Source organism: Juglans regia, chromosome 13 (genome assembly GCF_001411555.2).
Source record: "Juglans regia cultivar Chandler chromosome 13, Walnut 2.0, whole genome shotgun sequence".
Taxonomy (NCBI): domain Eukaryota; kingdom Viridiplantae; phylum Streptophyta; class Magnoliopsida; order Fagales; family Juglandaceae; genus Juglans; species Juglans regia.
This window is the reverse complement of record NC_049913.1, coordinates 12,777,279-12,848,473: the sequence shown is the minus strand read 5'-3', so window position 1 is coordinate 12,848,473 and position 71,195 is coordinate 12,777,279. Positions and strand designations below refer to the sequence as shown.

The 71,195-nt window shown below is 37.6% G+C and overlaps 5 protein-coding genes across 7 annotated transcripts in view; 3 read left to right on the top strand and 2 right to left on the bottom strand.

Annotated features, from left to right (window-relative positions):
- Positions 1-13,290: 13,290 nt before the first annotated feature.
- LOC108984868 (alpha-amylase 3, chloroplastic-like) lies at positions 13,291-38,344 on the top strand. 2 transcript variants are annotated; one of them, XM_018956952.2, is made up of 13 exons: positions 13,291-13,724; positions 14,220-14,350; positions 14,480-14,534; positions 14,614-14,733; positions 14,850-14,928; positions 15,748-16,103; positions 17,432-18,090; positions 18,311-18,500; positions 19,933-20,039; positions 35,842-36,091; positions 36,536-36,658; positions 37,156-37,323; positions 37,764-38,344. In XM_018956952.2, exons 1-13 carry the CDS (start codon positions 13,428-13,430, stop codon positions 37,917-37,919), a joined length of 2,691 nt encoding a protein of 896 aa, XP_018812497.1. In that variant the 5' UTR covers positions 13,291-13,427; the 3' UTR covers positions 37,920-38,344. The 2 variants fall into 2 exon arrangements, with proteins under 2 accessions (XP_018812497.1, XP_035540772.1); XM_035684879.1 differs by having other exon boundaries at positions 14,850-14,970.
- A 1,671-nt stretch (positions 38,345-40,015) lies between these two features.
- On the bottom strand, positions 40,016-42,670 carry LOC108984867. The gene is made up of 3 exons (XM_035684312.1): positions 42,578-42,670; positions 40,793-40,909; positions 40,016-40,627 (listed from the first exon to the last, which is right to left on the bottom strand). Exons 1-3 carry the CDS (start codon positions 42,668-42,670, stop codon positions 40,016-40,018), a joined length of 822 nt encoding a protein of 273 aa, XP_035540205.1.
- Positions 42,671-47,915: 5,245 nt separating this feature from the next.
- LOC108985018 (pectate lyase-like) lies at positions 47,916-50,458 on the top strand. The gene is made up of 4 exons (XM_018957142.2): positions 47,916-48,364; positions 48,691-49,342; positions 49,581-49,823; positions 49,930-50,458. The coding sequence occupies exons 1-4, from the start codon at positions 48,165-48,167 to the stop codon at positions 50,152-50,154; spliced, it is 1,320 nt and encodes a 439-aa protein (XP_018812687.1). The 5' UTR covers positions 47,916-48,164; the 3' UTR covers positions 50,155-50,458.
- Positions 50,459-54,274: 3,816 nt separating this feature from the next.
- On the top strand, positions 54,275-56,150 carry LOC108985020 (AP2-like ethylene-responsive transcription factor At1g16060). Its single transcript, XM_018957144.1, has 8 exons — positions 54,275-54,549; positions 54,639-54,721; positions 54,845-54,853; positions 54,949-55,037; positions 55,159-55,232; positions 55,318-55,368; positions 55,467-55,543; positions 55,687-56,150. The coding sequence occupies exons 1-8, from the start codon at positions 54,275-54,277 to the stop codon at positions 56,148-56,150; spliced, it is 1,122 nt and encodes a 373-aa protein (XP_018812689.1).
- Positions 56,151-65,479: 9,329 nt separating this feature from the next.
- Positions 65,480-71,195, bottom strand: part of LOC108985017 — a 6,989-nt gene continuing 1,273 nt past the window's right edge. Inside the window, exons 5-13 of one of the 2 annotated variants that reach the window (XM_035684871.1) lie at positions 71,173-71,195; positions 70,908-71,009; positions 70,084-70,173; positions 69,487-69,561; positions 69,116-69,148; positions 68,304-68,381; positions 67,839-67,904; positions 66,970-67,082; positions 65,480-65,860 (exon numbers count right to left, since the gene is read on the bottom strand). The exon at positions 71,173-71,195 is cut by the window's right edge and continues 48 nt beyond it. In XM_035684871.1, the coding sequence (XP_035540764.1) occupies positions 65,839-65,860; positions 66,970-67,082; positions 67,839-67,904; positions 68,304-68,381; positions 69,116-69,148; positions 69,487-69,561; positions 70,084-70,173; positions 70,908-71,009; positions 71,173-71,195 (602 nt within the window). In that variant the 3' untranslated portion in view covers positions 65,480-65,838. The remainder of the gene's footprint in view (positions 65,861-66,969; positions 67,083-67,838; positions 67,905-68,303; positions 68,382-69,115; positions 69,149-69,486; positions 69,562-70,083; positions 70,174-70,907; positions 71,010-71,172) is intronic. The other variant, XM_035684872.1, reaches the window with a different exon arrangement.

The following is a 71,195-nucleotide window of genomic DNA, read 5'->3' as shown; positions in this document are numbered from 1 at the left end:
GCATGGCATGCATAGTGCCATGCATAGTGCTAGTGCACACGGTCGCTCAACGAGGAGCTCACAACAGCCTGCCATGAGCTCGCAGGACCAACCCACGGCCATCGTTAGGTTCGTTGGTGCCTTCTGTCCCCGACATTGGGGCACTCTATGCCAACGGCTGATGAACGAGCTCCGAGACCATGCATAGCAGCAAGACAACTAGAAATGACACGGCCCTACCATGGCACATCGCGGGGGTGGCACCGGCGTAACCGCCAACGCCTTTTGTCCCCTTGGGGATGGGCTACGACCTCCCCTCATGGTGGGGACCCCACTGCGCAGCTACACACACATAGGTGCATTGGCTGAAAACTTCTCAGCCCGGCTATGGCACAGTGAGGACAACGAGGGCTACACCTTGACCCGTCGGTGTCTTCTGACTTTACTGGGTCGGCCTCCGACCACCCCCAGCCAACGACAGCCCTGCCGCGAGCTATGTGCACTTCTGCGGGGGCACGACCCACACCATTCATGGCCGCGCAACCTGCTCGGCCACTAATTGGCAGGCAATCCTCCACTCCTCGGTGAGTGCGTTTGTCGTCTTCCAACCTGCTTGGCCACTAACTGGTGAGCAGAACTCCATTCCACGGCCAATGCATTTTTCGCCGTGCAACTTGCTCGGCCACTAACTGGCAGGCAGACCACCATTCCACGGCCAATGCATTCATCACCAAGCAACTCATCGGCCAAAGACTTCCACTCCATAGCCACTATATGTCGGCCATGCTCGGTAGGCAAGACTACACGACCACTGCACGTTGGCCACACACTCAATGCACAGGCTCCACGACCACCCCTCCATGGCCATGCATGCTCCTCGGTCAAAGATACTCATGAACCGCCTACTCCTCATATGCTCAGACTCACCACACTGTACGGGTTGCAAAAAAAAAGAAAAAAGAAGAAGAGAGAAATGAAAAACAACGATAAGAAGCAAGGAAGAAAAGAAAAGACAAACAATAGCTGAAAATTTCAGTCAAGTAACGGGTGAACAGCAGTGGTAAAAAAAAAAAGAGAAAGAGAGAGAGAAAGAAGAAGAAGAAAGAAAGGAAAAATATGGAAGTAGAAATAAAATGAGGAGCAAGGATGAGAGAAAATGGCAAACAACAATGGGCAACTTCGGTCAAGCAGCAGACAAATTGTAGCAAAAAACAAAAGAAGGAAAAAATAGTTATGGCGGCAAAATATAGTCGTGCCAAACAGATAGTTATCAACGGAATCTTCAGCAATGAAACGTCATCCGCAGCAACAAATTGCCAAACAGATAGCGCCTCAGACTTTCACCACACCTTGGCAAGACAGCTCAAGTTTGCGAATTTCACACTAGTGATTGGAAAATATTTGTGCTAATAGGTTTGACTTTTGCAACATCTTCTACTTACCTTCCCGTGAGGGTCAATAGGTGTATCCAGCCTCAAAGCGGCCTGGCCTACCCCACGGTGAAGTGCGGGTTCAATCTTTCAACTGACTGACATTACTTTTGAGATAACATAGCACAATTGTACATCTTCTACTTACCTTCTCGTAAGGGTCAACAGGCGGGTCCAACCTTAAGGCAGTCTAGCTTGACTCGCCGTGAAGTGTGGGTTCAGTCTTTTGACTGCCCGACATCACTGCAGAGACAGAATCCCCACCAGCAAACGCCGAGTGTTCGCACTCGTGCCATAACCGCTGCCAGCAAGTTACCTTCGAGAATGAGCCTTCGGAGTTAATGTGCCTCTGAGCTCCACAACTGCTTGAAGTGGACCCAGAGGGTAAACAGGTTCGTATGCATCTCATGCGGTCGAGCCTACCTCCCACTTACCTAGTCGAGCTACGTGCTTGCACCCTACACATTCCGTGCAGTCGAGCCTACCTCCTGCTTACCTCGCCATTGCTGACCAACTTTCATACGCGCTCCATGCAGTCGAGCCTACCTCCCGCTTATCTCACTAGGACGTGTATGCACCTTACGCATTTTTCCCGGTCAAGCCCATCTCCAGCTCAAAAATCTTTACAGCTTAACTTAAGAAGAACTAGTGACTAGGGCCAGCTCCTGGAATTTATTTCTCTACGGATGGAGGTGGATCAGTTTGATTACATATTTTACCTTTAAAATATTCTCAAGGTCACAAATTGCCCTTAAGAATCATGGGCAACTGTGAAGGGATAAAATGCACCAGGCCCAAAATAGTTGTCAAGGCCCAGCCCATCAAGAGGGCCATCACTAGAAAACAAAATATGAGAGAAAGATAGGGGACAAGAAGGGACTAAGGGGTGAGGGTGTCAGGAGGCATCGAGGTATCAAGAGAAAATGGGAAAGGGAGAATGGGTTAGATACGCAAAGTAGACATCCATCACCACTACTGAGGTGCACGCATGAAGAGGGTTAAATAAATGGGGCAGGGTGCCTATGGTTTCAGGACTTCTTTTCGGTTGGGACTTCTTTGACTTCTTCTTTAACATGAGAGCTCCAGAGAGAGCTTTTTCTCTAGCAAATAGATCTACAACTCCCATTGTACAGTGAGAAATGAGAGGTTATGAAAGACTGTAAAAAAATATATTATAGTGGAATCTCTCTTCCTCCAAATCCCTGTGGAGGTAGGTCTAGTGCCGAATAACGTAAATCTATGTGTTCATCTCTTCTTATTTTCTTTGCATTTAAATACTATTTATCGCCATGAATGTATGCACCGGACTACTGTCGGGGGCTTCGTACCTCATCGATCGAGCCTAGTTCAGAAGACTTGAGCCACTAGAACCTAGCCCAAAGGTGTGCGAAATACGATGTTAACAGGGTGAAAACGGGTTAGGCTTCGTTTGGTTATACAAACCATCTCAACTCATCTTATTTCATCTTATCTAATTATTATAATTTTGCTAAATTCTCACATAAAATATAATAAACAATTCAACCTTTTTAAATCTCAAAATAAAAATACTATTAAAAAATAATATTTTAAATATTTTATTCAATTTTCAACTTCCATCTCATCTCTTATATCATCCATGTAACCAAAATAGACCTTAGTTTTGAGGTGAAGGATTTTAGAAACACCACGTATGTGATGATGGTCTGAGGCTTCTTAAAGCAGTGACAATGCATGGGAGTAATATGTTGCTTAGTAAGTAAGCCCCTTGTGGTATAGGATTTTAAAACCTTTGTGACTCTCTCTCTCTAGAACTTCCATTGTAAACCTTTCAACACTCCTCCTTCTCCTCCTCCTCTTTAATTGTTACATAGTAGCTTTTACGGTTTGTCACCAATATTTTATTTTTTACTCTCTCCCTTTTTTTTTTCCCATTAGATCGAAAATGTTTGATCTATTGCTTTATGTTCGTTGGACTTCCACACGCGTCCCTTCACTTTGCTCGCCAATCGCCAGTCTTCAAAACCTTGATAGAAGAGCCGCCAAATGACTGCGGCATGGTTTGCACATGCTGCATGCCCAAGCCGTGCGGCTTTTTGATGTGCCAGCATGTTTTTTGGCCTCCTACTACCACACGTGTAGCACAATTGGACTCCCCACCTCTGGATCCTTCGGATCTCAGCCCCTCTTCCCCATCCCCGTTGGCTCCATTGCGCATTCCTCTTAAAGGCTGCCAGCGACATGGACTACCCAATTCTAGCTATTTGCCTATGTTATAACTTTCCTTAATCGAGAATTTAGGGAGAAATGATGTGGAGATCTTTGTCAATGACTCCAAAAAAGATGGTTGTAGTGCTTCTTTTGCAGATGCGGATCACAACCACATTTGACAAATCCATTAGTTGGATTTTATAACCACTATTGCAATGGTCTCCTCCTTGGTAAGCTAAGAAACAAGGGATCAGGTCCAATTTATTTGTCCTATTGCCTGTTTATTTTTATTTTTAATTGAACGCGCTATAATTTCTATAAAGGGGTTTTTGTCGAGGTCCTCCGCCCTCTCCACTTTTATTCTTTCTTTTAATTCAATACAAGCTTGTTGAAAAAAAAGTGAGTCTCTTATGCTGGTCATATGCAATAATTCTAATACTAACATGAAGATTTGTGGTTGAGCAGCATGTGAGCCTCTTATGGTTGTCATCTAATAATGTTAGATACAGTCTTAGAGCATGTAAAGAGAGTGCATGAGGCTTGCACATTCTAAAATTAAAAATATCATTTCTCGAAAAGTCAAAAAGTAATTGATTGTAGATAAATGACAACAAATAAAAAGCTTAAAGCTATAGTCATGATGCATTGTAGATAAAGGAAGCTATGACTTTCTTTGTCCACCCCTTTCTAATGATTCAGTGTAATTTATTGTCACAATATCTCTAGACCCAACCACGTCCTCCTATCTTTGGCCTTCCATCATGGTCCGCTAAGGACAGGGGTCGTGGAAGTGTTTCAAGCTTTACTAATAGATAGGGTTGGCAAGCTTTATTAATAGATAGTAGGCTTGAAAACCGGCTATGTCGATTCGGTTTTGTGAGAAAATCAAAACTGACTGATCAACATTTTTTTATGCTAAAAATCGATCGAAATCGACCAGTGTTAAGGGCTTAAACTGGCCGACTTCGGTCCGGTCGGTTTGGACTTTTTCTTGGGCCCTTTTTTTGGGCCTTTGTTCTTGCCCAATTGGGCCAATTCAACAAATGTTTTGGGGTTTTTTTTTTCTCAATTCATTATGCAAGTTCTTTTTGAGCTTTTTTCTGTTGATTTCATTTTAAATTTTAATAGTAATGTCATTTTTAATTTTCTACTATTACTAAATAACTAACTATATTAATTATTACTTACTACTTATTACTTAATTAAAAAAAATAAAAATAACTTCACTAGATGTTTAGTATTACTTAATACATATTAAAAAAAACAAATTGTCTTAAGCATAGCAAAATGCAACTAAAAATATAACATAATTAAATGAGAACAAATTGGGTGCCCAACTTCAACTTCATCTTCAACCTTCAATCTTCAATAGTTGCTACTTCAACTTCAAGCATTCAACCTTCAATCTTCAATAGTTGTCACATTTGATTGTGTGCCCAACTCTATATACAAACATTAATAAATATTAATAATAAGAATAAAACATCAAATGTTAGTGAATTTGTATTATAAAAAATACTAAAATAAAATTACAATGAAAACAAAGAAAATATTACCTGATTCTACTATAAAGCTCTCTACATTATCCATAGCATCCTGGATATCAATGGTTTTTGCCAGATGCCTTAACCAATTTTGAGTACAAATAAGTGCCTCAATAATTCTCGAAGCCAATGAACTTCGAAAAGGATCAAACACACAACCTCTCGTACTAAATGCTGACTCGGATGCAACCGTGGAAACATGCATGACCAATAAGTCTCGTGCAATCCTCGCGATTATAGGATAGTTAGCCTCATTAATTTTTCACAAAGTCAACAAGTCAAACGATGTGGAGAGTGCCTCACAACCATCTGATAAATATTGATCAACTTTTGTTTTGGTAATATTAGATCTCATGGCAGAAGATGCTTTATACCACTCGTAGATCCATTTGGTCTCATGCTTGCCATCACCATCAGTCATGGTTCTAGATGTCGGAGGGGGCACGCATTCTTGGGTACTCGTGATGGAGCCGAATTACGCATACAAATCTTTCAATAGTTGTTTCACACTCGACACCAACTCCTCGGCACAAAACTCATCATGAACTTTCCTCAAGTGGAAAGTAAGAAGTCCTAACTTGCTTCGTGGATAAAGCACAACTGCAATTAACATGAACAAGTTCAGCCTGTCTAATGACCTCCAATATTTATCATATTTTGTTATCATATTTATGATCATACTCCTCAAGCAACTATTAGGACTCTCACTCAACTCTATCAACTCATTTTGGAAATAACAAATCTCCAGAAAAATAGTGTTGGTTGTCACATATAAAGATCCATTAAATATATTAGTGGCATCATAAAACATTTCAAAAAACTTAACAATAACCCGCACTGTCTCCCACTCCCTAATTTTAGGAGGCCCCATGTGCCTAGACCTAGGGCCACCATCAAAGTAAGAGAAGTAATTATAATCCTCACTCTTTATCTGTCTGAAAGCCTTTTTAAACTTCTCAGCTGCCTCTAACATCATATAAGTTGAGTTTCATCGTGTCTGTACATAAAGACACAACATTTTCTTACAATCAAATTTTTTTTTCTGCACAGCTCTTAAACTTGTCTAATCTTGCGGGAGATGAACGCACATATCTAACTGCATTTCTAACCATTGTGATGGCGTCATTGCACTCATTCAAACCCTCATTCACAATAAGATTCAATATATGAGCATAACATCTCATGTGCATATACTTACCCCCCAACAAATTCCCACTCAAAAACTGTTTCAAATATAAAATTGTAGTATCATTTGAACTTGCATTATCAACAGTCACAATAAATATTCTATCAATGCCCCAATCAAGCAAGCAATACTCAACATATCTCCCAATAGTTTCCCCTCGATGATTAGGAATTAAACAAAAGTTAATGATATTTTTTTTTCTGTAATTTCCAATCTTTATCAATGAAGTGTTCAGTTAGACACATATAATTCAAATTTTGTACTGATGTCCATGTATTGGTCTTCAAGGAAATCCTCATGCCACCATTTTTTTACACTTTTTTAAGTTTTCTATTTTCACTTTCATACAATCTCTTGCCACTGTGACACGTCATGACACTTTAAACCGAGGTTTAAGAGACCAACACACTTTCCTAAATTCCTGTCCTTCAACAACTCTAAATGGCAACTCATCGATAATTACTATCTCTGCAATTGCCAACCTCACAACCTCTTCACTATATTTGTGGGTTACAAGACTCCTTAACATACCATCACTCTCTCCAACCCCCTCCTCAGGTGTTGCCTCATCTGTTAATATTTTTTTGTACCTATCCAAAGGCCCATGTTTATGAGGATTTTTAGGATATGAAGGTAAATGGTTTTGCATTATTGAAGTCTCGTTCCTCTTTGAGTGGCAAGCTTACGTCTTGCCACAATAATTACATTTAGCTTTCGGATAATTTATAGGACAACCCTCCATCTTCGTAAAATGGTCCCAAACAATCGATTGATCATTCCCTTTTCATTTCTTAGGTAATGGACAAGTAGTACTAGTAGGGGCACTAGGGGTTTTGATGACTGGGTCTCCCTCAAATCATCTCCCAAGTTAATGGTTGGTGTTGCTGCATCAATATCAATTGGAGACGACGAATAATCCATCTAATTATAAAACAAAACATAAATGTTACACGTTATCACGTACATTATAAAACAAAACAGTGATAGTATTACACAACAGCTAGTTTGCATCATGGCAAACATCACAAGTCTAAGATTCTAATCTAAGTTTAGTTCATCCATCACATTTCATGCTTTAAATTCAAAGACTGCTAAGAAAATAAAATTAGTTTAGTTCATTCATCACATTTCATGCTTTAAATTCATTGATTCAAAGACTGGTAATAAAATAAAATTTCCAAACACAGCCCACAAGTCTATCACACACACACACACACAAATTATCACACACTGTAAGCATTTCGACATAAGCTCATTTCGGTATAAACCACAATATTTTTACTCTAAGCAGTAAGCATTGCTCATCACACACGACACAATGTCACAAACAACAATATTTTTACTAAGCAAGACAAAAACAAAGATTAGATTTTGCATTTCCTCTTCCTCCCAAAAAATTCCTTAGAGAAATTAACTAATAAAGAAATAGAACTCAACAGAGATGAAATACAAAGGAAATTATAAAACTTACAGTGAGGATGTGGGCTGTGTGGGTCGTCGACGACGAGAGAGGAGATAGGGCCGTGAGAAGTGTTGGTCATCGGTGACGAGAGAGGAGAGTCTGAGAGTGCAGGTCACGGAGAAGGAGAGGGAGAGTGCAGGTCACTGGGTTCGAGGAGAGGGAGAGGGAGTCTGGGGACTGGGTCAGCAGAAGTGAAGAACGGCTACGATGCGAAGAACGAAATGAAGGAAGGAAGGAAGTGAGTGGGGGAGGGGGAGGATTCAAACTCCTAACCCTACCCAAAAACGATGCCGTTTGGTTTAGACCAAACAACGTCATTTCGTTATTATTTGTTTTCAAAGGGTTAGGAACAAAACAAAATATGTATAAAAAATATATTAAAAAAATAAATATGTAAGACGTTGGTCAGTTCTTCGGTTTAGACTGGGCCTGAATCGCAGACCGAACCGGCCGACGTCGGTTTTGTTGATTTGCTATCGCCGGCTGATCTGTTCTCTGCCGATTTTGGCTATTCCTGAATCCGGCAGTCAGTCTACGTCGGCAGCAGTCAGTCCGACCGACCGATTTATGTACAACCTTAATAGATAGGGGTGGCAAGCTTTAGAGAGTAGGGGCGAGTTCCCCATACTACATAAGGCTAATCCTCTATTGAGCTAGTCACCGGCTATGGGGGAAGGCGAGCAAAGAAGAAAGTTCATATCCTCCCTTGACATCCTCTTTTGTGAATGTGAAAGTTTAAGACGGTTAATAGATAGATACCCTGTATAGTAACCCACTTTAATTAACAAGTGGCTATGCAACAAGTTGGTAAGTCCATGCACTTCGTTGATTGTATCATCTTGTAGTTGTCTCAAGTGGTAGTGGTGCTATACACCCTCTGCAAGTCCGGATTTAGGATGACCATGTCCTTGCCTCTATTCTTAGCGGGCAGACAATTAAACCTCTTGCTTCCATCTTTATGGGTTAAATCTTGTCCACCACCATTGTACAAAGGGAAGCAAGCAAGCTAATTGCGCGCTTGGCCAAATTTTTCCCAAATTTAGAATAAGATCAACCACAAAAATAATGATAGGGTATAAGAAACACATCCCACTAAACTTGAAAACATTTAGAGGATCACGTAACAATGATATGGACAGAGTCTTTTCCCGAAAACAAAAAGATGATTATTAATTTTTTTTTAATTTAAAAATAATTTCAAAGTTAATTATCTCAACCAATCATCTCACTCAAATCAATCAATTATTATATCATTTGCAAGCTTAGAATGATCACGAGAGATACGTGTACAAATTCAAAGCTCAAGCTTTCGACTTATTAGTTCTTAATAGTTAGGCTTCGTTCGGAATTTTAATTCCTCTCAATTTATTATTATAATTTTTTTAAATTTTAATATAAAATATAATAAATAATTTAATTTTTTTAAATATTAAAATAATAATAATATTAAAAAATAATATTTTAATAATATTTTATCATCTTAACTTAATTCAACTCAACATTCAAACACACATTTACTAAACGTACGCGACAATATCCTTTAAATATTTTGGAAGATAAATGTCTAATATGTATATATTCAAGAATTCAAAGATATAATATTTAAAAGGAAATAATATTTCAAACCAGTTAAAAAAAAAAATAAAAAAAATTTAAAGCTAATGACTTGGCTCCACCGATTTTTTACAAGGAAAAACTGCCAGATTCAATCAATAGATAGATGGTCTATGTGTCGGCATACAACCATCAATGACAGTGACGACGCATGGATCACACGCGACGCGTTACCTTCATAGGTGGCCAAAAATAGTAGCTCGACCATCTCCGTATAACAGTCGAAAAACAAAAAAAAAATTAGAAAAAAAAATCAGCTGAATACCTCCAAAGAGGACTGGAGAGTAGGAGGGAACCAGTAGCTGGAGACTGGCGTTCCGGTCCATCTGGACGGATATGGGAGGATCTTTAAGAGACACGGATAGGGTTTAAGGGCTCGTTTGTTTTCAGAGATGAGATGAGATGAGTTCAGATTAAAGTTAAAAAGTTGAATAAAATATTGGTAGAATATATTTTTTAATATTATTGTTGTTTTAGAATTTGAAAAAGTTAAATTGTTTATTTTATTTTGTGTGGAAATTTGGGAAAGTTATAATGATGAGGTGAGATGAGATGAGATGAGATGAGATGTTTATTTTAGTACGGTGAGATTCGTTTGGATCCTAAACTCATTTCAACTCATCATTATAATTTTTTTAAATCTCAATACAAAATATAATAAATAATTTAATTTTTTTAAATCTCAAAATAATAATAATATTAAAAAATAATATTCTAACAATATTTTATCATTTCAACTCAACTCATTTTAACATCCAAACACAACCAAAGTAGCAAAAGTGACAGTAATGTTTGACTCTTTAGGTTCACGTAAAGACAAATCCAATTTACTTGAAAAATACAACTCATTCTCGGCCGTCCAAATGCATAAAGTTTAATTAATGACGTGAAAAATTAAAAAGTGGGTAAACTTTTTTGTAGTTTCCTTTCGGAAAAGAAAAGTGGGCTTAAAAAGATCAAAAGAGACGGCTCAAGCTGTGGACAGAAATAATCTTGCCCAGGTACCATGAATTGGAGATGTTTGGATTCGAAGATGACTTGAGATGAGCTGAGATGAGTTGAGATGGATTGTGAATAGTAATGAGATGAGTTGTGAATAGTAGTGAGATTTGTGAGTTAAAGTTGCTGAATAGTAATAAATAGTAGTGAGATGAGTTGAGATGAGTTGAGATGAGCTGAGATGACTTGTGAATCCAAACAAGCCCGTTAGTTTGGATAGTAATCAACATCTATTTATTATTTTACTACCTAAAGTTTAATTACCTTTTCATTACTATTAATAAAATATCTAAGATCAATTTACTACCTAAATATAACCTAAATTATATTAATATATTTATTTGGAGTGTGACTTGTTTAGATGATGAGAAATCTCATATCATATGATCTCATTTTAACACTTAAATATCACTCAAATATAAATATTTTTTAATTTAAAATTTTTAATTCTTTCATTTAATTATTATAATTTTTTTAAACTTTCAAACTAAATAAAAAAATTCAATTTTTTTAAATTTCAAAATAAAATTAAAATTAAAAAATTATGTTATAATAATATATTATCTTTCTAATATTTTTATTCAATATTTTTTCTCTTATTTTTCAAAACTCCATAAAATACTTTAACTCAAATAATTTTAATACTATTTATAAAGTTTCCATTTCGTCTTATCTCATCGTATCTTCATATAAAACGTGGCATTAAGAAATCCAAGCAAATCCAGATATTTACTATTTATTTGATTAGAAATTCTATACCAAATAAAAAAAAAATTAAAATAATCATTACAACTTTTTCAAACTTTCAAACAAAAAATAAAATACAATTCAATTTTTTCAAAATTTTCAAATTTTTAAATAAAAATAATATTTTAATTTTATAATATTTTTTATTTAACATTTTCTATCAATTCCAAAATTTAATAAAACATTAAAGTCTCGTTTAATTACTCAGTTAAGACGATATAAGATGAAATATTTTGAATAATAATGACATTTTTTAGTTAAGATGATATGCGATAATTTGTAAAAAAAATTTGTGTTTAGATAGTGAGATGAGATGAAATTATTTTAAATTTTAGAAGATTTGATAAAGTGATGGATCCCACCAATTATTGAAAAATATTTTTAATTATTGCTTGTAAAATATTATGAATATATTAAAAATAAGTAATATCTATTATTATTTTTAAAAAACCATAAATATTTTGACTTTTTCAAAATATATTTTTTGTAGTTAGCCGTAATTATTTTAATATTTCGAAATATGAACGCATTTTTTTATTAAATGAAATTATTCTAATTATGACTTATTTATTATACTATATTTTATGAAATTTGAGATTTTTTTTCTAATTATATATTAAAATAAAATAAAAAATTTTAATAGATAATTATATATATTAAAAATATGATACTTATTCTTTTTTCAATTTATTAGTTTCAAACTTTCAAATAAAACCCCAAACTGTAGCCACTTTCAATACTCTCAAAAATATCAATAGCATTGTTAATTTTTATTATTCTAATTATGAATTATGAATTATTTTATATATTACGAAAAACGAAATATTTTTATTATAATTATGTATAACAATAAAATTTATTATTGTAATATATAATTATATTTACAATAAATCTTCTCAACCTTTTAATACTCTACACTCTATATTTTTTTTAATTTTTATTATTTTTTTCTTTTATCAAATATTTATTATATAAATAAAAAATAAAATAATTTAAAATAATTTAAAAAGATTAAACTCAAAAAAAATTTAAAAAAATTATTAAAAATTAAAAAAATATAGAGTGTGAAGTGTGGTGAAAGTTTTGTAACAAAATTCTTATATTTATTCAAAATCTCCCAGCGTTGAAAGGACGATATAGGCGTTACTGTTTAGTTACTATAGCAATACTGTAGATGTTACTGTAGTAGCGTCAGTGCGCACTGGACAGTGAAATTTGAGAGATGAACGAATGAAACTTCAAACTCACCATTTGTTTACACCGACAAACCAGCCATATCGACTCAAATCTCATCTGGTCATTCAAACCGGATCTAAGATTACGTTCAGATATATGATTTGAGATATTTTATGTATAATAATAAAAAAATATTAAATAATAATTAAAAATAATTAAAAAATAAAGATAAAATAATAAATAATAATAAAATATTATTCAAGAGAACTTAATTCAAATATTCTTTAATTATATAATTCAGATAAAATAAGATGAAATATTTTATTAAAAGTTAAATAAAATATTATTATAATATAATTTTTATTTTAAAATTTAAAAAAATTGAATTATTTATTATATTTTATATTAAAATTTAAATTATAATAAGATGAGATGAAATATTTTGTATATCTAAATCAAATTTGAAATTATCTCATTTTATAAAAAAATTATATTATTAATATTCAAAAAATTTTAATCTCACGTTCCAAACTTATTGTTAAAACAAAAAAGTTTAAAATCAAATTATAAAAGATGCGTTTCGGTGTTAAATTGAATTGAATTGAATTGAGATGATAAAATATTATTAGAATATTATTTTTTAATATTATTATTATTTTAAAATTTAAAAAAATTAAATTATTTATTATATTTTATATTAAGATTTAAAAAAAAATAAAAAATAAAAATTAAATTATAAAAAGTCTGTTTTGATATTAAATTGAGTTGAATTGAATTGAGATGATAAAATATTATTTTTTAATATTATTATTATTTTAAAATTTAAAAAAATTAAATTAATTATTATATTTTATATTAAAATTTTAAAAAAATTGTAATAATGAATTGAGATAATTTGAGAAAAAAAGTCACCGAGTTTATAATTATGTAACGATCTGATATCGAGGAAAATCTTTAGACGTTGTTATCGTTTGAAGAAAGAACTTCTTCGAAATCAACAAAGGAAGGAAAATAAATAAAAAAGTTGTCTTCAACTCTCGTATCTGCAAACGAATGCAACCTCCCTCTGTCTCTCTCAAACTCTATAATTGTGTTGGTACATGTTCTTTTCCTCAGGGTTTCGAATCATGTCGACCGTTAGCATGGAGCCTCTGCTCCACCACTCTGTTCGTGAGAGCGTTAGGTATGCTCTCAAATCCAGGATTTTCAAGCCCTCCTCCTGGAGCTGCTCCACGAATCATAAGCTGGTCTTCCATGCCCGGAGCTTCTGCAACTTCAGGTCTTCCAATGTTCACGCTCTCAGAGCTAGCACTACTACCGACACGGATCTCGTTGAGACCTTGGAATCCACCGATATCTTCTTCAAGGAGACTTTCCCGCTCAAACGAATGGAAACGGTTCGAATTTCACACCCAAATATTTCCGTTTCATTTCGTTTCGTGTGAGTGTGGTTTCTGTTCGGTTTCCGTTAAAGTGTTGGAAAAAGGGAACGGACCTCTTTGGTTGTGGAGGAAGTGAAAGTTGGGTCTACATATTTATAGTTTTGGTTTCTAAGAAAATGAAAATCTTCGACTTCTATAATCTGAAATTGCAGTACAAGAGCATAATTGAGACTTCCTTCCACACACGGGTGGATTTTCCCAGATTTTTTTTTTTCTCTTTCCTCTGTTTTCTCAGCAATCAAACAGAACGGTAGATGTCAATTGAAAGCAATTGAACTTTTTATGGATTGCTAGACTTCCAGTGCTTCACTTTTTTCAGAGAGAAGTGCGGAAAAAAAGAAGTGCTTAATTGTATCGTTTTAAAAATTTGCACTATTTTCTCAGCAGCTTGACGGAATTGACGGGTTTGAATCTGATTAAAAGTGTTACTGTGATTGACTTGGATGGTAGGTGGAGGGAAAGATCTTCATCAGATTAGATCACGGGCAGAATAATGGGAATTGGCAGCTTACTGTAGGTTGTAATCTTCCCGGGAAATGGATTCTTCACTGGGGAATTTCTCGTGTAAAATATGTTGGCAGGTACGCACTGTTTTAATGCTAGATGCTTTGATCAGGTATTGGAGTGCGTTCAGTGGAAGCGTACCTAGAATTCAAGTATGTATATAGTCACATGTCATCAAATAAGACCTGTCTGTAAAATTCTTACAGTGAATGGGATCAACCTCCTGAAGAAATGAGACCCCGGGGTTCAATTCCCATCAAGGTATGTATTGGTTTCTTAAGGTCGTGTACGGAGCCACTTTTGCAGTGCAACTAAGAGTGCAAAACAAAAACGTTTTCAGGACTATGCCATAGAGACACCTTTAAAGAAATCCTCGTCATCGGAAGGAGATGCTTTACATGAAGTGAAGATCGATCTTATCCCAACGAGTGCAATTGCTGCTATAAATTTTGTTCTGAAGGTCCTGATTTTGAACAGTTTGGAGTCGAGCATAGCAGTTCATTGTGTTAAATTTGCTGGCAATTTATTTTTCATAGATATTTTTGTGTCATCTATTGGGAGGTTTTGGTGGTGCAGGATGAAGAAACTGGAGCTTGGTATCAGCACAGAGGGAGAGATTTCAAGGTGCCTCTAGCAGACTACCTTCTGGATGATGGTAATTTAGTAGCAGCAAAAAGAAGCTTCGGTGTCTGGCCAGGTTTTAGGAGCTATTATATATTATTGTGGTTCAATCAGTTTATTTACGTTTAATTTGTTGATCTGTTGCATGCATAAACTATTTACAATTGTAATTACTCCTCTTTTAGATCTGAAACCATGAAGTTGTGTCAAATGGATGTAGGTTCTTTGTAAGATCCTTTTGCCCTCTTGTATACATCTAGTGTACATGGGTTGTGTCTTTTGTGTTTTTAATGAAGTTTATTACTTATATAAAAAAGATCATAGCCGGAAGGAATGAATAAAATCATTGTTCCTCATTTGTCGCTTCATTTCGATCTTAGATGCAGTGCGCTATTGAAGTGTGAATCAGATGGCATCCATAGCACGTTTTCTCTCTTGTTCCTTTGCATCTTTTTTAGTTGAGCTTGTGCGGATTTGAATTATGTCTACATTGACCTGTTGAAGATAGAAATCTGTTTTGTTTCACGAATCACAACGCCTCTTTTTGTACCCATTTCATACAAGAACCATTAAATCACTATTTATCACAAAAGCTAAAACTGATGGGAAATGGTGAATTTAATAATTTAGTGAATAATTCAAAATTAACTAGCTTGGAAATTTGAGCCAAGTGGCCATATTGCAGCTAAGTTGCAGACACCATCATTTGTGCCTATCATTATGGGCTTGGCATGAATAGCATCATGATGGGTGGTTTATATCATCACTTGTTCTCCCAGTAATTGTCTACTTCTTCCATTCCGCATTCATTCATGATCTGATAGGCTGTTTCTTGGCTCTTCTTGAACCCTAGGGGCTTTGGGGCCGTTATCTAACTTGCTCATCAAGGCAGAAGTGTCGCCTGCTAATGATTCAGAGAGCAGCAATGAATCCAGAGAGGCTAAAAAAAAAGGTAGAAGCCTAGAAGGGTTCTATGAAGAGCAGCCTATTGCAAAACAAGTGGCTTTTGACAATTCAGTCACTGTCTCTGTTAGAAAGTGTCCAGAGACAGCTAAAAATCTTCTGTATGTTGAAACCGATTTACCTGGAGATGTTTTCATTCACTGGGGAGTTTGCAGAGATGACACCAAAACGTGGGAAATTCCAGATGCGCCACATCCACCAGAAACAATATCTTTTAGGGACAAGGCTTTGCAGACTCGATTACAGGTATAACATTGAAATATATTCCCTCACAGAGATATTGGCAAATGCATTTTTGTTTTGGATCTATAGTGGTGTTATTCTTGCTAATAATATGCTCACTTAATTGATTACATGTACAAAATTACCTATGAAAAATGTACATTTATGAAATCAGTTTTATATCAGATCAAATCAATGAATTAGAACAAAAAGCAACCCACCCGGTGCCCACTGGAAACGAGCCTGTTCGGTTGTGAAACAATGGTGTGTGCGCACGCGTGTATGCATGTGCCACCATAAAAGCAGCTTGAATTTGAATTCTTTCCAGCTGAACATCGTGGATTATTCGTTGCAAGAGGAACATTTGGACTTCTAACCGTGGATCTTTCCACAGTAATGCAATTACCTTTATATCCTTAGGCTCCTTGTATGAATGGATGACTGCTTTAGGTAGCCTTCCACCCAATCTCTGGACTTCCTTGATTCTTTGAGTCTTGGAGTTTAATTTTGGGCAGAACTTCTGTATACTTGAGGCCATTCCATATTTCTTTTTAGAAATATTTTTTAATTCACAAACAGACAGGCATGCATTTATGTAAATAAATACTGTGAATTTAAATAACCGCCAGGCCCATCATCATATTGTTGAACCATTTGTCCTTTCCTCCAATATGATGTTCAGGTCTTTTCAATTTGTTCTCTCTCTATATCTATCTTTAATTTTTGATTACTAATCCTTCGGGCAAACAGATTCTTGTTGTGAAGTATAATTTCTGCTACCTAATTGGGAGATAGGATATCATATCGCAAGCATACGTTTGACTAGAATATCGGAGGAGGATATCTTGTAAAATTTTATTCACATGCTTATGATACATGTGTACATTGATCAAATCCCTTAGGCTTGGGGGTATGCTCCCCCTAGGTCTAAGGTTCAAATCCCCTTGGGTGCAAACAATCTCTAGGGACCATCGGACTGGGGGATTTTTTTCTTGAATTACCCGAGGTGCACTTGCGGGAAACTCCTTGCCGAGAGCCTGTGCACCTTTGGGATTAGTCGGGACGCTGTTCCTGGACACCCGGTGCCAATAAAAAAAAAAACGTGTACATTAATCATGCTGACAGGAACCAATATAAGGATTTATGTGGACACATTGTTATACTTGCAAGTACTACTATAGAGATCCAAGTACTACTATAGAGATCTGAGATATGAATTTTACTTGCCTTAATCCCTTGGCTATTCTTGTATGGAAACTTTGAACTGGGATGGCTCAATTCGTTTACGATTTTGGTCTTAAGCTGTTGTCTTGGTATTCTTATTTAAACCGCATGGGTAACACATTCTGCAGCCAAAAGAGATCGGAGATGGATGCTGTGGATTGTTTACCATAGAAGAAGGACTTCAAGGTTTTCTTTTTGTGCTCAAGCTAAATAAAGGCACTTGGTTGAATTGTATGGGAAATGACTTCTACATTCCTCTCTCAAGGTCTAGCAGCTTGCTTGCTAAGTCCAGACAGGGTCTATCTGGAAGTGCACAGATACTTGAAAAGAATGCAGAAGAAAAAGAAGAAGCATCTCTTAGTGCATATACCAGTGGAATAATTAATAATATAAGGAGCTTGGTAAGTGACATTTCCTCTGAGAAGACTCGGAAGAATAAATCTAAAGAAGCACAAGAAAGTATTCTCCAAGAAATTGAAAAGCTTGCTGCTGAGGCCTATAGTATCTTCAGAAGCTCCATTCCGACCTTCTTAGAGGAACCTATTGTTGATACTGAGGAACCAATTGCTCCAGCCAAAATTAGCTCAGGGACAGGCACAGGGTTCGAAATATTATGCCAAGGTTTTAACTGGGAATCTCATAAATCTGGAAGATGGTACATGGAGCTGAAAGAAAGAGCTTCAGAATTATCTTCACTTGGTTTCACTGTGATATGGCTACCACCACCTACAGAATCTATATCACCTGAAGGATACATGCCAAGGGATTTATATAATCTAAATTCCAGGTACTATAGTTATGGCTGTAGATACAATCTGTGTTACCACCTCCTTCAGAATCTATTTTGTGGTCTTTATGCGAATAATTCTCAACTTTACCTATAAAAAGATGCAAATAATTCTCAACTTGCTCTAGAACTATTTTGTTAATTATAAGTGAAATTAGTTGGTGTTCAGAACGAAAGAGAATTGTGAGTAATATTTCTTGTTGTTGTGGATACAAATCAGGTATGGAAATGTTGATCAGCTGAAAGAGGTTGTGAAGACGTTTCATGAAGTTGGTATCAAAACTCTTGGAGATGCTGTCTTGAATCATCGTTGTGCACATTATCAGAATCAAAATGGTGTTTGGAATATATTTGGCGGCCATATAAAATGGGATGATCGTGCAGTTGTTGCAGATGATCCACATTTTCAGGTATTTTTATTCCCAATTTTTTCTCTATATTACCTTTCTTTGACAATGTAGTTCTATCTCATCTCCATGGTGAACCCTTATTTCATTTTCTTTTTAATGCACTCTAAAATTCAATTCACAATGGAAAACAAATTAATGAATACTCCATGGCTAAAGAGGTTATGTAATTTTACTAATATGGTGCCTAGGGTGCTACAGCTTGAGGAGTTTATAAGCAGTTATTACGTGTTTGGAGGCAGGATCATGCAAATAAATGTCTGATAAAGAACATAAAAACATACAGAAAAACTTGAACTTCATTTCCTGGATTCCCACAGATTTTCTGTTGCTAAAAATTTGATCAATGCAATTGAATTTTTGTAACTACAAACGCATTACCTTTGACTAGAGCTCTTAAATGCGATTTCAAAAAATTTCAGTCTCCAATGGATACTGATGTTCTTTTTATGTGGACTCTGCTTCATCTTGTACATTTTTGGATATTTATCCTCTCCTGTATCTTTTTTCTTCAGTAACATAATTAGAGAATAGATCACTTCCCTTAAAAAAAAAAAAAAAATTCAAATTAAGGGAAATAATCTCAAAAGTTTCAGAGATTAAAAGATTGTGCAAAGAAGAGATACATACTTGTGGGCCCAAATGTGAATTACAGCCTAACTTTAATGGTGTCGTCTTTTTGGGATAGAAAAAAATGTGGAACCCATGGGTTCATTGGCCTAGCAAAGGTACTTTGGGAAGAACACATTACAAGAAATTTCTTTCTCCATGATCATTTGTTGTGCGTGTGCAAAAGAAAGTTTGTTTTCAAAAGAAGTAGAGGTCAAAGTTGCTTGACTAGATATTCCTCGATTACATCTCTTACTGCTATAAAGAGCAGCTCTAGTGCTAGCAGCGATAGTAGTAATAGTAGTAATGGCAGTTTTAATTCATCAATAGTAGTAATACTAGCAATAGCAATTTCTTAGAATGAATAAAATAAGTTGACTTGACTCTTTGGAATAGCCTTCATGTCTGCTCTATGTGGTAGAAGCTGAAGTGTAAACCTAGGAATGCTACAATATCTGTCTCTAGCCTTTGGAGTATGCTTGTAATGCTGGACTCATAACTTGGTCAATTCTGCAACAGAAGTTGTAGTGTAGTGAGTAGATCTTTTTTTCTTTCTATAATGAAAAACAATAAAAATCTTGCGCGTGTGCCTCGTTCTGCTGTTTGTATGATTTTAGAAGTTTAGACCTAAGGAACAATGAAAATTGCAAACGTGGAAAAGAAGTGAGTGACCTTGTATCTTTCAGGATTGCCAACCTATTTCTGAAATCAGACATGCACAATTTATCCTATGAGACGTGCCTATATGTACCATTATTCTTTCTTGGTCACAATGCCAACTGTTTGTTCTCAGATATATATGAAGTACCTTGTTTTTTTCATGCAGGGCAAGGGAAACAAAAGTAGTGGAGATAATTTCCACGCTGCACCAAATATTGATCATTCCCAAGATTTTGTGAGGAAGGATCTCAGAGAATGGTTGTGTTGGCTGAGGTGAGCAATCTGGACTGGTATTTTTCTTGAATTTTTGAGGAACTTTTTCGAGGAAGAGTATCGTTTTGTATACATAAGGTCCAAAACCACCTTTAAGAGAAAGATGTGTCTAAATAATTCCTCAGTAGGTCAAAAGTTAAATCTTTCTTAAAGCTAGAGTGACTTAATGAAAACTGGAGTTCAGTCTTGATCATGGCACAAACAAGATCATCCCAACCCATTTCTGAAGACTGCATTTGAGCCAATGTCCTGATTTTGTTTCTGAAAATCCTAGATTAGCTCAGTTAAGTAAAAAATTCCCTTATTAGACCTGACAAATGCAGTTTAAAAATTCTAAAGGGACAATTTTTTTTTGATAGTTAATAAGAAAATTTTATTACCATGATTAGGCAAAGCCCAAGTACATAGGACGTATACAAAGGAAATATCTACATCACACTAAGAACAAAACAGAACCTAAAGCAAATCCTGAAAATTATCATCATTCAGTACAAGAGCCTTGGCCCATGGACCCAAAGTACAGAAGAAAAAAATTGAAGGTCTTACTTATAAAAAAAAAAAACCCTAAGGTCTCTCAAAGAGCAATCTCTATCTTCGAAGCATCTCCCATTCCTTTCCAATTAAAGACACCACATCACACACAAAGGAATCATCTTCCATATGGTAGCCACACTAATTCTCCCCTCAAAACCATTCCAACATGCAAGACGATCAACCTGTTAGGGACCCCGGTCAAGTCCTTAAACACTATGACCTCCTTGCTTAGAATATCCTTGTGATGACCGAGAACACGTTCTTCTCTTGCTTGGTTCAAGTGCAATGGTTGCCAAAGTGGCAATGGTAGTTGGGTGAGGTTAGGTGTTTAGGCTTGATTAGGCGAGTGAGGGTGGCTATGGATGATGGAGGCGCACGACAATGGATGCATGTAGGGTTGGCGCCACTTAGGGTTTAGGGTTAGGGTTGGATGAAAGAAGATAGAGCTAGGGCAAAGAGATGGGCGGCTAGGGTGGACGGCACAATGATGGCTTGATTGGTTGATGGAGAGATTTTAGGAATGATTCCTAAAATCTTGGAACTCCAATAAGGGAAGAGGTGGCCGGTTAGGGATGATGGGATGATCACTAGGGTTCCTAACTTGTAGGAATCCCAATATGGAAAGTAAGGTGGGCGGCTAGGGCAATCCCAAGTAAGGCAAGTGTTGGCCGAACAAGGGAAGTTGGCTAGGGTTTGATGAAGGGGGCGGCAAGGCTATTTATGGAAGTTAGGCTAGGGCAAACACTATAGTGGACGGCACTAAGTGTTTGGATGGATCAAATGAGGCACTTGTGATGGTTTCGGCAAGGGACAATTGATGAACACAATGTATTCTCAAGAACAACTCAAGAATAATTCAAGAACACTCCAAACAAATAATAAGATCAATGTAGAGAAAATAGAGAACAAGGAAATTGATGAATAATACTCATAAGATTGATAAACCGAATCACACTTATTCACGAATTGCAAAGTGTGATTCTCTCCTTAGGGATTCACGAATTGCACCCCAAAGAGTCCAAGTGCTAAGCACCGAACAAGTGATCTCAAGAACAAAGTTGTCCCAAAAGGAAATTGTCAAAAGATGTTAAAGAAAAGACTAAGGGTCCTATTTATAAGAGTTACAACTTGGAAACCCCCATTAGGTCCCTTGTAAATAAATAATAATGAAATAAATAAAAAACAATTGGATAGTGGCATGGACCACTCATGGCCGTGACATGCATGGGCCCATGGTGGGCTAGGTGGTTGCATGGTGGTCTTCGGGCTATGGCTTGCTGATGGTGAGCCATGTGGGTGCACTGCATGGCCTAGGCTGGTGGCCTAGGCGCTGGCTGCAAGGCATGGGTTGGAGCCATGCGCTGGATGGCATGCCTAGTGGGCATGCCACTGGCCTGCTCTGCAAGGCACGGGCTGGAGCGCAGTCGTGCGTTGGATGACATGCCTGGTGGGCATGCCACTGGCCTGCTCTGCAAGGCACGGGCTGGAGCCGTTTGCTGGATGGCATGCAGCGAGGCATGCCACTAACCTCGCTGGTGTGCGGCGTGGGCTGCACACTGGGGCGTGCGTAGGCTAGCACGCGCATGGGTGTGCACCTAGGCAGGTGCAAGAGCCGCGCACTCATGGGGGTGCGCAAGGGCCGCGCTCAGTGGTTGCCAGCGCATAGGCCTGTGCAGGCGCACGCGCAAGGGGTTTGGGCAAGGGCCGCGCGCGCATGGGCGTGCGCCCCTTAACCTCGCTGGCCCACATGCTGGGCACCCCATGCGTGTCAGTGCGCGAGCCAAGGCATGCATGCATGCTGGGCGCCCTGGGCGTGACACGGCACGGGCCAAGGCATGCATATAGGCTTGCCGAGGTGTTGTCCTTGCCCTCCAAGGTCAATGTTGAGGCTTGTCCCGAGGCCACTTTCCTAGGGGTTCTAACACAACCACTTCCTTCGCCATCACCCAAACAATACCTGTCCAGCCAAAAATCTCATTCCACAAAGACTTTGCCACCTCACAATGAATAAAGAGAAGATTTATAGATTCACCATCTTTCTTGCACGTGAAGCACCAATCAACTATACACATGCCATGCTTTCTTAGATTATCCATGGTCAGAATTTTTCCAAGAGATACCAACCAACTGAAGAATGCCACCTTCGTAGGTACCTTCACTCTCCATATGCTTTTCCAAGGAAATTCCAAACCTCTATGACAGTTTAACACTTTATAATATGAACTAACCGAAAACCTGGAATTTCCTGCCTGCACTCACGATAACCTATCTGGCCTTCCCTGTGCAACCTTTGAATTATAAAGTCTTTCCCAAAAGTCAGAAACTACATTCACCTCCCAATTGTTAACATCTCTCACAAAATCAACATTCCATTGAATGTTATTATACAAACAAGAAAAAGAATCAGCAACCATAACATCTTGATCCCTAGCAATCCTAAACAAAGAAGGAAAATTGATTTTGAGGGCCGAATCCCCACACCAAATATCATGCCAAAACAAAATCCTTTTCCCATCCCCCACCTTAAATTTAATATGTTTAGAAAAATCCCCCCAACCCTTCCGAATGGACTTCCACAAACTCACCCCACATGCTCCTCTAGCTTCATTTGAACACAATCCCCCCACATACTCCCATATTTAGCTTCAACTCCATTTTTCCATAAAGCATCTCTCTCCATGTGATATCTCCAAAGCCATTTCCCAATGAGTGTTTTGTTAAAAAGCCTTAAGTCTCGCACCTACAAACCTCCACAAGAGACCGGTTGACAAACCTTATTCCAACTAACCAAGTGGAACTTTTTTTCCTCTCCTATACCTCCCCACAAAAAGTTACGAAAACTCCTCTCAATCCTCCTTGCTACCCTTGCCGACAATGGAAAAAGAGAGAAAATAAGTGGGAAGATTAGACAACGTGCTTTTAATCAAAGTTATTCTTCCCCCTTTAGACAAATATAGCTTCTTCCATCCAGCTAATCTCCTTTCAATTTTCTCAATCACCCCATCCCAAATAGTGACAGATTTATGAGAAGCCCCCAAAGGAAGACCAAGATATCTCATAGGCAACAAAGCTACCTTGCACCCCCCGTAATATTGGCCAGATCTGAAATATTGGAAATGGTACCCACTGGAACAATTTCAGATTTAGATAAGTTGACTCTAAGCCCCGAAACAGCTTCAAAACATAACAACAGTGCTCTCATAGCTCGAAGATGATCTTGATTAGGCTCACTAAAAATCAGCGTATCATTTGCAAAAAGCAGATGGGGACACTTTTAAGCGTCTCTGAGTCTCATCACCCCCTACAAAAGGCGACAAAGATCTTCCTTCCACCGCCTCTTCAATTATTCTACTCAAAGCATCGATAACAAGAACAAATAGAAAAGGAGATAGATGATCTCCTTGTCTCAAACCATGAGAGCTATTAAAGTACCCAACCGGAGAAACGTTCACCAAAATGGAGAATCTCGATGTCGAAACGCAATGTTTAATCCACGAACATCATTTCTCACCAAAACCATATCTCCCAAGTAAATACAAGAGAAAATCCCAACTAACATGGTCATAAGCCTTTTCCATATCTAATTTAACTAAAATTCCAGATTCACCCAATTTGATTCTACTCTCCAAACATTCATTAGCAATTAAAACTGAATCAAGAATTTGTCTCCCCCTCACAAATGCATTTTGAGATTTCAAAATAATCCTCTCCATTACCACACTCATATGATTGACTAGCACCTTAGAAATAATCTTGTAAACCCCATTTACCAAACTAATAGGTTGAAAGTCTCTCATCTCCATAGCCCCCACCCTTTTAGGAATAAGTGCAATAAAAGTTGCATTGATACTTTTCTCAAATTTCATAAAGGTATGAAATTCAAGAAAAACCTTAATAAAATCTTCTCGCACTATGTCCTAACAAGCTTGAAAGAACGCCATAGAATAACCATTTGGACCCGGAGCCTTGTCCCTAGCCATACCTCTAACCACATCAAAGACTTCTTCTTCTTCAAACATTTTTTCCATCCAATCTGCACTAACCAGGTCAATGGAGTAAAAAAACAGCCCATCTAACTTATGTCTCCATGAGAAATCTTCCCTAAATATCTTTTCATAAAAATTCACAATATGTTCCTTGATAGCCTCTTGATCCGAAAGAATGTTATCACCTTCATGAAGGACCTCTATAGAATTATTTCTTCAATGAGAGTTCGCCATTTGGTGAAAACATTTTGTGCACTTATCACCTTCCTTCAACCACAACACCCAAGATTTTTGCTTCCATGATATTTTCTCCATTAAGGATATTGATTCTAATTCAGCAACCACCCCTTTTTTTTCTCTCCAAATCCTCCCCGGATAAAACCCCCAACAACTCCTTATCCTCCAAACAACTCAACTGATCCACAGCAGAATCTCCCTCTTACTATCCAAATTTCCAAACTCCTCTTTATTCCATATCTTCAAATCTATTTTAAGCGCTTTAAGTTTACCAGCCAATACAAAACTTGGAGTACCGGAAAAGTTGTACGAAGACCACCACCTCCTCACCCTTTCCACAAAGCCCTCATCCTCCAGCCACATATTTTCAAATTTAAAGTACCTACACCCTCCAATAATACCCCCACAGTCTAGCATAATGGGATAGTGATCAGAACCAATTCTCGGAAGTCTTTTTTGACACAAATCTGAAAAATGAGCTTCCCAAGAGGCTGAAACCAAAAATCTGTCCACGCTTGATCATGCCCTACCGTTGGACCACGTATAGTCCCCTCCTGCCATTGGTAAATCAATCTAATTGAAGTCGAAAATCAGATTTGAGAAAGCTTTCATTGCATGCGAAAAATGAGAATCCCCCACTCGGTCGCTAGGCAATCGAGTAATATTAAAATGAGAATCCCCATAGACTCTCTTCTTATTTTCTCTCCATACAACCAATACTCCGATGATGAAAAGTTTTACTTTTTTCTTATGGTGATGTTCTGGTGCATGTAGTGGTGACTTAGTGATTGCTTTTAGTGAGTTATGGGTCCTTCGAAACTGGTGATTATTGAATCTAAGGCTTTTGAGGTGGTAAGGGATGGGAGGTTTGTTCACTTAATGGAGAAAGGTTGGAAGGTGGTGAAAGAGGTTAGACTAGGGTTAGGCATGACAATGTGGTTCTTAAAAGCCTTGGAGGATGGCTTGACGGCTGGGAGGAAGGGGTTTTATTTTGCGCATAGAGAAGGTGATAGGGGCTATGTTGCTCAACGACGCCTTAACTTATGAGGTTGCTTCATGGCGTTGATGGAGTTTTGGGGTTTCTTTTCAAGGGGGGAAGGGAAGAGGGGGTGGTCATTCTTGTTGTGCAGGTGGCTCATTCTTGCCTCCAAAATAACCTCCATTTCGGTCTTACAGGGAGGTGCTACAACCCAGAGGAAGTGTTAGGAGTAGCCATTACTCTGACATTTCAGCATGCTCGAGAGGAGGGGTAGGCCTACAAAGGGGTGCGACCGCTTCTGCAGGAGCCCAGGTGTGGGTGGAAGATGGCAGAGGAGCTATCGGTCTGAATGAGGAAAGTGAGCTTCTTGCTTTACAGGAGATGAAGTGCCAGGTCGACTTGTTGCATGCTACAAGCAAATTTAGTTTGGATGATACGATGCTCAGAGGAGAAAAAAGGGCTGGGAGTGGGTTTGGGTCTAGGTGTGGGTTGTGGCCCAAGTGAAGTAAATTTGAAGGGTGCATTAGGTGGGCTAATGACGATGGGCCAGGCTTAGTCATGTGGGCCTCAGGCTGGAAAGCAAAGCTGCGTGGGCCAAGGAGGAGAGGCAAACCTGAAGGGGAAGAAGGTGTCTACTGGGCTGGGCCTGAGCAGAAGCCCATGCCGGGTTTGGCAGGAAAAAGGCTTGAAACTCAGGATTTCGGGTATGCCAGAGGTGCCTGAATCATCATTATCGGGTCTGAGTCTTGGACTGTGACTGGCACAAAAAGGGGCGACGGCCTCTGGCGAATTAGGTGGTGGTTCGGCAGTGGTCCCACAATCGCCGGAAGTGGAGGTGGTGGAAATTGTAGACGGTGAAGTGCACGTTTCTGTCCTTGATGGTTCTGGAGCTGCTCAAGGAGGGTTGTCTCTTGGTGGGCTGCCTCAGAAGCTTCTGGCGAGCACTGGGTCATCTATGAACGTGTCATTATCCTTGGCCCAGATGCAAATAAGGTCGTGGGGGGAAGAACTGGCTCACGGTGAGCCTTTCGAGGGAGCTCGAGAAGACATCTGAGCTGTTGTGGATTGTGGGTGTTCGTCGGATAAGGGGGAGATTAATGGGGAAGGTACGCTGATGTTGTTTGACCCCTGTAAATACTCAACAGAGGGGGAGGAGGCTGTAGGAGAGGATCCCACCCCTTTAAGCATGGTTCCTCCTAGTATTTCCTCTGAGTGGGTATTGAAAAAGGTAGAGGAACTTTAGAGCTGTATGAGGATCTCGTGTGTGGGCTATGAAGAGTAGTTTATGACCTTGATTACAACAATTGAGGCAGGATAACATGGTGCAGGGTCAAAAAGAGATAGGGAACTGAAGAGGTTGACTTGGTCCATTAATTATGATGGAAAGGAGGGGAGTGCTAGTCATGGAAGAAACAAGGGGAGGGCTGAAACAATTGATAAATGAAGCCCAAAATTTTGAGTTGGAATGTTAGGGGGTTGAATGAGATTAATAAACGCCTTTAAATAAGAGCTTTATTAAGGCAATGGAAGGTGGACATCATTTGTTTGTAGGAAACAAAGTTGAAGCATATCAATAGAAGAATTATTCGGAGCATATGGAGTTGCCTATATGTAGGTTGGACATACTTACTCTCTAAAGGGGCCTCGGGTGGAATTTTGGTTATGTGGGATAAGAGGGTGGTGGAGAGCATTGATGAGTGTGTGGGGGAGTACTCGATGGGGTGTTTCTTTAAAAATTCTGATGATGGTTTTCTTTGGGCCTTTGCTGGGGTATATGGTCATAATTTGGATAGTGAAGGCGGATGCTTTGGGACGAGCTTATTGGCCTATGTTCTTGGTGGGAGGCTCCATGGTGTATTGGAGGGGATTTTAACGTGACAAGATTTTCCAGTGAAAGATCTGCCCAGGGGGATGCCAAAATCAAGCTATGGTGGATTTCTCAGATTTCATTTTCGAGTTAGGCCTTATGGACATACCTTTAATGAGAGGTGAGTATACTTAGTCTAATAATCATTCTTGGTCAAGACTGGACAGGTTTCTCATTTTCCCTTCATGGGAGCTACAATAGCCAGATTTAAACCAGAAAAGGCTCCCGAGAATATGTTCTGATCATTTTCTTGTAATGCCCGATGGTGGTGGTATTCTAGGGGGCAGTTGGCTGTTCAAGTTTGAGAATATGTGGTTAAAAAAGGAGGGGTTTGTGGACTTGGTTAGACAATGGTGGAATTCATACCTATTTGAGGGCAATCCGAGCAATGTGTTGGCTAGAAAATTGAAAGTTTTGAAGGACTTGAAGACATGGAATGCATAGGTGTAGACAATGTTGGAATTCATACCTATTTGAGGGCAATCCGAGCAATGTTTTGGTTAGAAAATTGAAAGCTTTGAAGAAGGACTTGAAGACATGGAATGAACATGTGTTTGATGATGTAACCTTACAGAAGAAAAGCTTGTTCCAAGAGTTACAAAGTTTGGAGGGTGTAGGAGATGAGAACAACCGTAAAGAGCAAGTAGTTTCTGAACTTGAAAGATTGACTCTAATGGAGGAGATTTCGTGGAGGCAAAAGTCAAGGCCTTTATGGCTTCGGGAGGGGGATAAATGCACTAAGTTTTTTCACCAAGTGGCCAATGCACATAGGAGGTTTAATTCCATTGAGTCCTTGAATATTGATGGAGTTACATCCTCTGATCAGGTTGTGATGAAGGAATACGTGGCTGGCTATTTTGAAAATTTGTTGTCAGAACCTCATGCATGGAGGCCTACTGGAGATGGACTACCTTTTGAGGGCATTGATCAAGATAGTATGGTTTAGTTGGAGAGACCTTTTGAAGAGGAAGAGGTACAACAAGTAATCAAAAAAATGAATAAAGATAAAGCTCTAGGTCCGGATGGTTTCACTATGGCTTTTTTTCAGACTTGTTGGGAGGTGGTGAGAGAGGATGTAATGTTGGTTTTTTAGGAATTTTTCACTCATGGCAAATTTGAAAAAAGCTTAAATGCTACCTTTATTGCTCTAGTCCCAAAAAAGGCTGGTGCAATAGAGGTACAAGATTTTAGACCAATTAGTCTTGTGGGCAGCATGTATAAGATACTGTCAAAGGTTGTTGCTAATAGAATGAGCACGGTTATGGAGAAGATTATCTCTAAATCCCAAAATGCCTTTGTGAGGGGGGAGCATCTTAGACTCGGTTCTTATCGCCAATGAATGCTTGGATAACAGAATCAGGTCGGGAGCTCCAAGTCTTCTATGCAAACTAGATATGGAGAAGGCATACGATCATGTTAATTGGGATTTCTTGATATATATGCTTAGTAGATGTAGTTTTGGGGAAAGATGGAGGAAATGGATAAGGCATTGTGTGTCCATGGCTCGTTTCTCGATCTTGGTAAATGGTGATCTTGTGGGCTTCATTAATAGTTCGCGGGGACTACGACAAGGAGATCCATTATCACCTCTCTTATTTGTCCTAGTAATGGAGGCACTAAGTCGGATGGAGTTAGTGGCAATAGGGGGAGGATTTTTTTCAGGCTTTTCAGTGGGAGATTCACATGGCCTTACCATTATTTCTCACATTTTGTTTGCAGATGATACCTTGCTGTTTTGTGAGGCAAATGCAGGACATATCCAATTTTTGAAGGCCATTCTACTTTGCTTTGAAGCTGTATCTGGGTTGAAGATTAATCTTGCCAAGACGGAGATGGTCGCGGTTTGTGTTGTAACCAATATTAGAGGGCTGGCTAGTATCTTGGGTTGTGTGGTTTTTTCGTTGCGGTTGAAGTACCTTGGGCTTCCGTTGGGGCTTCTTTCAAAGCCAAGTCTTTTTGAGAAGGGGTGCTGGAAAAATTTGAGCGTAGGTTGGCCGAGTGGAAAAAGTTGTATTTATCAAAAGGGGGGAGGCGGATCACACTTATTAAGAGTACTTTATCCAATCTTCCCATATACTAATCATTATTTCCCCTTCTTGCTAGCATTGTAACTAGAATAGAGAAACTTTAACGTGATTTTTTATGGAATGGAATAGGAGATGAGTTTAAGTTTCACTTAGTGGGATGGGACAAGGTTTGTTCTCCTTTGAGGGATGGTGGGTTGGGGGTTCGAAATGTGAGGGCTTTCAACAAGACATTACTAGGTAAATGGTTGTGGCGCTATAACTATGAGAGGGGAGCCTTATGGAAAGGGGTGATTGACATGAAGTATGGTAGTGAACGGGGGGGTTTGGTGTTCTAAAGAGGGACGAGGGACGAGGGACATATGGAGTGGGGCTATGGAAGTATATACGGAAATGTTGGTGCTCTTTCACTAGCAATACTCGGTTGTGCTTGGGGGATGGTAGTAGGCTCAACTTTTAGAAGGATATGTGGGTGGGAGACACGGCTTTGAAGGATGCTTATCCAATAATTTTCAGTATTGCATGGGATAAAGAAGCCATGGTGGCTGATTTGTGGGTAATTCATTAAGGTTCACAGGAGTGGAACATTAGTCTTACTCGGGATGCACATTATTGGGAAGTGAATATTCTGGTGGATTTTCTTAACTTGCTGTACAACACTTCTATTGCTGCCACAATTGAAGATGTGATGGCTTGGAGACCTTCTAGGAAAGGGAAATTCTCGGTACGCTCTTTTTATGATTCTATTTCCATGCAACAAAGGCACAATTTCCCTTGGAAGAACATATGAGGAGTAAAGCACCCATCAAGGCCGTATTATTTGTTTGGACAACAGCTTAGGAAAGATTTTGACCATTGATAATCTTAGAAGACGTGGCCTAATAATAACAGATTGGTGTTGTTTGTATAGAAATAGCGGTGAAACGGTGGATCATTTACTCTTACATTGTGAGTTTGCTAGAGATATCTGGAATTATTTTTTCAGCAAAATGGGAAATAGCATGAGTAATGCCGGGCAGGGTGGTTGAACTATTAGCATGCTGTTGATGGATCACTGGGACACCATAGATTGCAGCCGTATGGAAGGTGGCTCCTATTTGTATTTTTTGGTGTATTGGAAGGAATGAAACGAGAGACATTTTGAAGATCATGAGCGTTCCTTGGAAGAGTTTCGTAGTTTTTTCTGGAAGACTTTGTTTTTGTGGGTCGTTTCTTTAGATTTGAATATTTTCAGCTTCCATGATTTCCTTGTAACTGTTTCTAGCTCCTAAATAGGTGTATTCATCTGTATACTTCTAGTGTACTTGGGCTATGCCCATCTTTATATCAATGAATTAACTTATTACTTATAAAAAAATTATTAAAATCCCCTCTAAAACACCAAGGGAGATCCCACCAACAACAAAGACCCACTATTTCATCCCATAAAATGCTTCTACTACAGTACAAATTAGGACCAAATTTGGAGGAAAGTGATTTTGGGGAGAGGTTTGAATCTAAAGAGGATTTTGTTCTTGATCCTTTGTGTTCCATTCCTCCAGGGATTGATTGGAACATCAAATCTTCTGATTGGGTGTTGAGGAAGGTGGATGAGATCAAGGATTGTGTGGGTGTTTCTTGTGATGGCTTTGAGGAACAATTTAGAGCCCTCTTGATTGCTATTGAGGCTAGTCAACCTTCTTTGGTCATATCCACTTTAAAAAATGAGAGGGAATTGAAGAGATTGAAGTGCATTGTTAATTATAATTGAAGGAGTGGAAGTGCACTTAGAAACAAAGGCAAGGAAAGGGTCGCTAATGATTATCAATGAAGCCTAAGATGATTTCATGGAATGTTAGGGGGCTTAATGATTTCAGAAAACGCCTTCAGGTGAAGAATTTTTTGCGTAAGTGGAGGGTTAATGTTATTTGTCTACAAGAAACCAAATTGAAGATTGTTAATCAATCTATTGTTAATAGTTTGTGGAATTATAATTGTGTGGAATAGTTTAATAATACAAGAAACCATATCATTAAGGAAAATTCTTCTTGCAAGCGAGTTTGCGCACCAAACCGCACACCAATATTGACATGTAAGACATCCATTTAATGAAACGATGCGAATTGAAGACAATTGATTTTCATGAGACAACATTTTTTTCTCTCAAAATTTTTATTTTTTTGTTTTTATTTTCAATAAAAAAAAATCATGTCAACATCGGTATGAGGTTTTGTGCGCCAAACTGCTTGTACTTAGCAAGGCTCTATTATTAAATTGAGTGTAAGGTACCCCAGATTCAAAAATCTCGACAATCCCCCCCCCACCCCCCAAATCACTTTCTCAATGCCTCCTTTATCAAACTAGACAGAAGAAAAATGCTTTGATAAAACCGTGGGAAGGCCTTCCTCAATCAAAGGTGCTTTATATGCAGCGGTCTTGAGGTCATTGGCGGTAGTCAGGTCGAGATTAGCTCAGTGGTAGAAAGAAAGGGCAATGCACTTGTAGGAGACAAAAGACCTTAAGTGACATTGGGAGAGTTGGAGGGAGTCTTGTGGGATGTCAAATCCCAATTGAAGGGAGTTATGGATTATGTAAGAGATTTAATGATTAAAGTGGATAAGGGGCTGGACCTAGTCGTGGGTACAAGTGTGCTACCAAGTGTGCCAGAAAGTGTGCAGGCAAAGGGTGTGTCAACGATAGGGTCATTGGACGCTGGCATCTTTGTTCATGCCAGTGCCACTATGCCTTCTGAGGGAGCTGTAGGGTCTCAGGCACTAGTTGCAGATGAAGTTGGTCCTTTTGTTCAGAGTTCATTTGTAGTTGAAGACGGAGGTCTCTCCAAGGTCTCGAGTATTTTGGAAGATACAGTCGAGCCTCTTTTAGAAGATGTAAACGGGGCAACAGAAGGTAGTGCTTCCCCTCTTGAAGAAGCAACACAACAAGGATCATCGAGGGGTGGAGCAAATACACACAATGTTGATGGAGGGGAGGAATCTGCAATGGTAACAGATGGAGGGGACAACAACCATATAGATGTTGAGCAACCATTTGGCGAGAATGATTTATCATTGGTGCCTCGCGTGGGGCAAGGTTTAGGGTCGAGAGTGCAATCGGGTACTATGGCTGGGGATAATGTCGTTTCCTTGGTTTCTCTTCCTCCGATCAACGATATAGCGGGTTTAATATTGGATTGGATTTTGAATAAAGATAACATGTTTCTACAAACCCTAGGACTTTCATATGGAGAATTGAGAGAATATGAAGACCAATTTAAAACACTATTCACTGCAATCGAGGCGAGCCACGCGCTTGAAACCAAATCTAAGTTTAAGAAAAGCAGGGAGTTGAAGAATCTTTCTTGGGCAATTAACTACGATGCTAAGGGAGGTAGATCAAGTCGAGGGAAGGGTAAAAGGAGGGCTTTGTGATGTTCGGGTTGAGGATTAGTTTTAAGGAATCTAGGGGATGGGGTCGGGGTGGTGTAATGATAGTTTTCCAATTCGGGTTTGGTGTATTTTGGGTAGGTTTTTATGGGCTTTTGGGTCATTATGGGCTTTTTTGTATGGACTATGTGTTTTTCTTGTATACGTCCAGTGTACTTGGTTACTCCTATTGATATATATATAATATTTTTAGTTATAAAAAAAAAAAAATCCTGACTACCCTTCTCTATAAAATGAGCAACCTTTGCAACCCCTGAAACTGAAGAAACGGACTTTTTCCCTTTCGTCGGAGATGGGCTTGTCGTTGGAGAGTCCCCAAAACCTTCTCCTCCCTCCATCAACCCTTTATGAGTGTTAGTCCCCTCCTCTTGAGTCGATTTTGCACTGTTCTACTCCTCCATGCATGGCGAGCTCTTAGATTTTTGTCACCGCCGTGAAATCTATCGCCAGGATATCCCCAGATAACTCACCGGCCTCCATCGACCTGTTCTGTGAAGACGATGGGCTCGACGGAGCCCCAGTACGCTTGGGCTGAGCCTACACCACACCAAACAGGCCAAAAGAACTTGACTGCCCACGAGAAACCTTGGGCCTCCAGTGAACAGAGCTAGATACTGGGCCCTTGACCAGCCCTCTTCCATTCTCCTCATCCTTCGGCCCAGACTGCCTCCCCAATTCCTTCTTATAAACTTCAGGATCCATTGAAACATGGCCCAAGCCCATAAGCAGGCCCAGACCTTAAAATTTTCCTTTCATGCAATTAACTCTGACCGTATATGCCATAACGCCCCTTCCGCTTCTCCAAGTCTCTGCAACACCTCGGAAGACCAGCCAACAACTCCATCGTCATTATTATTCCACCGGGACTCTACCATCGAACCACCCTTCGTCAACCTTCTTTTTGGCGCAATATTCACCTTCCTATGATGACCCTGACCATTCTTCTGAAGTGACCCAGAGTCCTCAGACACTGGCTTCAACAAAGCTGACAAATAAGAAGCTTCTCCAGAAGAACTAACTCCTCCGTGAAGGGTTGCGTTAAGCACCTCTTTACCTCTGGAATTTTTAGGATCCTCACCATTCCTGGAAACAACTCTGTTATCTTTAGCCAAAACTGGGGAAGATGAACGTACCATATCTCTCATATTCCTCACAACACCAGCCCATCTGCTTCCTCTCCACCCTTCAGGAATCACTAAAATTCCTTTTCCCACCCCAGTACCATATTCAATCAACTTCACATTACCTACCTAACGAATTTTGACCTCTTTGAAACATGAAGACCTTGTCTCCCTCCCTTCTAGTCTGGTAATAATTAGCTTCTCCCGTTTTCTTCAGACTTCATGATAAAGAGACTTCATGATCTTCCTATTCTTCTCAGAGATACAGAATACGTTGCCACCTTTTCTTCTAAACAGAAACAACTTTCCTTCTATACGAAAACAGTGATCCATCTTCTAACTAAACTAACTAAGGAGAAACTTAAAGGATTGAATTAAGGATCATTCCCAGCAAGAAACACGGGCATGGAAGATGAAAAGACATGAGGCCGAGAAAGAGAAATTATGAAACCTGTCTCATTGCCCTACTTATGAAGTTCCAAGAAGAAGGATTAGATTTGATCTCTCTGAGATTTTCGGATGGAAAGTTCAGCATCAGAACAGTCCAAGAGCGCAGTATGTACTGCAGTATGTAGAGCAGATTTAACTAAAACTAGAGGGACAATTTTTCTTAGCAACCATAGTCAGCAAAATCAAAATACAAAGCAGTAAATAAATAACAGACAGATCTTGTTGAGGAATTAGAAGAATTTTGAAAAACTCTTCAAAAGAAAAAAATACTCTTCAAAAGAAAAAAATACTACGGATGCTGTCACCTAAAAATCCACCATTGAAGAAAGTTGTTACATCTAATTCAGAGACTTAACAAAACCTTTGTAAAATTAAATATGGCCTGTAACCTCAAGAGTGAAAAACTTGAGTTGTACATCAATCACATCAATTCCAGAATTCTGTCCTTATATATATATATATTATCACCTCCGGAACAAACTTTCCCATCAATATTGGAACTTCAGCAGCCACAGTAAACTCACCATTAATCTCCCATTCAGTAAATGAGCAATGAAATCATAAGAATGATTTGTGTATAAGGAGAAGAAAATAATAGGGCCTTGAGGCACAAGAAAGCTCAAGTTATTTTTTTCATCTCTCTTTAAAATATTAAAAAATCCTGAATTATGGCCTCTCTGGATATAAAAGTTGTGAATATATAGGTAAGGAAAAAATCATAAATCTTACCCAAGTCGCAGTCTAGCAAGATTCTGAAGACATTATTTTTACCCAAGTTTTGACTCTAATTTGCCAACACATTATTTTTAATTGTAACAGCTTCCATAGCCATGTTCTCTTCAAAGATAATGAATGCATTAGAGGACTCAAGGTTGCTTATGGAGTTCAGAGGTGGTCTATGTAGTATTGCCCTGTTCATAAATGTCCCTTGAAGTTGATCAAACTGTTTTTTCAATATAATTGTATTGAAAATGACGTCTGCCTTAACCTTAAAATGAGCTGAACAATGCTGCACAAATCTATGGCTTGAAGGTGTGTATTAAATTTAGAATGTTATAGGAGTTTCACTTCTTATCCTGTTGATATGCGATTTCTCCCTACTCCGTATTTAAACTATGTTTCTATAAATGAGATCATATTTACTTTGGTTAAATAGTTTTACTTTCCAAATGTGATCTGCAGGAAAGAAATTGGGTATGATGGATGGAGGCTTGATTTTGTCCGAGGATTTTGGGGTGGTTATGTCAAGGACTATCTGGAGGCAAGTGCACCTTTGTTTGCTGTTGGCGAGTATTGGGACTCCCTCAGTTATACATATGGCGAAATGGATCACAATCAAGATGGACATCGGCAGAGAATTATTGACTGGATCAATGCAACTAATGGGACTGCTGCTGCATTTGATGTCACAACCAAAGGAATTCTTCATTCAGTAAGCATTCAACTAGACAATTTTTTGATGGGGTGTATGGAATATAGAGGATATTGTATCAGTTCCTTGGTTTTATGTGGCTTTAAAAATTGAACATCGACTTTGTTTTCAATGATTGTTTCCCCCATAAAATGATTTGGAATCCATGAATTGAGTGATATATTCTCATATGATAGACTTTGTAGCTTGCAGTTATGCCACAATTCTTCATGGTTATTCCTATGGAAGCTGTATCACTTATGACTCTGCAATATGTACAAATTTATATTATCAAACAAAATTACCAGCTTGCCAGAACTTCTGATGTCATTCCTCTCCACCCTTCACTTAATTTGAGGACCTAGCTCGGATCTGTAACCAGGACTCCAGTTTTATGGACTTGTACTGGTAACAGACTTTCGTATGAGGATGGTATATTTTACGTGGTACATTTCTTTTATGTAGGCACTGGAAAGATGTGAATATTGGCGATTATCTGATCAAAAGGGAAAACCTCCTGGGGTTGTCGGATGGTGGCCATCGCGGGCTGTTACCTTTATAGAGAATCATGACACTGGTTCTACTCAGGTTCAAACTTGTTTCATTTTAAACTGTCCATTTTATCTACCAAATTTTATAAAAAGAGAGGATTTACCGAGCAAAAACAATTTATCTGCCAAATTTGCCAAACTTGTTTTCATTAAAAAATAGAAAATAATATAGCTTGAACTAAAGGCCAAGTATGAAATAAATCCACACCATGCATAATATGACTTAAGTGAGAATGGAGATATGCTCTCTCTATAATGACTTGTTCTTCCAAAGTAAGTGGTCCTCTTCGTTTTCAGGTCAGGTTAGTATGAAATTATGTGAATTCTACAAAATAGTGTCCTTGTAACTAGTAGGCATCTCGCTGTAAATTAGTGGAAGCGTTAAAACTTATCTTGGACAGCTTTCAACTTTCTCCCACTGGCATTAGGAAAGTACAAGACACTGATAGTTTTGTCCATGCGGTTGTCTTGAATTGGAATGGTATGTGTTATTTTACTCGCATATACAAGCTTTTATATTCTTTCTTCCTGCAGGGTCATTGGAGATTCCCAGGTGGAAAGGAAATGCAAGGTTATACTTACATTCTGACCCATCCGGGAACACCCACAGTGTTCTACGACCACATTTTTTCTCACTATCGATCTGAGATTGCAGCTCTGATCTCTGTTAGGAACCGGAACGAAATCCATTGTCGGAGTACAGTAAGTATCAATTCCAGGCTTCAATGTTGGGCATCATGATGCATGTGCATAGAAAACTTTCCTAGAAATAAACAGTTGTTATAATTTTCTTGTTATACATTAAAGAACAGAAGAATAAAGCAGTCAAAATCAGATTGTTCTTTGGCAACAAACTATCTTGGGCTGTTATGGGAAACAGAATTTGAACTTATAATTTAAGTAGAAAACCCACTTAAATGGGTCCCTAATGTAACTGTCATTGTCATTGTTGGCTGAGAACATCTGTTACATTTTGGAGCTAAAAACGTTTGATTTGAACTCAAAATTTTCCTCCTTTTTCTCTCCGCCAAATGCCAATTACTTTTTATGATTCTATTGATGAGATTAGGAATTTATGCTGTTGTTAAATTGGAGATTGAACAAAAAAATTTTGACTTCATTTGTGATACTGTATAATCTAGGTTAAAATTACCAAGGCAGAAAGGGATGTGTATGCAGCCATTGTTGGCGAAAAAGTTGCAATGAAGATAGGACCTGGACATTATGAACCAAGTGGGCCCCAGAGATGGTCTTTAGCTGCTGAGGGAAAAGATTACAAGGTCTGGGAAACATCTTGATATAATCCCAATGATTTTGATTGGATCATTTGGTGTATGAAGTCAGTTACTGGATGATCAGCAAGGTAAAGAATAATACACTTTCTTTGTGATGGGCGTCTGGTTGCAAACCTCCATTGAAGTTGCGTGTACCATACCATGATTGTCCTGACTTAGAGGATCAAGGGAGCTTGAGTACTAGGGCTGAATGGGGGGAGTATACCATCACGGCAATTAAGTTAAAAAGCTAGTGTGGAAGTGGCATCATGTTATTAGGTGTGGGATAGAGATGTACCATTTTACATGTAATTGCATTGTAATGCCTCGCGGAAACATTTTCTAAATAAACATGTCTAAGAATGCATATCATTATATCATACACTCTATATTGGATAATTCTGTAAGAAAACTATTCATAATAAGAGATGATTACATTATTGTTATCATTTGAACAAAACCCCACTTATCTATACCATTCCCATATTTGACTTCTCATTGTTTGATGACCTTTCTTGTATATGAGATGTGTGTGAGCAAGGTTTTCATCTAAACATTGGGATGTGCACTATAATTACTGAGTATGATATATGTTTGTATTATCATCCATGGAATGAAGATATATAAACCGTAACCAGTCACCTTAGATCATGTCTTGTACAAGAGATCATGGGACATGCCATCATGACATACATTCCAGTAAACTACTTGATGCAAGCAAGAGGAAGACTTCATAATCAAGGTTTGTGTGGTAAAAAAGTTTCAATTTTTTCAAAAATGTCAACTTAAAGCCTAACATTTTAAGATTCAAAAGTCATATTTCTCCACAAAATTTTCATTCAATCATTTGCCTACATTTAAGTGAAAAAAAAAAAAAATACAAACCAAAACAATTTTTGTAAAAGCAAAAAAAAAAAAAAAAAAAAAAAATCTAATAAAATTTATTTAAACAACATTTCAAATTTAGCTATTCAATTTTTATAAGCCCGAATACAAATTACATCTTAACAAATTTTTATTAAAACGCTTTCAAAAATTTCACAAATTTTAATAAAAATTGCATTAAAAATTTTGTAAAAAATTCTCAAACATTCTAATTCTAAACATTTTCCTAATCCAAACATAACCGCTTAGAGAAAGTTTGGATAGTGAGTTAGATAAAAGTTGAAAGTTGAATAAAATATTGTTAGAATATAATTTTTTAATAATAATATTATTTTAAAATTTAAAAAAATTGAATAGTTTATTATATTTTGTGTAGAAATTTGAAAACGTTGTAATGATTAGATAAAATTAGTTGAGATGAGATGAATTGAAATGAGTTGAGAGAAGTTTCGTTGTAAACTATCGCATGTTATTTCAATTCAGACCTGGCCCAAACTATTAGCACCTCTGGCTAGAGTTCTTAGCCAACTTTTTTTTTTTTTTTTTTTTAAATTTGTTCTAAACAAACTCAAACATTTAATTAGGAGAAATGCTTTGCAACAACCCTGTTGCTGTTGGGCAAAAAACAACCCACCAACGAGCTGGCTACACGTAAGATAAAGCGGTCTGTAGCACAATAGAACGGAAAAAAATTGATTAATTCCTCTAATAGCACAATTCATCACTTCGAAACCCACAACACTGAATACGTTTGAAACCCACCCTTCCCCTTCGAATCTGATTTTCCCTCTGAGATCTTGCCGTCGCGCCACTGATATCTTGCCGTCGCTGCCACCGATGGTTTGATTTTTGCACTTTGTTTATCTCTTTTGCTTGGTGAATATGCCCTAGACATCATCTGGATGTAGTCCCCATTTTTTTTTTGTCTTAGGAAATCTTCTTGTTTCACCCCTTCCTATTACTTATAAAAAAAATATAGTGTTAGAAAATGTAAATGGTTATCTCTAATTGAATAGGTTATGAGAAATATGTAATAGCACTCTTTGTTGAAGCAAATAGAAATTGAGGACACTAACTGTTTGCGAAAATGTCTTCGATAAGCAGACATATGGCTCCTTTTTTGGTCTTCGTGCAATATTTAATAGCACTCTTTTTTGTTCCTTTAATATATGGCACCTTTAATTTATGTTTTCTGAAAGTTAGTTTTTTTTTTTTTGAAAAGAACCTCCTTGTATTCAAGAAACAATTGTTACAATATCACTCTGTAGCCTGTCAATAGCTAATAAATTTTTAATCGACTCAGGTCCCTCCTCTATCCAATATTGATCATTAGTACAATGTAATGCAATTTTTGCTAAATGATGCGCCACTTCATTACCCTCTCGATGTGTAAACACTGCCCTCCATGCACTGCTTTGTCTCAAGCTTTGCTTTAAATCTTCTATAACATGGCCGAACCTGGAATCATCATCCTCTTCTCTATTTACTGCATCAATAACTTCCTTTGCATCCCCCTCCAGCCACACTTCCCAAAAACCCAGTTCTTTACATAGTTCCATAGCCTCCAACATAGCTGAACATTCTGCAATGAAAGGAGAGCTTCTACATTTTCTGTTTGCACATTTTGCAGCCAACAACTGTCCATTACAGTCTCTGATGACAACTCCCAATCCCATGGTCTGTTCAACTTCATTGATAGCAGCATCAAAGTTTGCTTTAAAGCTTTCCCCCTCAGGCCTTCGCCATCCCAATCCTCTTCTGGTTATGCACCTTTGTACTACTCCCTCACCCCCCTTCCTTAGAGCCGATGAATAATTTTCAAGATTTATAGCAGCAATCCGTATAACCTGTGCAGGACTTAAAAAATGAGTATAAAAAACAAACTTGTTTCTTCTATACCATATGTTTTTCATAATCACCACCATTTTTACAATATTATCTTTTGTCAATTTTCTGTACATATCAGTTCATAACTGAGTGAAGCTTTGTTCTCCAGACCACCATTTCTTTACTGGACTCCACTCCTCTGCCCACACATCTGAAACTGCAGAACAATTCCAAATGGCATGCATCACAGACTCCACTTCCAGCAAACATATAGGGCATTTTGGTTCCTTAACAATGCTCCTCTTCCATAAATTTAAACAAAGAAAAAGGAAATCATGAAACTGGGTCTTGGCATGTAAACACTGATTGCTTTGCTTTCAGTTTGCTTTTGGGTCTTGGCATGTTAAAGGAAATTTTTTGGCAGTTGCTGTCTCCGTAGAGGTTTAGGTCTTGAAATTTCTTTGGGAATCGACCCCCGTCTATGCCGTCGTGTATCTGTCCGGCAGGGCTGGGCGGGTCGAGCTCCATTGCCATCGTGTTATCTTATCATTGCCTGGAGGGGTTGGGTAAGAGATGAGATCTAGTGTCGGCAAGTGCATAGTTAGTCACATAATATTGTTGACATGGCTGAATGAGATTGGAGGGCTTGTTATGGCTGGAGACAGACCTGGTCTGAGGCTCTCTCTTCAATTAATTGCATTATTGGAAGTGCAAGCAAAATCTGCGCCTCATTGGTGGGGCATACACAAGAAGTTAAAGTTTTTGTTACTGTTTTTATTTAAAACGTGGTTTTTTTTTTTATATATATTTAGGTTGTGTTTAAATATTGAGTTGAGTTGAGTTAAAATGATAAAATATTATTAAAATATTATTTTTTAATACTATTATTATTTTGAGATTTAAAAAAATTAAATTATTTATTATATTTTGTATTAAAATTTTAAAAAGTTATAATAATGGGTTGAGATAAACTGAGTTTGGTTTGGTTTCCATACGTACCCTAGTCTTTTTCCTAATTTTTGTTGATTCTTCTTTAAAATCTCAGTTATTCTGATTGTATTATTTATTTATTTATCCTATTTTTAAAATTTTATTATCTTTTGTTTTTAAAATGTACTTCATGTTTTTTATTATTTTTTTAGAGTGGCCGATGCTAAAGTACTTTAATGTCACCTTTAACTTGCTACGATCGTATAATGTAATATTGATAGATTACTATTTGATATATTCTGTCGGTAATTAGAAGATTAACAAAAGATGAAAAGTAGGCATAATTAATAGTTTTTTTTAATGTAAAACACAACAACTATATGTCTTATCATAAGTGAACACTAGTAATATTTTTTATAAAAATATGAAAATTCAATCGGCCTCGATCGTTTAATTCAAGCCATCGTTATGGATGAGATACTACTACTAATTCACTACGTACAACAGATTAACGGTGTTCATCCGGGTTCCAACCCGGGAACCCGGGTATACCCGGCCCGGGACCCGGGTCTCAAACCCGGGCTGGAACCCGGACCGGGTTGATCTGGGTCAGACCCGGGCCGGAACCTGGGTAAATCCGGGTTTTTTGAAACCCGGACGGGTTGAACCCGGATTTTTTTTTTTGTTGTTTACACAAAAAGCTTTTTTTATTATTAATTAGACTTCAAATATTTTGATATTTTGTCTTCACTTAAAATTTTAAATCATATTCTCAATACAACATAATCCTATAATATTTCATGAGCCTATAAATAATTAATTAAACTTTTTAACTAAATAATTAACTAAATATTTCATGAGCAAAAAATCAATATTCATCACTCGACCCAATGACTCCCTCTCTCAAATAATAACTCCCAGCAAGCGTCCAGAGTGCCCAATCCAGGTCATGTTCTGCAGCCATGGCCATGAAGCAATTGAAGTACCTGTTGTCGTTCACATCTGTTCCTCTCATGTCTATCCCAAACTCACTCACGAACAATGGCCAGCCCTGCTCCAGCAAGAACCCCGATAATCTCATCATGTTCTTCACCACGCTCCCTCACACTTGATTCGGGTTCCCAGATTCCCATGCCTTCCCATCCGTAAACGCGTACCAATGCATCTCATATACTAGCTTCCCAGTGATATCGGTTTTTATTAAAAAAATAAAGATCCGGGTACCGGGTTTAAATCCAGTACCCGGGTTTCAAACCCGTACCCGGACCGGGTTGATCCGGGTTTTCAAAACTGGGTTTCGGCCCGGATTTGATCCGGGCCGAAACCCGGAACCGGAATCCAGTTTTTCGGGTTCCGGACCGGGCCGGGAAAAACCCGGCCCGGATGAACAGTCCTACAACAGATTGCATTTTTGTGACGGACAAATTAAGCCATCACACACACAAAAATAAAAAATAAAAAATGAAAAAAACTGACACTAAATTCTTTCCATGATGAAAAAACCAATACCTAATTGACAAGAGCAGAGTCACCGAAAATATTTTTTGCAACAGCTTTCTTTCAGCCATTTGGTTTATCGTTCGAACATGATATGCAATTTGTGACGGTTAGTTTGCGTCACCCATATAATGTTACAATGTACGGAAAAACTTTCGCACCTTAAAATCAAATATCATGGTAGATTGTACACATTCAAATATGAAGTTGTCATATTCGATTATATTAATGCGAACAATAAGTTAATCACTCAAGCGTAACTATTGTTCTGACATTATTCAAGTAATGTTATAATGCTATAGTGTAATTAGTTTGAACATTAAGGGTACGTTTGAGTAGTGAGAAGCGTTGAGAAGTGTTGTGAATATTTATGAATAGTAGTGAAAAAGTAATGAAAAAGTAATAATAAAATATTGAATAATAATAAAAAGTAAGTGAAAAGTAATGAATAGTAGAAAAGTAGGTAAAAAGTAATAATAAAATAAAGAATAGTAGTGAGAGTAGCCAAACATAGCCTATTAGTTACGTTCGGATGTACACACCTACGTTTGCACATTGTGTGTCACATCTTCGAGCGTGGTTATGTTTGTTCGAATGTTGATACGTTTGAACGTTTTTATGGCATATTCTAATTTATTTATGTTTAAATGTCAAACCAAATGTTAAAACTATATAATTTGAACATCGTACGTCTACGTTCGAACGTAATTTTTATACTAATTAAGAAATGTATAAAAGATATTATATATTTAAAATTGTCTTAAACTATATCATAAATCTATAGACAATAATTAAAATTGTTTTTGAAGTGACTCATAATTTATAGATAGTATGGGTTGTATCATAGACTTAATAAGGGAGAAGTTTTCATGATTCTCACATTTATAAATAAACCATATTAGCAAAAACATATTAATATCACTTGATACGTTTGGATCGTCTCCTCAAGTGAAATAATGTAAACATAAACATATTTACAGTTTGTACATCATCTTTACGTCCAAAATCGAGTTTGAAGTCATCCTAAAAAGTGAATAGTTAAGATATGATGATTTGAAATAATAACATTAAGTTGCAAATTAGAAACTAATATTTTCTAATTAAGAACTTGAAAGTACATAAACTCCCCAGAACATGACTTCGAATATAGTCTTTAACCTCATTTGGAACTTCTCACCATTTCAAGTAAAAAGACGCATAAATTTTAACTGTTGTTTTAAGATGAGAGGAAAGCCATGCACCCAGGGCCGGATAAAGCCAAGATTATAAGTTTGGAGGGGTCGGGTACTTTTAGGTTTGAAACAAGTAGTTGAGTTGAGATTTTTTTTATAAATAACTTTAACATAGCTATAAAAAAACGTGTAAAAAATAAGGAAGAAACAAATAAATTTCAAATTTGCAGTTTTTCATGAATATTGGTAATTTTACATCTAAAATTTACATATATTCAGTTAAAAGGTGAGGTTGAAGTACTATGGAAACAATCTATATAGGAATTATAAAAAAGAGACAATATGTAAACCTTAAACTAAATTTTGTAAATCATTGAATAATGTATAGCAGTAATATATATTTAAAATGTTTTTAAGTAGCACGATTACATATCGTGTAGCTAACTATCCAGTGAATGTGGGGGCTTTTGTTAAATATGTTTCACCTAGATAATTACTAGCTTTAAAAGAGAAACAATCTATATTATATATTATATTCTAATTTAATTTCTTAAAATAAAACAAGAAAATAAAAAATTTAATTACATACATTTTTTTTTCATAGCCTTGGTGGCCATGGCTCCCACTCGCCCCCCATTGGCCTCATCACTGCATGCACCAATCTCATCCACACCACATGTGCAGTCATTGGAGATACTAACCATGATTTGCGAGAAACCATTACAAGTCGAGAATTATCTTCACCGACAATCTTATGTAAGAGGTGATTATTAGTTGGTTGCTACTACAATGTGCCAGGAGTGGCACACCAAGCTGAGGAGTGGTTGTTGAGCGGATTAGCCCATTCGACATGAAGTCATACAGGCATAGCATTGGACAGACCAAGGCGAGTGCTCGACACAAGGTTGCACTAGATCTTGTACCATCGACCCAGACTAATAGGATTGTAATCGATCCGGTTCAGTTTAGTTTTAGATATTTTTTAAAATTGAACTTGTATATATCGATTATGAAAATTTTAAAATCGATACTGGGCTGATTCACTACCAAAACAGGAATTTTTGGTTTTTCCGGTTTTGGTTTGGTCTAATTTTTTTGATTTATCGAATAAACAAAATCACACTCAAACAAAACTTTAGCAAGTGATTGTCCCAAAGTAAGTTTATATTAATAACTTAATATTAATGTTCATGTTTAAGATAGAGGCTGTTAGCGGGGGCCCGCACCCCGTTACACCGCCATCGTCTACCCAACCCCCGCCCATATGGGGGGAGGCCTACCCAGATGGGAAAAATCCCAATGGGGGTGGGGGGTTGGTTGGCCCTAGTGGGTCCCCGCCCCGCAATTTATATAAATATGTATTTATACATATTTATAAATATTCGTTATAATTAGTTTACTATATATAAATATAGTAATATGTATTAAGTATAGTTTTTACTTAGTACTTTATGTAAGTTAGAAAGTAGTCTCATATTGCCTTGGCAATACAAGAGTCCTATATTGTTTGAGTAAGACTATTGTATTATCTTGACCTTCTATATAAAGGCTACATTAGCCTATTTTCATAGTAGGCACTAACAAATTTAAAAACAATGTTATCAGTTTTTAAATTATAGTCATATTAAAAATTTTTTGGTCACTTTTGGGCCTAGGAATAATTTATAGACTATGTGGGCCATGGATACTATTGGAGTGGGCCTTGCCCTCGCATAGGCGGGTATCACCCCTAGTTTAAGATTAAAATTTCATATTATAAAATTCAAATTTATATGTTATATTATATCAAAATTCAAATGTCAGATTAAGAATTCTAAGTCAAAATTTTTTGGTATTTTCATTAATTTAATCTAAAATTATGTAGAAATAAAAGTAAAAAGGTATTAGATGTGAATTTCTTTAATTACAAATATGTTTTATTGATCTCCACAAATCATATATATGCTTATTGATTCATCATTTTTTTTTTCTTATTGATTCATCACGTATATATACCTAAGTTTTGTTAATTTGATTTATTATGTTGTATGTATGTTTAAATTAGTTTTGAATATCTTTTACTATGAATTTTTATGGGTCATTTCTTTGCCTTTTATTTTGAAAACTTAAGTTTTTTTTTTTTGTTACATTTTTGTTGTTTTCAATTGTTACTATTTTTAAGGAAAATTATCATCATTCATTCATCAGAAAAACTTACATCCATGACCGGATACATGTAAGGATATCCCCATATCACCATTGCCCCATAAACCAATTACTACATTTGGAGCTCTATTAGTACACTATTTTCTTTTGTGAGTGGTCTGGTCTTCACTAATGCTAATACTCTCTACAAACAAACGTCCAAGAGACAACATTCTGCCTAAATAGGGACTCAACCTTACCCTTAGTAGAAAGAGAAGACTCAATCTCTATAGATCACAAACGTCTAATAGATGAACTCTTTTTTTATTTTTACTAAAGAATAAGGAAAATAATAAGGAAATCAGTAAGATAGATACGAATAAGGATTAGACCAACTCCGATAGACTTTGGAATCAGTGACGGCATGTGAAGGCAACACACTTATCTCTTTTCAGGTACAAAAGTCAGATATAAAAGATCTGATAGTGGCGATTTTGGTGATCCAGCGTGTGTGGCGAGAAAAGCTAGGGGAATGGGTGGCACGTGGGGACCACGTGTAGTGATTTTTGCAAAACCGCCACTATCTTTCAAATGATTTGAGGCCTGGGAGTCTTGTACTATATGTGTCTGTCGAGAGTTGCCAGAAAACTGTAGATCTATCTTTTTCGACCTTGAAGGAAACAAAAGAAACTTTATTAAGAAAAGAGAACTACCTTGACAGAAAAAGTGAGTAGATGGAGAAGGAGGGAATGAGAGAGAGAAGGAGGAGGAAGTTGAGGCCTCCTACTCCTCCTTCGGCGAAAATTAGATTTGGAGGCTTTTTAAGAGAGAGAAAGAGAGAGAGAGAAGTTTTGGCTTGCCATTTCTTCAATTAACTTAAGTTGAACAATATGGACAAGTCAAATACTTTAAATCATAAATCTTGTTAAGACTAGGTTTCAAAATAAAAATAACTTGAATGAATTTTTCAGTTTTTAATATTGTACTTGAGATAAGGTTTCGAAACAAATTAATAAATGACATATTTCTTATAAATTATTTGCTAGTCTATTTTGAGAAGGAACGTGATAATTATTAATGATTTTAATTTATTTATTGAAATAACATTGAGATAAATTGATTTCGTCCCCGTATACCGCGTGTAAGTACGTTCTAATTGGGATAATATCTAAATTTAGTGTAGTTTGATAAAACCATCATAAAATAATATTATATTTGGTGATGGCTGTCACAAATTATAAATAGTCTCAAAATATCGAATTTGTTGTACTGTATAAACAGATCATTCGATCTAATTAAGCAGTACTATCCAATACCTGCGCATGATATCTCAACCATTTCCTAATAATTGTTAGCTATAATAACTATTTGATTACATATTTCAAGAAGCCAGCAATTAGCAAATGTTAATTACTTTCTGTTGCTAAAAATATATATATAGCAGCCTAAATATTAATGCCCAGTACGTACAAACCGTAAAATAGGAAGCGGTTCTCCACTCTTCCCGCCTTATGCTGCTCCCACTTCACCAATTGTAGCAAGACTCTTAGCTGTGGTAATTAAACAACTCCTGCCTTAAATATGGGTTTCTTCCAAAGCAAGTTGATCGATCGACCCCTCGGCTCGCTTGTGGGTTCAATCCGTTGGCTGGCTAGGTCTTGGTCCTCTTACGCACATATAAGGATTAATTGTTGATCGGGGCCGGGAGACCTAGACCAGCTTCCAGTACGTACGTACCTACGACTTTGATAACCGGCGCGCAGTTTCGAGGGAATTAAGAGTGCAAAAGATATAGAACTACTACTACTTGCTAGGTAATTTACATGCAGAAGCAATGACAGAAGCTAGCAAAAATGTTTTTCAGATCTTGTTTTTTGTGTCATTCGCTATTGTTGTTCCAAGCCTTCATGCCAACATCAGTGAATGGGATGGTTATTGGAAGCACCGTTCTGATGAGGCTCTAAAGGCTAACCTCGCAGCCTATGATCCACATCCTGAGAAAATCACTGATGACTTCAACTCTCATGTCGACAAGTAGGGTTTCTAATCATCACTGCATACCCAAATCAAATGTTTTTAGATTTCGTTTGTTTACGTAGTTTAGATGAGATGAGATGTTTTATTAAAAATTAAATAAAATATTATTATAATATAAATTTTTAATAATATTTTTAGTTTGAAATTTGAAAAAGATTGAATTATTTATTATATTTTATGTGAGAAATTGAAAAGGTTGTAATGATGAGATGGAATGAGATGTTTTGTGTATCAAAACCGAGTTATAGATTTCTGACCGTTCAAGCATGCATGTAATAAATCGCGTAGTAATAGTTGTCATTCTTTCGAAATTTGGCATGCAGGGTTTTGACAGGGAGCAATAGCACAAGAAGAAACTTGAAGAAGAACACAGGCCCATGCACAGCCACCAACCCCATTGACCGATGCTGGAGGTGTGACCCCGACTGGGTCAAAAACCGAAAGAAGCTAGCTGACTGCGTCCTTGGCTTTGGCCGTAACACCGTTGGTGGAAAATATGGTCCTTATTATGTTGTGACTGATTCCTCAGACGATGACTTGGTGAATCCCAAACCCGGAACCCTCCGCCATGCCGTTATCCAAAAAGGGCCCCTCTGGATCATCTTTGCAGGCAGCATGATTATTAGGCTCCATGAGGAGTTGATCATGACCAGTGACAAAACCATTGATGCAAGAGGAGCCAATGTGCACATCGCTAATGGCGCTGGAATCACCATACAATTTATCAAGAATGTGATCATTCATAACCTCCATATCCATAATATTTACGCGGGTAACGGCGGACTCATCGCAGACTCTGTTGACCATTTCGGTATTAGGACTCCTAGTGATGGTGATGGTATCTCCATCTTTGGCTCATCCAACGTCTGGATTGACCATGTTTCCATGTCCCAGTGCAAAGATGGCCTCATCGATGCCATCATGGGATCAACTGGTATTACTATCTCCAACTGCCATTTCACCGATCACAATGAGGTAACTTTCTCAATCTTTACTTTTGGCTTTTAAACAGAAAAACTAAGAAAACACCATCTATAACTCGTACTACCCTATCACTATGTAATATAATTCCTAAGCTATAAAACTCTGCAACATTAGTATGCAATAAATGAAAAAAGATCTGATATAGATCACAAGATGTTAATCTAACTAACTTTAAGTGAAAGACGGATCGAGTACATGATTGATAATTTGATGCGGGTGATTCATTCAGGTGATGTTGTTCGGAGCAAGCGACAGCTACTCCGGTGACGAGATAATGCAAATCACAGTCGCCTTCAACCACTTCGGTAGGGGATTGGTGCAGAGGATGCCGAGGTGCCGATGGGGATTCGTTCATGTGGTTAATAATGACTATACGCACTGGCTCATGTATGCCATTGGCGGTAGCAGCCATCCTACCATTATCAGTCAGGGTAATCGGTTCATTGCTCCTCCAGACTTGACTGCTAAAGAGGTATATATACAAATTAACCTTCAATAAAACCAATTAAGAAAGCTACACAAATTAAGTTCTCACGTACAAATTGTTCATTTTTTTTTAATTAATGTTGATGATCAAGGTGACCAAGAGGGACTATGCAACTGAGAGCGAGTGGAGTTCATGGACATGGAGATCCGAGGGAGATCTGATGATGAATGGAGCATTCTTCGTTCAATCAGGGGAAAAACTGAAAAATAAGGCATTCTCCAGGCTGGATATGATCAAATCGAAATCAGGGACATATGTGAGGAGACTCACACGCCACTCCGGTTCGCTTAAATGCCAACCAGGAAAACCTTGTTAATTAGCCATGTTAGGGCCCTTCCATGCAATTTCTTTCATGCAGTACTATTAATAGAGCCTAAATACCCGTGATTGTTATAGTACTTGTTTTGTAAGTCGCATATATTTATTTCTATATATATTTAAGTTTGGGCCGGTTGTCATGGCGAAGAAGATGATCAGAGAAATTAGCAAAGCAAAGTGTTGTTGTAGGGTATATATATGAGAGAGCATGGACAACGAAAGAAAGAAGATCAAAAGGTTTCTGCATGCACCTTTATTTATCTGCGTGCTTTTGATATATATATTCTACTTTGCCATCAAAAGCCATAAGAATATTCTGCGTTAATTGCAAACAGGCATATTGTGTACATATGATCGTGATCTGTATGTGTAAATTAAATTGCACTCACAACAAGACAAAAAAGACTTTTTATCCAACGAGACTGGAAAAAGTCTTAAAATGGTCTCAAAATTGCATTTAAGGCGAGAGAAAAGTTGCCAACGAGTAGCTGCAATTGTCTTGTCGTAAAAATGCATTTCTGAAAATTTTGTATACTGGTTGCAAATAATACTTTTATTGGGAACCTTAATTGTGCCAAAAAAAAAAAAAGTACAAATAATACGGTCGAGAAAGTGGCAATGCAAGATAAAAAGAAAGGTCGATGTTAATGTAAGCCAATATTAATCGGGAACCTTAATTGTGCCCCCATTAAAATGTCAACTGATTGGTAGGGGTGTTAAAAAAAAAATCGAAAAATTGATTGAAAGATCGGATTGGATCGAACCGGTGGGCTCAATCTGGTTTGTAAGCGGTCCGGTGTTGTACCAGTTCTTAAAAACTAAAACCAGTCCTAATTCAGTGCGATACCGATTTTTATATTTTAAAAATCGGTTTAAACCAAATTAGACCGGTATATATATGTATAATTTTTTATATTATATTATATATTATATGTTAAATTACTAATTGATATAACATGAAATTCTAATCTTATTATTCAAACTGTCTATTAATATTATAATTTAAAATTAATCTTATAATTTTTAATATAACATTTGATATAACATATAAATTTTAATCTTAAAATATAAAATTAATATAACATAAAATTTTAATCTTAAACATAAACATTAATATTAAGTTATTAATATAAACTTACTTTTGATATATATATCAACGATAAATACATTTTTGACATAATAAATTATAATATATATCCTTCTTGTAAATGCATTTTTACACATTTGATCATATATACTCATATAAAAAATTTAGAACTTACATAGACTATAAAATTCAATACTATTCTAATATGTGTTAATTATTATAAAATAATATACTTATACCATAATATAAATAGAATAATAGTTTGGCATATGTAAACATAATATTATTATTAACATAGATAATCTGTAAAACTGAAAAAATGGGACCGAAACTTAAAAAATCAAAAGTTTTGATTTTGGTAGTCAATTAGTTCGATATCGATTCTTAAATTTTTGAAATCGGTGTATACCGGCCAGTTCAATTCTACAAAATATATAAAATTAGATAAAATTGAACCGATTATACCCCTACTATTAGGCGAAGCATTTTGTTTTGTAGGAAGTCAAACTGTCAATATTACATTATTGGAGTTTTTTCAATGTTTATTAAACCGTAGGGAAAAATTCCCCTCACCCCACGTAGTATTGATGCAGATCCTATATATATATATATATATATATATATATATATATATATTTATATGACTATTATCATTAACTCATCTCAAAACCAATCATTGATGATGGGGCATCACTACTTTTTCAATTTTACATAAAAAGATTAAACTTATTTCAACATATTTTAAACATTTTAATCTAAAAAGTTAAATTCATTTCAACTTAAAAAAGTTAAATCTATCTCAACGGGCCATATAAATTAAATATTATTATTCACAACTTAACTCAAATTATCTCAACATCTAAAGGTAGCCTAATGTATAGAAATTTTGAAAGTGTATGAATGTGTGTGTATATATATATTCTTATTGATTAACCACATGCATGGTCCACATGATCATCATATCGATCCCCTCGTAACTTTCATCAATATTAATAATTAAACATCTAAAATTTTATTTAAAAAAACTAATTCAAAAGCTTTGCAACCATTAATTGTATATTTTCTAATTTTATTTTACTTGTTAAAAAAATGAGAAATAATATTTGCAGTCGTGGAATGCGCAAGCGTCGTGTAATTTTTTTTTGAAAAAAGTGAGTAAATACGAAATCTATATGATAAAAAATTAATTTTTTAATAATAAACTATACTCTTTCACGAAAAGATTGAGCGACGCTTGCATACTCCACCACTTTACTAGCATTGCTCAAAAAAGATATATTCCCATTCCACAGCGATACAAATTATGCAAACTTAGTTATATAATATATTTTGTGCTCGATAATTTAGCTATTTATATGCACGCGCGGTGGTAGGTCTACAACCATATATTACTTCAACTGAAAAATTTATCATAAAAAAATGTATCCTAATTAATTAAAGACGCACCACAAATTTCTATCAAGAATTTCATTAATTTTTTGTATCCTATAAGAATTAATGTACGTAGGTAGAATAAACACAACTCAATATATAAGACTATATATGAATATATATTGTAAAACTAGAATATTATCATGTGGATATTTCTTAGGATATACCGATCGATCGAAGTGGAAACCAATCAACTCCATTTTGCCTACACGTACGAGACAAGACGACGCATCTATTGCTACATAACGAAACTCCAAATATATATATATATATATATATATATATGTATATATATATATTTATATGAGCTTCAATTGGACGATATATTCAAGAGCAAAATTATATAGATAATGACGAATTATGTTGTCGCCAAACTTCACAAACGATAATTATGCTTTGCGTTGTTTTTCCTAGAAAACAAAAGTGGGTTGGGCATTTTGTGATTCATGAACTATAACAAGCCAAACCTAAGTTGTCTCATGTTATCATAATTTGTCAAACATTGTATTCCAAAGAAATTACACTGTCATTTCATTTATTTTGTTTATTTTATGCTTAAAGTACTTCTGTACGTGCAAACCGAAGATTGGAGAGTTCTACTTCTTACAGCTCAAAAAACTACTTCACCTGATCCACTCGGTACATATCTCTTAGCTATATGTATATATATATATATATATATATATATATGTTAATAGCATGGTTTTAAAAGTTGTGGAAATTAATTAAACTAGTCGTAGTACTGCACCATGCAATATTGCAATGGAAAACTATTATTTATAATTAATTAATTATAATTTTCTTTAAAACTTGATTTGGAGTTTGTTAAATGTACTGGGATTTATCAAATTAAGAATATATACTTTTAAGATTTCAAATTCTTTTAACTGATTTGTGGTCATTCATATATATATATATATAATTTTTATGCTTTGAAAAAAATCATATATATAGTTTATAAGTACTACAGATGCTTAAGTTCTCTACTTCCCATAAACTTATGTTTTCGATTGTACTCTCAATTAATTAATTAATTCATTAGAAGAAAACTGTTTATTTATAGTTAGCTATTTCTTGCTGACTATTTTTTGCTAAAATGAGTATGTTTTCATTGCAAATAGTCATTCTCGTCTCAAATAATCCGTCACAAATGCTCGTTTATTAATAATCTTGCAATTTTGGCCGCTAACCCAACATTGTTAATCTGGGATGTATATCTTGAATGGAATTGTGAATCAAAGGGGGAAAAAAACTAACTTTTTGAACTTTGGTTTTACCGACATTTAACTTAACTCGTTTACAGTGACATGGCGCGGAACCGGATGATTTTGGTTATATCCTTATCACAAAGTTTAACTGTCAAAGTGACTGCTTTGCCGTCTAGTAGAGTGCAGACATTTCAACTTTGTCTCAAATGGAAATGATATCATCGAAAACCTGTCTCTCACTTGAAGAAGTAAAACAAATTTAGCATAAGACAACTTAGGCTGCACAATATATAGACTTCCACTCAGCTAGCTCCTCAACATCAGGCAATAAGATCAGTTGTCTGCCATTGTTTCTTAAGTACTGAGCTGAGAGAACTGAGAAGAAATCTGAAATGGAGATGATCGCAGTGAAATCAGCTATGAGCCAATTAGGAAGCCGTAGTCGCGTGTGCATGATTGAAGGTGATCATCATGCTTGGGCTAATAAGTGCGTCAAGAGGAGGCGAAGATCAGATCCCTCTGCAACTGCTGCAATAAGCTGCATTAATAATAATAATAATAATCAAGGGGACCAACCACAGAAGCAAGCACAAGCTGAACAATCCACTACTACTACCACTACCAGTACTGGCGTGAAAAGAAGTTCAAGATTTCGTGGAGTCAGCAGGTTCGATATAAAAATCTATTTCTTAAGATACATACGTGTGTGTGTGTGTCGTGTAATAGAAGCTAATATATGGCTGGATGCAACACCAGGCATAGATGGACTGGACGTTTTGAAGCTCATTTATGGGATAAGGGGTCCTGGAATCCAACCCAGAGGAAGAAGGGAAAGCAAGGTAAATCACTTCTTGTCATCTTCTTCTTTTAATAAATTCTGATGTCACATATATATGTCCGTCTTGATTACTTAAACTTTCTTTACTCTACTGTTTGCATATTGGAATTGCCGCATGGAGCAGTGTACCTAGGTGAGCAGCTTTATTGCTAATTTAAATTATTTTGCCCATTAGAGAGATCACTAGATTTGTAGGCACTGAGCTTTGTGGCATTGATAATTCATCAGGAGCTTATAATGAAGAAGAATGTGCTGCAAGAGCATATGATTTGGCTGCCCTCAAGTATTGGGGAACATCAACTTTTACCAATTTCCAGGTAACAATTATCAACGTGAATTTTGAAAAACTTTCTTTCTTTTTGTTAAAAATAAAAACAACTGGGGACCCATTTTGTAGTCTTTTCTCAACTCAGGTGGTCTGGTATGATATTTTTGCAGGTATCTGATTATGAGAAAGAAATTGAGATAATGGGGACTGTAACAAAAGAAGAATACTTGGCCACTTTAAGAAGGTACCTCATCTCCTTTTGAAAACTACTTCCCTCAACAAGTTTCCAATGATATCTACAATTTAATTGGCTTTATATTCGTTTGTAGGAAAAGCAGCGGTTTTTCAAGAGGTGTATCCAAGTACAGAGGAGTTGCAAGGTAAACTAACTTTCCAGAATTATGAGTTTATCATTTGACCCTTATACACTATACCCGGCTAACAGAGCCAATTCATGAACTTTTTTGGCAAACTGCAGGCACCATCATAATGGGAGATGGGAAGCAAGGATAGGGAGGGTGTTTGGAAACAAATATCTCTACCTTGGCACTTACAGTGAGTGAAACCCTCTGAATCTCTTGTTTTCTTGTGGTTTTATCGGGCTGCATGAATTTCAAACACAGCAAATTAATGGCTCCATAGTCGCAGAACAATGAAGTGCAACTGATTTAGGATATCTGATGTCATAATTTTTGTAGGTACTCAAGAGGAGGCTGCTCATGCTTATGATATAGCCGCAATAGAATACAGAGGGATTAATGCAGTAACCAACTTCGACCTGAGCACATACATCAGATGGCTGAGACCAAGTCCCAATTCTCTTGCTTCCCAAGAACAAAAGTTAAGCATAGAGTCTCAGCCTATGGGAGTTTTCTATAACCCCACTTCAAGCAAGGGACCATCCGAGCACTCCAATTCCTTAACCAGAGATGGATTGGTCACCCTTAGAAAACAGGACGTTTTCCAAAGTGAGAAACCCATTAGTCCTTGCACCTCTTCATCGTCCCCAACTGCACTTGGCCTTCTCCTAAAATCTTCACTATTTAAAGAGCTCATGGAGAGGAATTTGAATGCCAATGAAAAAGAAACTGAAGCGGATGAGACAAAGTTGCCTCTGTATACAGGAATTGACAATGAAGTTGGGGGGAACTTCTGGCAATGAAACTGGTAATCACTTACTTAAACGTGTTGTGCTGAAGGCCATGCGTTGGCGTGGTCTGGAGTCTCCAGATGAAAAGTTCATATTGCATTTTTGTCAGCACTTCTGGAACGGTACCTTTAGCATCATCCCTCACTAACAACCGCTACGCCTACGTAAAAGCCTTTATCAATTTTAAGAAAGCATATGTATCGTGCTTTGTGGTTGTGCACCATAGATTACCTCTCGTTAAATAAAGCGACTTGTGGGTGCGTTGGGAAATTAAGTGTAACCGGTTCTATCAACACTTCAAAATAAAGCGATTAATCTGCTCCTTTTTTTTTTTTTTTTGAATTTAAAATGACAGAATCAAGGCTAAGCTTTTAAAGAGGTGGACAGTGGCCTCCCTGTGGCAAATTTCTACATGAATAATGTCTCATTTAAGATTGGCATCCCAATTGTACAAACATTTTGGAAACAGATTGATATATAGCTCATCAGGTCCGCTTTGCAACGGTCTGTCCGTTGCTAAGCCATTAACAACGTCCAATAGAAGTCCTTCACGTCAACAATCCCACACAAAAACTATAAGGATCAACACACTGGATGAAATCAATATTTCTGCAGAAAACACAAAAACCACAACCTCGGTTGAAAGAGCCCCTCAAAAACTTCAGACTGTCGCTAGCTACAAGATCTGTTGCCCACCACTATGTTTTGCGTCACCCACCAATTCCATCGCCACCAGCTCAATTACCATCTATTTCGTCGCCACCTGTTCCGTCGGCCACCAAATAACAGACGCCCACCAATTATTTTTTTGGGAATATTCCAAATGAGATTGGGAACAAAGAAAAAACCTGAAGACCTTTTCTACCTATAGTTGCCCATTTGAGTTCTAATGAATACAAAAGTAGCTTTCAAGTTAAAAGAGTGTTAGATGAGAAGTAACTATGAATGTGTTCACTTCGGTTTTCTGAGAAGGGAAGCTTCTATATTTATAGCAGAGAAAATACACTTATGATATAATGACCCAAGGGTGGAGAATCTGGAGCATTCAAGAGTGTTAGAACCAATATGTATGGATGGGATCAAATGACCATGTTACTGTCGGTTAAAGAAAGCATATCTCTTGTGATCCGTAGCTTTAAAAATTGACAGAACACTGTTGTTATGACTCTTGTAAACTTATATTGTAATCAAACGTGAAGGTAAATGATGAATGGAAAGGAATATGAAAGTAGTAAAGAAGATGATGAAAGCCACGGTAATTTCATAAATTGGATTTTCGAGGACTCGAAAACCTCCCAAAAGATCAAAGATCTGACAATTTTCCAAGTTCAGAATGATTCCCTCGTTTTCCTCCTCCAAACTTAACTAGCATGACCCTGACAAAATTACAAGTAAAATGACCAAACAAACCCCAAGTGACTGTTGTTAAACACATCGTTTTAATAGAAAGCAATAAACTAAAACTACACTGTTTACATCAAAGACCCCTGCCTTATAGGCTTACATCAAAACCATATGCCCCTTTTCAAACCGCACTGTTTCATACTCACTAAGTCATCCTCACTCTCACAGACTTCCATTTGCCCTAGCCTCCATCCTTTTTGTATTCTCTTTCTTTAGAGCTAAGATTCTAGCTTTCCTCCTTCCTTGCACACGATCTTCTCACTGGAACCCATAAAATCTCCCCCTCTTATATGACCTTGCCCACAAGATGTGGGTACAAAGTTTTGAGCTTCCACAAGTTTTCCCAAGTGTTATCCTCCGAGGGAGCTCCAACCCATTTAATCAGATCTTCGGCCACGGCACGGTGGTCTTGCTGCCTCATGCGGCATTCCAAAATAGCCTCAAGCTCAGGTATGATCTCTCATGTGTTATTTGTGGGTGGAAGGGTAGCAATGGGTTGAACTCATTCTCCAACCTTATTCTTTAAGCAGGACACTTGAAAAATGGGATGAATCTTGGAAGTGCATGGAAGATCAAGGCGGTAGGCCACAGATTCGAGTCGTTGGACCACCTTGAATGGCCCATAGAAACGGGGAGCAAGCTTCAAGTTGTGGTGCACGACCACGGACTTCTATCGGCATGGCTGAAGCCATAGGTAAACCCAATCTCCTTCCTTGTATTCCCTTTTCTATTCTCTTCATATATGCATATAATTTCATTCAGTCTTGAGCTGCCTTGAGGTTGTTCTTCAAAAGTTTCAAAATTTGGCTCCTGTTTCTCATCAACTAATCAATTGAATCATTATTTAAGGTCCCTGGAATGTAAGTCATTAATTTCAAGGTTGGGTACCCTTATAGAGCCTCAAAAGGTGACAGCTTGGTGGAACTATGATAACTGCTATTATACCACCACTCTGCTAATGGTAGCTATTGTCCCCAAGTCTTAGGCTTTTGACCGGCGTAACACCTTAGGTACCCCTCTAGACTTCTCTTCAAAGCTTTTGTCTGTCCGTCACCCTGGGGGTGATAGGCAGAGCTAAAATCTAGGGTAGTGCCTTGGAGAACAAATAGACTCTTCCAGAAAGAGTTAAGAAACACAGAATCACAGCCTGACACAATGGTTCTTGGAAACCCATATAACTTAAACACTGAAGTAGAGAACACCTGAGCCACATCCTGGGTCGTGTAGGGATGCAAAAGTGCCATAAAATGGCCATATTTAGTGAATATGTCCACAACCACATAGATAATAGTAGCTCCTTTGGAACTAGGCAAACTCTCTATGAAATCCATAGAGATGTCGGTCCATGCTTGTTGTGGTATGGGTAGGGGTTGGAACTAGCTGGAGGGATTGCTTCATATTTAACAGCGTAAAACATATCACATTCTTGCACCCACTTCTTTATGTCTTTTTTCATGTCAGCCCAATGAAAATCTCCTTTTGCTCTCTAGTATGTTTTAAGATATCCTGAATGCCCAACCATAGGTTTAGTGTGAATGTAATGAAGCACATTTTCAGTAAAAGGGGACCCTGATACTAACATCAGCCTTCTTTTCTTTAAAATGAGCCCTTGCACTATAAAGATGGCCTTAGGAATCTCTTGTTGTTCCCTTGCCTTAGCGATCAGATCTGTGAACTTCTTAGACAGCGGGTAGCTCCGCTTCAACTCTTCCACCTAATCTAGTTTTGGAAACATTATCTAAGCCAAAACCCCTTTTGTGGAGTAGCCACTCTCCCATTTTCAAGAAAGAGCATCGACAACTCTATTCTTCTAGCCCTTATTAAATTCGATCTTAAACTCATACCCCATCAGTTTAGTGAGCCATTTTTGCTATGCTTCCATGCCAATCCTCTGTTCTAATAAAAACTTCAAGGCTTGCTGGTTTGTTTCACTATGAATGACTGTCCCAATAGATAGGAGTGCCAATTTTGAACAGCCGTCACCAAGGCGAGTAGTTCTCTCTCATACATGGAGAGGAGAAGAGCTTTTCCCTTCAACATCTTGCTAAGAAAAACTATAGGTTGTCCGGACTGCATTAGTACAGCTCCAATTTGCTTCCCACTAGCATCACATTCGATGGTGATTGGATGCGTAAAATCATGGAGTTTCAGTACAGGGGGCTGGGTAACCACTTCATTCAATTTAATAAAAGCTTGCTTGGCTTCTGAGCTCCATATAAAGCCATTCTTTTTCAAGAGGCCTGTTAGGGGGGCTGCCAGCATGCCTTAACCCTTTAATGAATTTCCTATAGTAGCTCATTAGGCCTAGGAACCCTCTCAAGGCCTTAGGATTCTTGGGAGTGGGCCACTCTAACATAGAAATTACCTTGACAGGGTCTGCCCTTACTCCTTTGACAGAAATAATGTAACCGAGATAATCAACTTCCTCAACCCTCGAACCTGTACTTGGACAGCTTTGCGTAAAACTTGTGATATTGTAGTAATTCCAGCACCTGTCTCAGGTGATATAAGTGCTCTTTCCAGCTACAACTGTACACTAAAATATTATAAATAAAAAAAACCAAAACAAATCATCGCAATAACGACTTAAATACATGGTTCATTAGCCCCTGAAAATTAGAAAGGGCATTAGTGAGCCCAAAGGGCATCACTAAGAATTCATAATGCCCTTCATGAGTTCTAAATGAGGTCTTAACTATATCCTCAGGCACCACTCTTATTTGATGGCACCCCGACCTCAGATCTAGTTTGAAAACATTGTCGCCCCACATAGCTCATCCAGTAACTCATCTATTACTGGAATGTAAAACTTATCTTTTACTGTTTGTTGGTTCAACGTGCGGTAATCAACACACACTCGCCAACTCTCATCCGCTTTGCGCACTAATAGCACCAGGGAGAAGGGGCTAGAATTGGGTCTTCACCCCAGTTTTAAGTAAATCAGACACTATTTTTTCAATCTTTGATTTCTTATGGTAGGGATAACAATAGTGTTGGTTAGAGATGGGTGGTGTACCCTCTTTTAGCACTATTATGTGGTCATGGCTTCTTGGAGGGGTAACCCCTGAGGCTCCTCAAAAATCCCTTTGAACTGCTCCAATAATTCCCTAATTTCTGCACTATCCACAACATAGTTCCCCTCCTTTTCTTCCATTTGAATTTGTAACAAGAACCCCTTTCATTTGGTTATCGAAGCTAACATTGCCTTACTACTCCCTTCAATGGACAGTGGCTGGGGTTCCAGCCCACCAAGCTCAATATTCCTGCCATCTTTTATTAATTGCATTGATAGTTTGGAGAAGTCCCAAATAATGGGGCCAAGAGTCTCTAACCAGTTCACCCCCAATACAACATCACATCTGCCCAACTCAAGAATATAAAGAGAGGAAAAAATTGAATACCTTGCATTTTAAAAATGACTAAGCTTGACCTTCACTCTGAATTATGACCCCATTTGCCACCCTTACAACTAATTTTGTGGACTAGTTTACATTCAATCTAGCCCTTCTTGCTACAACAAGGTCTAGGAAGCTATGTGTGCTTTCCGAGTCCACTAGAATCACCACTTGTTCCCCACTAATCCTCCCCATCAATCTCATCATACTCGGGCTAGGAGTTTTAGCTATCGCATTCAAGAAATCTCAGGTGCCACCTCCACCGTTGGGCCCATTACTACATCCTTCAACTAATTTTCCTCCCTTTCCTTTTCAGTTGGCTCATCTTCAGCCTCATCATACCCCTGCAACAATTAGATTTTTGGGGATTTACACACATGTGATGGGTGCCACTTTTCGTCACAATGGTAACATAAGCCCTTTGTTCATTTTTCATCCACCTGAGTTGATAATATTTTCTTTGCAGATGCAAATGGTTTGGACCACTTATTGCCCCCTTTAGTGGACTGTCCCCCGTGTGCTCATAAGATATTCTTCCTGTATTTTGGCCAATTCAAAGGCCACATTTAAGCTCATTGGGTTGAGCATCCTTAATGGTAGGCGGATTTTGTCTTTCAACCCACTAAGGAAGTAGCTAAGTTTGTGCACATTTGTAATGCCTTTAAGCCTGTTAGATAGTGCTTCAAACTGTGTTTTGTAAGCTGCCATCGTAAAGGTCTGTTTCAACTTGGCAAATGCCTCCATCGGGTCGTCGTAAGCAGTAGGACTATATCTGATTTGGAGAACTCGGGTAAAAGTCTCCCAATTGGTAAAATGGCCATTATCCCATACATCCTGATATCATATAAGTGTCTCCTCATGCATGTGATATGAAGCTATTGATAAACGATGTGCTAGATGTGTTTGATGAAATTCAAAATAATGGTTTGCTATAAATACCCAACCTGTTGGGTTGTCCCCATCAAACTGTGGAAAATCTAATTTAACACCCCTTGTTAAAGCTCTTCTAGGGTCATTTACCTCAAGGTCTCGGTCTGGTTTGTGTTTTGGTGCTTGTATGGGGTTTTGGTGTTCAAACATCGTGCGTAGCATGTCAGTGATTTGATCTACACGATCCTTGAGCTCATGGATGGCATTCTCATGTTCCTCCGATTTGCATTGCTTGGCCTCTTGTTTAGATCTGGTGTTGTCTGCCATTTGGATCGATAGGCTCTAAGATACCACTTGTTATGACTCTTGTAAACTTATATTGTAATCAAACGTGAAGGTAAATGATGAATGGAAAGGAATATGAAAGTAGTGAAGAAGATGATGAAAGCTATGGTAATTTCATAAATTGGATTTTCGAAGAATCCAAAACCTCCAAAAAGATCAAAGATCTAACAATTTTCAGGTTCAAAATGATTCCCTCTTTTTCCTCCTCCAGACTTGACCTGCGTGACCCTAACAGAATTACAAGTAAAATGACTAAACAAACTCCAAGTGATTGTTGTTAAACAGAGCGTTTTAATGGAAAGAAATCAACTAAAACTACACCGTTTACATCAAAGACCCCTACCTTATAGGCCTACAATACCGTATGCCCCTTTTCAAACCGCACCATTACCTACTCAATAACTCATCCTCACTATTGCAAACTTCCATTTGCCCTAGCCTCCATCCAGCCAAGATGCCAGCTTTCCTCCTTCCTTGCACACGATCTTCTCACTGGAACCCATAAGAACTATTTTGGGATCTTTCCCTGCAGTTGTAAGCTTGCTTCTACATTGATTGCATTCTTTCATGCCAAACATTTTCTTTGTTCTCTTAACTCTTAAGTTAATTTAGTGAACCTGCCTGATTCTAATTCGTTTCATTCTAGTACATCTTGGACTTCTTTCTTCTTCTCTCTCTCTCTCTCTCTCTCTCTCTTCCAAATCATATTATTTTGCCAAATGGTCGATTATGGGAAGTTTTTGTGACTCTAATATTGCATACGCAGTGTTACCATATGAAATGATGAAAGATAGAAAGTGGAGAACTGTCGTTTGTATATTTTACAAGATAAAGCAATGGATGCTGGGCTGGCATTTATTTCACAGAGTGTTTGATTGTACTAGATATTGCCAATGATTTTACTAGAATCTCGAGGGTTACTACATCGGCAACGGCGTTGTTAGGGGCCCCAGTCTTGTCCCTAACACTAAGGACTACAAGCTCGCCTTGGTGTGAATGGTGACCTTGCCAACTTACTTGACCTTCCACAAAGGGATGGTATTTGGGTGATGGAATGATGAAGATGAAGATGATCTTGGGTAGGCTAAGTATTTAGGGAAGGCAAATCAATGTGGGCAGTTAGAAACTTGTTCTTGAGTGAGGTGCCAAGATGATGGAAAGGGAGTGTTCTAAGATATGATTATGGGTGTTTGATGCAATGGGATTGGCTTGTGGGTTGCCCTTGATGTTTGGGCCACTTGGATGAAGATTAGGGTTGGAATGGTGAAGTGTAGCTAGGGTTTTGTGAGGTGGCTAGGGTGGATTTCGAGATTTGGAATAGTTGGCTTAGGGTTTGAGTTTAGGATGATGTTAGGGTTTGGGAATGAAATGGAAGAGTGAGGCTAGGGTTTGGTGGCTAAGGTGGACGGATTGAGATTGACTTAGTCTTTGGAAGATTGGCTAGATTTGGTTTGTTTAGGAACGGATATGGGAAGTTTGTAAGATGGAGTGAGGGAAGAGTGGAATTTGAATTTGAATTAAGATGACAAGTCAATAGTTGACTTAGAGAGATTGTAGGAAGAGTAATTTAAGGAATTGAAAAGGATTTGCAATTCCTTAAATTAAGAGATTTGAATTGGGATTTGAATTTCAATTTGAGGAACTCAAGACTCCTAAAAGGAAAGAATTACCTTAGGGAGTCTTGAGGTGGATGGCTAGAACTTATGTGGATGATGGGGCTAATTATGGTAAGTGACAAAGATGGGAAGATGGGAGGCAAGATGGGTTCGGCTAGGTCAATGAGTAAGATGATGGAGGCAAGACTCCTAAAAGGGAATAATTACCTTTTAGAGACTTGGAGTTGACGCCTAGGTTTTTAGGGAGGTGATGGGGTAGCCGAATATGGTGAGTGGAGGATATATACTAGGATTTTATGGAGGTGATGGTGGCAAGGTAATTTATGGAAAGTGGACTAGGACAAACAATAAAATGGTCGACTTTTGTAAGTGGCAAGGATCAAATGGATGAAAGGAATGGGTTGTGGCCGAACAACACAAGAATGCCACAAGAACAACACAAGTAATTCTCAAGAACACAACAAGAACAATGCACATAAACTAATAAGATCAAAGGATAGAAAATGGAAGACAAGAGATGGAATGGAAAATACTCATAAGATTAATGGATTCTTATGGATTCACGAATTGCACCCTAAAGATGAAAATAACAAGATAGATTGAACCACATTTATTCACGAATTGCAAAGTGTGATCCTCTCTTAGGGGTTTCACATATTGCACCCCAAAGAGCCCAAGTGCCCAGCACCGAAAAAATGATCTCAAGAACAATAGTCTACCCACTTAGGAAATTTGTCAAAATATGTAAATGCAAAGACTAAGGGTCCTATTTATAAGGATTACAACTTGGAAACTCCTAATAGGTCTCTTGGAAAATAAATAATTAAATAAAAATAAATAATAAAAAAATAACATAATTGGCATGGGCCAAGTTGACCCATGTCATGCATGAGCCCATGGGTGGGCTAGGCTGGCCCATGGCCCATATGGGCATGGCTGACATGGTTGGCATAGTTGTTGGCATGTGGCTGACATGGCCTGGGCGCTGGCATGGCCCAAGCCCTGGGCACTAAGGCTGCATGCTGGGGTTGTTGCCTGGGCGGGCTGGCATGGCCCAGGCAAGGGCGTGAGCGCTGTGCTGCTACGCGCTGCACGTGCGCTGGGCAGGCTGGGCTTGCTGCACATGCTGGCCTGGTCACTAGCCTCACTGGGCATGTCTTGGCAGGCCCCTCGGCATGCCCATGGGACTGCTGTGAGACTATTCAACCTTGTCATGACATGGCTAGTAGGTTGGCCATGAGCCACAAAACATGGGGTCCTACTAGGCGTCCCGTCCTCGGAATGTCGTGACTTCAAGTGTTACGTCAACGACAACAGCTTCGAGTGAGGAGGGTTACGAGGTTTCTAGTCTAATCCAGGGAGAGGGTGGGTGGAGAGGGATGGTTTTCGTGCGAAAGGATGGGAGACGGGAGGAAGAGGGGGGGAGATGGGAGACGGGGGAGACTCTAGAGAGGATGAATTTTATTTTCGTAGAGTCATCTAATCATGGAAACTAAAATGGAAAGCCTATTTGTCATTCACCCATTGGAGGGCTGTTGTTTGGAATTTATTAGACAGGCCGGTCAGAAGATTTCCTCATAGCTCATATAGTATCAATCTCCAACGTCAATTTCCAGAGTCTCTCTAGTTACAAATTGCAGACTATATTTTCATTCGCACAACTTCGGGTAATCGAGCAGCACAAGCTGGCTAAAAATATAAATTCAAACCATGGAGAAACATCTTTCTTAACAAGTTCAAAAAGACTACAAGTCAAATCTCATGCATATAGGTCGACACTGAGTTGGCCTCGCCTAAGACAATTAGACAACCCGATGGGTGTTTTATTCAGTTCATCGTTACATGGAAACAAGCTTTACAGCACAGATTAGAACTTATTCTTGCCAAATTCGGGAAGAAAAAAAAAAAAAAAAAAAAATCTATGCGTGTAGAAATTAATACATGAAAAATCCCCGGTAATGACCGGTGGTGTGTACGGCAAAGTTGAAAAATCAAACCAAATTACATGCTGCACAAGTACATCGAAGAAGACGCTGGTGGCTAGTTACCATCTCGTCTAGAAGTTTGTATTCAACATCTGGTAGAAAGCGCCCTGCAAAGTTACGAGCACAATTGAATAAAAAGTTACAGAATATATATTTCAAAATTTCCGGAGGGAGGAGACAAAGCAAGCAAAGAACCAGAACCATATGGGATACATGCATGCATGTTTTATGGCATGAGAAACATCCGATCAACCAACATCATCCCTATTGCAAACATGATAGAGAAAAATAATCCACAAATATATTTTTTGATTATGTGGAACCTCACAAGGCAGGGACCTTCAGACCTGTCCCCAAGGAGTAAACCCCGTATACAAGAACCCATCCATAAGAACCTTTTATAAGAAATTCTAGGGAACTCGTGTGGAATGAGCCCAGGATGTTTGACCACTAGGCAGCACCCTGATAGGCATCCACTAATGTATCCCATTACCTTTCTGATTCCAAACTATCCAGTTGAACACTCGCACAAGAAATTGGTCTTTGATGCTGAATTATGACTAAATAACCTTATCATTTATTGAAGTGGAGAATGAGTTAGGTCACAATCCAGTAAGGCTTTAGTGATGAACCAGTGTTTCAAACATAAATCTTTTATGAACGGCAACCACTAAGCTCAAGAAACAAAGACATGCATGAAGGTTGGTGCTTGGCAGTTGGCGACTAACTCTCTGAGAAACCTCAAAAAATAAATGTGGCTAATGACACAGATGTTGCCAACGAAGCATAATATGGGGCTTCAGAAATGGCATGACTACATCAGACTAAGAACATTTTGACATTTATTGCCACCCAAATGCAATAGACTCTTCCCAAAAGTATGAGACTTTCAAGGAGATCCATTGTGATGGGAGTGGGAGTGAATGCAGCAATAGTATGTAAATGGTGATCTTAAAAAATAACCTACCGAATACAAGCAACAAAAGTTGAGGTTAAAAGTTCAATGATTTAATTATGTTGAATAATGCATTTATGAATACGAAAACACACTCATACAGATAGGATCCTTATTCTAAAATGCACAGGAAGGAAAACACACTTATAAAAAACAATATACAAAAAGTATGTATCAATTGACTAGCAAACAATCATGCACATCTGAAAGCACACACTTTCCTCTAGAAAAATCTACGCAGATGAAATGCTAAATTAAAACCTCAGCAGGGTTCTTGGCTGTTCTTCCAACCTATCAATACCATCTTGCACAATAGCATCCGATGCTGACCTATCTATACCTCCAGACAAACTGTCTGCAATCTCCTTAAGACCCTGCAAGCAAATTAAGTGACAAAAGGTTCAAACAGAGAGGACACCTCTAACCAAAGATACATTTTTTTTAAGATGCTGATACACCAATTTTATTAGTAAACCCTCCTCGCTTTTGGCCAAAGAAAACATTTAGTGTGTGTATACAAATACATACATACATATATATATATATATTTGCTAGGAAATTTTTTTGAGTGCACCAGAGCCCTAGTAGTTAGGGGTTCAAACCCCTAACTGTGGACCCCATGGTCCCTAGGGACCAGGGGTAGTGCTATTCAGCCCAAGAGCATTGTCCTCTTACCAAAGATACATAAGACCAATAACTTGAGGAGAAGAATCCTCATGCCAAACATTAGGCAGTATAAAGTTTACAGGACTTCTCACACCCGAAGATATAGCACGAGTACAAAGCAGGCATATGTGAGCGAGAGAGAGAGAGCATTTGTTACAGCAATACCAGAAAAAGAATGGTTTCTTTTTGCATTACAACCAGAATAACTGGTTTAGGTAGTGGGCTTGAGAACCACATTAAGACAATTATCAGGTAAATTGACTACATATAATTGAAAACACATGCCCAACTGCAAAATATTAACTTCAAGAAAGTTATAGATCAGCAGGTAATATTGCTCCATTGAGAATTTCTGGACTAGGAAATAAATGATAATCAACAGGATTCTTAGTAACGGATTTGAGCATTGCATCTCTATTTTTCTAATTAACCAAACAGAAGAAAAAGGGTACAGAGGAACAAACCTTCCTACTTGGAGGTTCTGTATATGTGATTAAACTACGAGATTTTCCGGTAAGTTTAAGTTGCTCCTACAAGATGTTGAACAATAGTTAGCTTAGTAATCAGCTATGAGATAAAGCCCCTAGAGATGACTCTAACAACTCTGTAATAGGGAAAATGTTAAAGACAAAGAATTATAAATTCAGTATCCCATTCAACATAGGTTATTTTGCCTGTCAAAAGTTTATCCATAACCACAAAGCACAGAATATGTTCCTTGAAACGATCGCAAGATGACATCAGATGCCATTATTGCTGCTTTAAAGAGTTCCACGAAATGAACAAGGGCAGGATGATAGTTAACTCTGAATGATCAATTACTAGGATGGATATATTGCAAATAATCAGCTATTTGGGGAGCTCCAAGAAATAAAAAACGAGCTTAAGAGTTAACTACAAACAATATTTAAACAACTAATGGTTCAAACCTTGAATACTTCAGGCATTATTCCTTTCTTTCCATCAACAAAGTTGCACAGATATAGAACACCTAGATTTGCAATATCCTGACACCATAAAATAATGTCAGCATCCCCTCGAGCAGATACATATGCAATCACAACTTTAGGATTACCAGCCAATACCAATGCAACTCTTATATGAGTGGTGATTCATCCTCACAAGAGTAAGTTCAAAGCACAAAGTCACAATTATTTGCACCTCAAGAAACCATGAAATACACTTCCGGCTGGAACTTGTAAACTAAGACATCACTCGGTTTACCTCAAACATCCTATTATTGATATTATTATTATTATTATTATTACTTTTGTGTATTGTGAAACACATCCAACCCATCCATGGAACATTTTGCAAGTATTCAAATTACCCAAAATGCATCAATGTTGCAACTGTCATTAATTTTAAACAAAGATTATTAACATTTCTTGCCGCAACTGGATTACCTGGTCTCTGCCATAATAAACCCCCTTTTCCCAATGGCAGGTACCATCAATTCCAACCTTTACAACAAATATATTAACAGGATTTGCAAGTAAAAAAGGTCTGTCAACTGGATTACCACTATAGGCAGATATCTTCTTTCCAACAGTACATACACACAACTTTCCAAAAAACATCATTACTTATTTTCCATTTTTTCCTTTTTCAACTTGGGGTTTTTACTTTTTCCAGGCTAACATAAGAGTTGCAAAAGAAAATTTCAGGCAATGTTATAGCACACAGTAGAATTCGTGTTAAAATAAGGCTTTTCATAAAGAGGACATTATGAAAGTCTTACCTGCTTATCTTCCAATGTAACTATCTTGCCATCCTGAAACAAAAATTAAAATTTGAATCAATTAAGAAAAGCAAGCATCGGGCCTGCGAGATATGTGTATGTATATATAGGTGACTCCCTCTTCATAATATTGTTATGATGACTCCCTCTTCCCCAATTCATGAGAAAGGAAAGTTATAAGGAAACTATCTCCTTTTTCGTTCTTGGAAACAAACAGCAAAAAAAAGATTTCTTAGACACAAATTTCAGTTACTTCACAATGTGAGCTTTGGGATAAAGGGGGAATAAAAATGTCATAAGATCGCCGCTGCAAACTCAACCATACAAGACACTGCCAAACAATAAAAGTATACAAATTTCAAGAAACTCACCAAACCTTCCACCAATCTTTGTAGCTCATTCAAGTCATAGCCAATGTCAGAAAGTGACTTTTGAACTTCAGAAACCTGTTAACAAGTCAATTGAGAATTAACTAGTACTCATGTTGAGATTAATTATCAAATTACAAGAAAGCAGGCAAAACGTTTTTTTTTACTGGCACCGGGTGTCCGGGAACAATGTCCCGACTAATCCCAAGGGTGCACAGGCCCTCGACAAGAAGTTTCCCACAAGTGCACCTCGGGTAATTCAAGGGGAAAATCTTCACAGTCCGATGGCCCCTAGAGATTGTACCCAAGGGGATTCGAACCTTTTAACTGGGGGTAACATACCCCCAAGCCCAAGGCCTTCACCACTTGAGCCAACCCTTAGGAGTTAGAAAGCAGGCAAAACTAATCCCCATATTCTTGAATGTATCATCAGAATCAGCTCGCAGTATTGCTTAATATATATATATATATATTGTATCATCAAAATCAGCTCCAAGAGAATAGGTGTAGCCCAAGTACACAGGAATTGTCTAATATTTTACTTGGACAGCATTCTTTGCTATAGAAATGAATAATAACAAACTCACTCAAAGCACATACATCATTCTTAATTAACTTTGAAATCTCATTCTGCTTTTCCATTTTATCATCCAAGTTTGCTATGCGCTGCGTCAAGTGCCTCTTTGTTGCCTGTTCAACAGAATAATTGTAAATACAATCAACATTTATAGACAACCATCAAATAATTCAAAGTAATTCACAAAGTAAATTGTCTCAGATAACATTCCCTCATTGAACTTAAATTACACGAATAATGATTCAACCTTTTTCTTTGAGCAAGGATGCGCTTGCACCTTGACTGACAAGATTGGAGGGGAGTCGATTACCACAATTCTCATTCTTTTAAGATTAACCAAAATTACACACAGGAAGAGAAATGCACATGTGGACAAACCCACACCATATCTACATAAGAGAATGAACAAATCTAAAAACTCTCACTCACGTTTTTTTTTTTTTTTGGGGGAGGAAACTTGAAAAAGAAAAACTTATCAGAGAATGAAAAATGTTCACCCAGAACATAAATGGTTACTAGAAGAAATATACTTTTTACACGGTATTGAAGCAAAACATGGTAGAAAATTGAGCAAGGCCATGCACAAGCTTGTTGCTCTCACTAACACTGCTGCATCCAATGTGCTCATAATTGAACAATAAAAGAGGTTTACGCATTATCTGAGACATAAAGTATACTTCAAAGCCTTCGAAGATCACAAACAGAGAAATTGTCTTGCCTAATCAATGCTAATTTTTTTCAAATTACCTAAGTTACCAACCTCTTTTCAAAAGCATATCTATACCCAGAGAATTTGTGTTCAGACCATATCAGTCAAAGAAGTTGCAATCAGCAAACAGGAACTTACAGCAAGAGCCTCTGAAACGTGCTCCAAATGCTTTGTCAAGTTTGAAACGGCATTGGCCATATTACGCTTTGTCACATACATAAGTTCTGAGAATTTAAGGCCCTATTCATAAATGGAAAGGGATGAAAGGACAAATTAGTATCCCTATAATAAGAGTATGCTGGTCCCAGAAATTCACCAAAAGAATATCAACGAAAAATAAATTAATTTGACAAAACTGTACACTTAAAAAGGTGCATAAACTACAGCATTAACGAGCACATACCTTCCACCACATGTAGCCATAAC

Excerpts from the sequence above, each read along its gene's own strand:
- LOC108985020 (XM_018957144.1), top strand. The coding sequence starts at position 54,275 with ATGGAGATGATCGCAGTGAAATCAGCTATGAGCCAATTAGGAAGCCGT. Across the intron at positions 55,369-55,466 it reads AAGTACAGAGGAGTTGCAAG|GCACCATCATAATGGGAGAT; the intron begins GTAAACTAACTT and ends GGCAAACTGCAG. Across the intron at positions 55,544-55,686 it reads TCTCTACCTTGGCACTTACA|GTACTCAAGAGGAGGCTGCT; the intron begins GTGAGTGAAACC and ends TAATTTTTGTAG.
- LOC108984867 (XM_035684312.1), bottom strand. The coding sequence starts at position 42,670 with ATGGGAATCTGGGAACCCGAATCAAGTGTGAGGGAGCGTGGTGAAGAA. Across the intron at positions 40,910-42,577 it reads CTGGAGCAGGGCTGGCCATT|AGGAGCATTGTTAAGGAACC; the intron begins GTTCGTGAGTGA and ends AATTTATGGAAG. Across the intron at positions 40,628-40,792 it reads GGGCAGAGGAGTGGAGTCCA|GTTATACGGATTGCTGCTAT; the intron begins GTAAAGAAATGG and ends AGTCCTGCACAG.
- LOC108984868 (XM_035684879.1), top strand. The coding sequence starts at position 13,428 with ATGTTCTTTTCCTCAGGGTTTCGAATCATGTCGACCGTTAGCATGGAG. Across the intron at positions 14,351-14,479 it reads CGTGTAAAATATGTTGGCAG|TGAATGGGATCAACCTCCTG; the intron begins GTACGCACTGTT and ends AAATTCTTACAG. Across the intron at positions 36,659-37,155 it reads ATGACACTGGTTCTACTCAG|GGTCATTGGAGATTCCCAGG; the intron begins GTTCAAACTTGT and ends TTCTTCCTGCAG.
- LOC108985018 (XM_018957142.2), top strand. The coding sequence starts at position 48,165 with ATGACAGAAGCTAGCAAAAATGTTTTTCAGATCTTGTTTTTTGTGTCA. Across the intron at positions 49,343-49,580 it reads ATTTCACCGATCACAATGAG|GTGATGTTGTTCGGAGCAAG; the intron begins GTAACTTTCTCA and ends TGATTCATTCAG. Across the intron at positions 49,824-49,929 it reads CAGACTTGACTGCTAAAGAG|GTGACCAAGAGGGACTATGC; the intron begins GTATATATACAA and ends TTGATGATCAAG.